Here is a 57,861-nt window from a genome sequence, read left to right on the forward strand (position 1 = left end):
AGTTAATTTCAATTTATTTATCGACGAGAAATTTTAATTGGCATCAAAATATCTTTTTGATTATAAAACTCCAAAATATTATTAACTTTGGCTTAAAAGCCTCCGGGCCAAAATCCAAAATACACCAAAAATACATAAATGGTACTTTAAAATTATGGGTCTTACATCAACTCTCTATTTTTTGCATAGCAAGTAACAAGCAAGACTTACTAGAACTGTTGAGTAGGGTTGGATAGTAACCCATGGTCCGAAAATAATCGGACAGCCCGCGACCCAATTTCATTATCGGGTGGGCAAAGACAGGTTGAACGGGTTAACAGAGGTCACTTTTCGCACGTCCATATGGTTTTTAATGGCGGGTTCCATTCATTTTGATCACAAGTACCTGAACTCACTGGATCCAAATGGATGCTATTATATTATTAAAAGTTATAATACTTAATTCAGTCCAGTTAAAACTCAAAAGGCCCAATAACCTTTGCCCATTTTTTTCGCCCAGACCTCATCCATCATTTGTTCAGATTTCATATTAGTAATCCTAATTTTTACACTCACTCGTGACTCAACTCAACATTCACCAAGAAACCCAAGCCACCACTGTTTTCGTCGTGCAACCACAAATCCTTCATGCGTTCTCCATCATTTCTGTTTCGATTTAAATTGTAGCCACCTCCATCTCTCTGACAATCACTACCATTTCTCGTCACTAAGAATGGAAAGGTTAGTATTTATTGTATAATGGGTTTTTAGGGTTTCTGATTTTCTCTTGCGTTTTATGAGTTTTCTGACATTTTAAATTTGATAAATTTTTGTTTTGTTATGGAATTTATTTTTGAATCTGTTTTGGGTTTTTTATTTTGTTTTGTGTTTTATGATTTATATGACCTTTTAATTTTTGTTGAAGTTTGTTTTTGTTCATGATTTGATTTTCAAATTTGTTTTCGGTCTTTTAGGATTTCTCTCTTGGGTCTATTATGGTTTCATTTTTTATGGTTAATATTTATTGTATAATGGGTGTTTTAGGGTTTTTAATTTTGTTTTGGGTTTTATGATTTTTTTGACATTTTAAATTTGTTGAATTTTATTTTTGTTGATGATTTGATTTTTGAATATGTATTGGATTTCTTAGGATTTTTGTTTTGGGTTTTCTATGATTATTTTTTTGTTAAGTTGTATTAAATGTGTTTAACTTAGGGTTGTTTTTAAGGTTTTATTTTAAATTTATGTGTATATATTTTTAACGATTTTAGTTAATGTTGGAATGTTATGTTTTTATGAGTTATTTGTTTGGATTTATTTAATTAGATTTGTTAGTTTTTTTTTTCTTCTTGAAGGTTATCATTTATATTCATTATTTGTAAATATTTTTCTTACTTAATTTTTTTGTCACATGTTGTTAGACTAATTTTATGTGTTCTATCTTTAAAAAAATATTATGATTGATTTCTAAATTTTCTTTTTGATATTGTGCCTTGGAAAGATAAACCAATGAGGCATACTCCCCATTAGTGGACAAAGAGGTATAGAACAAATGAAAATTAAGTATATCCTTAACTTTCTTTCTTCAATTTTTGTTTGTTTATTTGTTTTTATGATGTATATTTCATTTTTTTCCTTTAAATGCATGCTTCTATTTGTTTTTTATTAATGTAATATATACTTCTGAATCTTCTAAATGTAATGCTTGCTATTGTTTTTTTTTTCTTTTAAATGTATGTTTATGTTTTTTTTTCTTAATGCATGTTGTGTTTTATCTAAATATATTATAGGTTAAATAGCATTTGTGGTCCTTTAACTTAATTTTAGTTAACGTTTTAGTCATTTATCTTTTTTTTTTCTTCTTGATTTGGTCATTTATTTTAATTTTAAGTGACAATTTGATCTTTTATGTTTTAAAATATCAACAATGTTATCCTTTTTATTTTTAAATTCAAAAACTCATCAAAATTTTCAAACAAAACCCATAAAATTAATTATATTCTTTAATATAATACAAATTTCATCAAATTTGTAACTCAAATATTCAAATAAACTCATATTTGTCATTCTTTATTTGATATTGTTAGAGATGAAAATATGAGTTTATTTAAAGATTTAAGTTATGAATCTGATGAAATGACATTATATTGAGGATGATAATTAATTTTATGGGTTTTGTTTGAAATATTTTGATGAATTTTTGCAAAAAAATAAGGATAATATTATTGACATTTTCAAACATAAAAGATAAAATTGTCACTTAAAATTAAATTAAAGGACCAAATCGGGAAGAAAAAAAAAAGATAAAGGACTAAAACATTAATTGAAATTAAGTTAAGGAACCACAAGTGATATTTAGCCTATATTATATGTTACTTTCTTCTTTAAACGTAATTTATGATTCTAACATATAACTATTTTTTGTTCAAATGTATGGTAATTACTAAACGTATGTTTATGCTTAATTTTCTTTATTCCATTTCAGCTTTTTGTTTGTGATGTATGATAGGATAGGTGTTTTTTAAATACATGCATCATTTGTTTTTTTTTTTTTTTTATTTATTTATGGTTCTGCATTTTTTAAATGTAATGTATGCTTTTGTTTTTATCTTAATGCATGCTTTTAAAAGTAATGTATTCTTGTTTTTTTTTTTTTCTAAATGCATGCTTATGTTTTTATCTTAATGTATTGCTTCTGTTTTTTTTTTCTTCTCCAAAATGTATTGTATGCTACTTTCTTAATGTATGATTTGGCTAATTACTAAATGTATTTTATATTTTTAAGTTTCTTTTTTAGTGATGTGTGATTCTGTTTTTTTAAATATGCTACTATTTTTTAAATTTAATTATTTTTTTTTTTAATGATGTATGATTCTTATTTTTTTTCTTTTTTTAAATTTGATTATGTTTTTTATGACGTATGATTATGATTTTTTTTTTTTTTATGTATATGCTTAAGTATGATTTTTGTTTTATTTTTTTATGATTTTGTTCTATTTTTTAAGTATGATTTTGTTTTTGTAAATATAGATAGCTACTGTTTTTTTTTATGTGTTTTTTTAAAGTATGCAATAACTATTGCTTTTTTGTATGTGTACTTTTTTTTTGTATGCTAATTGCTTATGTTTTTTTATGGCATAAATGCATGTTTTTTTTTAAGTGTATTGTATACTACTTTTTTTTTTTGTAAATGTAACATATGATTTTAGAACATAGTTTTAGTATTTTCAATTTTTTTTCAATACAACCCCTTTATTAAATAATTGTCTCATATAAATATTAGTTCAATCTTTTAAATACTAAAATACTACCCCTTAGATATTATTACAACCACTTAAATTTTTGTAACAACCCCTTAAATATTAATACAATCCCTTAATTAATAACTTACAACTCCTAAAATATTGAACTTTAATGTGGTTGATATTTATTGATTAAGACTCGTTCATTATTTTAGTGATAAGTCAACATAGTCAAAATGTACCTACTCAAAATATCAACAATAATGAAGGTGGTGCATCATCAATAATAATGAAGGTGGTGCAACATCAATAATAATTGATGTTGTTGGACTTGTATCGGATAATACCCAAGAAACAAAGAAGAGAAAACCTAATGCAAGTGGGTCTAGACAGTCCTCGACTGCTGGAAACATTTCAACAGAGTAAGTGATTGTGACGTTGATACTGCATCGTGTAAACACTACCACAAGAGGTATTTGTGTGACTCTAAATATCAAGGTACCACTAACATGAACAAACACTATAATAAATGTGTCAAAAAAAAAAAACTTTGGTGTCAAACGACCCCAACCAAACAATTCTTACTTTTTCATCTGTTGAGGAATCTGGTTTAGTTCCAACTAGTAGTACGTTTAACCTTCAAGCTTGTCGTAGAGTAGTGTCCATTTTCTTGATGTTAGATGAACAACCATTTAAGAAGGTAGAGGGTGAAGGATTTAAATGCTTGTATAAAACATTTCAACTTCAATTTACCATTTCATCTAGACGTACAATAGCTAGAGATTGCTTTTCAGTTGTATTTGAATGAAAAACTTAAGTTGAAAGCTTTCTTTAGGTCTAATTGCAATAGGGTGACCCTTACTACTAGCTGGTGGACATCAATCCAAAACCTTAATTACTTGACTCTTACAGCACACTTTGTGGATAATGAATTGAGTTATAAAAAAAAGGATAATTAGCTTCACAATTATCCCTAACCACAAGGCTGTAACTGTAGGTAAGAAGATATAAGAAGTTTTAAAGGATTGGAAAATTCGAAACGTGTCATCAATAACGGTTAATAATGCATCATCTAATGATGTAGTTGTGACACTTTTAATGAAACAAGTTAAAAATATGAATGGGTTGATGGGGGATGGTGATTTTTCCACATGAGGTGTTGTGCACATATTTTAAATTTGGTTGTAAATGAAGGTTTGATAGAGAGGTTTCAAGTAGCCTTTGAGAAACTTGAAGAAGAGGATTCTAGTTACAACGAGTTTTTTGGAGATGCTGGTCCCCAAAGTTGTTTTGATTTGGATAGTACTCAGGCTTTTGCAACTTTTTTGAAGTTATTTTATGAAGCAACAAATGTGTTTTCTACATCACAACATGCGAGTATTCATATAGCTTTTCACCAAATGTATGCAATCTATTGTGGGCTAGATTTTGCCTCTTTGAATTTAAATATTATTTTTGCTAATATGGGTGTGAATATGATGGCAAAATATGAAAAGTATTAGGGAGATGTAGAAAAAATAAATTAGTTGTTGTACTTTGGGATAGTTTTTGATCTGCGATATAAATTAAAATATGTTGAATGGTCTTTTAAGGATATGTATGCAACTAAATAAACCTTTGCTAAAGAGTTGCTCACCTCAATAAAAGACAATTTAACTAATTTGTACAATTGGTATAAGAAAGTTTATGACCTAAAAAACAGTTCATCTCAACTAAATCTAAATGCTGGTGAAAATGTTTCTAATGATGAAACACTTGTTCCATCTTTCTCAAATGGCAAGGGCACAAGCATTTGAAATCCATCTAAAAGAAAAAGATGCAATTGACCTGCAAAATAAGCTAGATGGATATCCTGCTAGTAAGTGTGCAAAAATGAGTGATACATTTGATATCCTAGCCTGGTGGAAACATAATTCAGCTCAGTACCCAGTTTTATCCGTAATAGCTAAAGTTATTCTAGTCATACTGGTGTCTACAGTTGCGTCTGAAAGTGCTTTCAGCACTGGGAGTAAAGTAATAGAAACCTTCAGGAGCTATTTAATGTCATAAATGGTAGAGGAATTAATTTGTACTCAAAATTGGTTGAAGCCTTCCTTCACCTATTTCAAAGACTTGAATCTCATGGAAGAGGTCGAACTTTCTGAAGAAATTATAGTAGGTAAAATTATTCATGTATATTTAATTAGCTTCAATTCATAAAAATGTATATTTCTAATAAATTGTGACGTTTTTATTTTATAGAGTTCCAAGGTATCACTAGGAAATGCAGCTTCAGGTGACTCATCATCACAACCACATGCACAACCATCACTTTACTTGTTTCTAATTTGAAATTTTTGAAATGAGAACCCAATTTTTGTTTTTGTACTAATTATTTAGTTCCAACTTTTTTAGATCCGACTTTTTTGAATTTTTTGGGATCACACTTTTGACTCTATGACATAATGACAACGTTGACACCATATTTTGCGAAGTGTATGGATTTTTCTTTTGGTTTATTATGTATATACTATTTATTCTTTATGTTTATTTGATACTCACAAAATGCCTTATTTTTTTGTCTTTGAGTTTATTAATGTTGTTGTTTTAGTCTTCATTAAATATGTTAGGCTTAATTGCAGTTTTGGTCCCCTTATTTTAGCTGAATCGCGAAGGTAGTCCCTCCATTTTATTTCTCCCCAGTTTTGGTCCCCCAAACAGAATTTTAGTCCAAAACTTGATGAAATTTTATTTTTTTTAAGTTGTACTACACCATTTATGGTCATATATTTCAGGTACAATTATTGCAAATGAGATCTTGAGGTATTGTGTGACTTAAATAAATGCAAAAAAATGAAATTTCATCAAGTTTTGGACCAAAATTCTGCTTGGGAGACCAAAACTGGAGAGAAACAAAATGGGGGGACTACTTTCGCGATTCAGTTAAAATAGGGGGACCAAACTGCAATTAAGCCAATATGTTATTGTTTTAGTTTGATGGTGTTATTTTTGTCTATACTAGTAAGTCCAAATATATTTCTATGTAGTGTCAAATTTTAATGTTGGTATTGTGTTGGTGTTTTTGTTAGATATTTGAGTCCTTTTATTAATCATTTGGCTGACATGTAGAAAGCAAGAGAGATACATTCCGTCTTCAGATGTATTGCATAGCAAATAGCAAACAATTCGCTAGAATTGCTGAGTGTCGGAAAACACGAAACAACAAGAAGTTTCTCATATCTGTAAACAAAATAAATAAATAAAGTTTGTCATAGCTCTATGACTTTTCCTATGTAAGTTGTTGGACTTGAGACTTTGAGATCCACTCTACATGTCCAAAATTGTCTCCAAATTCTTACTCCATTTGTTTTAGATTCAACGTGTATTTGTGTACAGTTTTTATAAACATGATTATTTGAATTAATTTTAATGATGATAATTTTTTATCGTTTGCAAAATTACTCTTATTAGTTAGTAGTTATTGTATTTGTTAAGTGGAGGAAATTTTAATTAATAAAAATATATTATTAAAAAAAATAATAAATATTGTATTGATATTTTAAAGTGATCAATTATTTTAAGACAATAAAAAAATGCAAATGAGATATTTTTTTCGAGATGAAGAGAGGAAAAGAAAATAGGTAAACTTTTTGGTACAAACATAATTAGCGTATAAGTTTAATATTACAAAATCTTTAAATATAAAAAGGTGACTTGAGGCTAAATTATTGGGTATTATTGGTAAATTATTTAGTGCTCATAAAAAATATGAATATCACTACCCGTAAAATATAATTAACTTATAATTTTAATTTATTTAAAGCATAATTAAATATAAAAAGGTGATAATACCCATATATTTTTTTATAGAAACTTCATTACTATTGTGAAAAAAACCAAATAGTTTTGCACAGAAACCATTATTATTATTATTATTATTATTATTATTATTATTATTATTATTATTATTATTATTATTATTATTTATCATCAAAATCATAATACAGTCCACAAAAAAATGAATAATTTAAATATTTTGGTCATATATCATTGTTCATAAGCATTTTAAACACGTTAATTTGCACTAAAACATTGTAATAACAAAATACTAGTGTGAAAATATGTGTAATACACATAGTATTAAGTGATATTAGCATGATAATCAAAACAAAATATTAAATGCCCATATAATAATAATAAGAGTTTTTCTCAGTGTGAAATTCACTATGAAATTGATAAATAAGTTCTTTTCACACATTTGGATGAGTTTTTTCATCCAAAAATATATATGGATTAATATGATCGACATAATGTTTAATACTAAACTCATGTGTGAAATATAACTTCACAAGTTTTTTGTTATATATATATATATATTTTTTTTTATATATATATATATATATATATATATATATATATATTAGATGCTTCAAAATTACAAAAGAACACAACAAAAACACATTGATAATATAAGATTTATCATTAATTAACAAAATTTGGAAATATTGTTAGCTATTCTTTATTCTAGATCCATGAACCCTTCAATTATTCTCAATTTGATGTGGTTGTGGCCTTCCATAAAAGCATTGGTGGATGTGGATTGATTGCCTTGAATTATCAATTGTTGTAGTGGGAGACTGTAAGCAACGAGATGGAGTAGAGAGTTTAATAACCATAAAAAATTAAAGAGGTTTTGAATAAAAATTATGGGGAAGGAGATGTTTTCGAAATTTATGAGATGGGAGAAAGAAAAATATGAAGAAAACAAAAAAAAAAGGTAGATATAATTGTTGTCGTAAGAATAGAAATAGGTGAAAATTAATAAACTTAAAAAGTTCTACAAAAGTTGTGGCTACAATTTACTTGTGTAGATGTCATATCGGGGATATCGCAATGTCGACCATGGAAGTTGTAATTTCGTTAAAAGAAAGTTCAATGAGATGATTTCATCTTCTCGAAAGGAAAAACCCGTTGAACATAGGATAAAGAGATGTTCCCTGATACTATTCTACGACGAGGACCTACTTAATGGGTTGTGAACAATCAGACTCCACTCCTCATTCGGGTTCTAATGGAGAATCACAGCGTACACAGGGTTCTTGTGGACTAGGGAAGTTAGTGCAATATAATGTATTCAAGTCTATTCACAATACTCGGTCTAATTAAAAAGAACTTGTTCCCCTACTCTGGAGAGGATTTGCAAGGGTTCAATGGATCCACCACCTGTCCTAAGGGATATGTGGATCTGATGGTCACCTTCGGAAGCGGTAGAGCTACAAAAACCATAAAAACCCAATTTTTAATCGTAGACTGCTAGTCCATCTACAATTGCATTTTGGGACACCCACTCTGGTCGCACTAGAGGTAATCTCTTCCACCGTCCACTTGAAACTAAGATATCACATCACATATGAAAAGTGGGAACCATAGAAGTCGATCTCGAAGCATATAAACAATGCTTCCTAACTTCACTGAAAATGTTAAGATTAACACTAAGCTAAAATCTAAGATTGTGATACCAAAAAGAAATGTTTCGGCCATGGATAAACTGATGACAAACATCGATGCCCATATGGATGACGAGACGACGTCTGACGAAGCTGATTCCGTCAAAAAGGGACATATGCGACCAGATCTAGATGGATCCTTCAAAGAGATAGAGATAAAAAGCGAGCATGAAAGAGTTGTGAAAATGAGTGACAATCTCGCACCATGTGAAAGAGGCCCTTATCACTTGTTTCAACAACCCTTTGGAGAGAGCAAAAGACTACATACAATATGAAGAACATTTGAAAGCAAACAAAGCCATATTCGATTCTAGTGAACACACAAAAAAAAAAAAAAAAAAAAAAGACAACCGAAAAAAGATAAATTAAAAAAAGAAAATTGGGGTCACATTCTCAATACAAGAGTTACACTCTACTTACCGTCACGAGGGAGAGCATCTTAAAAGAGTGCTTCAACACTAAATTCAAATATGGAAACATCAAATTCCCATAGCCAATTAGGGAGATGCCTTGAGCAAACAAGAGAAAATAATGTATATTTCACTAAGGGCACATAAACACCACCGAAGAATGTGTCAAACTCAGACATCGAAAGCTTCATACCAAAAGGGAAATTAACAAAATATACCAATGAAGGCAAATGTTATGGTCGATGAAGGATAGCTAAGATAAGATCATTGAGGTTGTCTAACCAACTCAATGTAGCTCTGAGCGACAAAGGAAAGGGTAAAGTTGTTGTCGAGGCGAGGACGACGGAGACAAAGAGCCGCCCATTAAGATAGCCATCATAGAAAACACACTTATAGCCAATGGTAAAACCTACCCAAAGTCATGGCTTTAGTAACAAAATATTTTACAAATGGGAAGAAATCTAGTCATAGCCAAAATGACAGAACAATCACACAAGTTGTGGCTACAATTTACTTGTGTAGATGTCATATCGGGGATATCGCAATGTCGACCATGGAAGTTGTAATTTCGTTAAAAGAAAGTTCAATGAGATGATTTCATCTTCTCGAAAGGAAAAACCCGTTGAACATAGGATAAAGAGATGTTCCCTGATACTATTCTACGACGAGGACCTACTTAATGGGTTGTGAACAATCAGACTCCACTCCTCATTCGGGTTCTAATGGAGAATCACAGCGTACACAGGGTTCTTGTGGACTAGGGAAGTTAGTGCAATATAATGTATTCAAGTCTATTCACAATACTCGGTCTAATTAAAAAGAACTTGTTCCCCTACTCTGGAGAGGATTTGCAAGGGTTCAATGGATCCACCACCTGTCCTAAGGGATATGTGGATCTGATGGTCACCTTCGGAAGCGGTAGAGCTACAAAAACCATAAAAACCCAATTTTTAATCGTAGACTGCTAGTCCATCTACAATTGCATTTTGGGAACACCCACTCTGGTCGCACTAGAGGTAATCTCTTCCACCGTCCACTTGAAACTAAGATATCACATCACATATGAAAAGTGGGAACCATAGAAGTCGATCTCGAAGCATATAAACAATGCTTCCTAACTTCACTGAAATTGTTAAGATTAACACTAAGCTAAAATTTAAGATTGTGATACCAAAAAGAAATGTTTCGGCCATGGATAAACTGATGACAAACATCGATGCCCAGATGGATGACGAGACGACGTCCGACGAAGCTGATTCCATCAAAAAGGGACAAATGCGACCAAATCTAGATGGATCCTTCGAAGAGATAGAGATGAAAAGCGAGATGGCATGAATAGATCTCGAGATTGCTTCCCACAAGCTTTCCATTGATCCAAAGTGTCGATGGTTCATGCAGCGCCGCCAACAATCATTAGAGAAGGCGGAAGCAACAAAAAAAAAATCAGTAAATGACTTAGTAAATGCTAATTTTGTAAATGAGACCAAGTATACAACTTGGCTCTCTAATGTTAAACTTGTCAAAAAGAGCAATAATAAGTGGCATCAATGAATTGGCTATACTGATCTCAATAAAGCATGCCCTAAGGATGCTTACCCCTCCCAAATATAGACAAGTTAGTAGATAATTCCTCCAGTTTCAAACTTCTAAGTTCATGGATGCATACTCCAGATACAATAAAATTCCCATGTATCCACTCGATAGAGAAAAACAGCATTCATGACAAACTTCGGTAACTATTGCTACAATGTTATGGGCTTCAGACTTAAAAATGCAGAAGCAACCTATCAAAGAATGATGAACAAAAATTTTCAGAACCAAATCAGAAAAATGTTGGAAGTATATATGGACGACATGATCATCAAGTCCAAGGAAGAATTTGACCACGTAAATCGTTTGAGAGAAGTCTTCGCCGTATTTAGGAAGTATAAGATGAGACTAAATCCTAAAAAATGTACGCTCGGTGTTAATGCAGGGAAGTTCTTAGGTTTTTATTTCATTGAAAGATGAGTTGAAGTAAACCTCGACAAATGACAATCAATAACTAAAATGACCAGTCCAATATCAAAGAAAGACGTACAGAAGCTCAACGGTACGTTGGCAGCGCTGTCCCACTTCATTGCAAGATCTGCCCAGCACGGATTACCTTTTTACAAGCTCCTGAAAAAAGAGGTTGAATTCGAGTGGAAAACAGAGTGCAAAACCATCCTGAGATGTTACGGACCGCGCTATCGCAGCCACCTTTTTTGGCTCGTCCAGACCCGGGGGAAACTTAATTCATCTATCTAGCCATAAGTGTTGTATTAATCAGAAAAATAGACAAAGAGCAACAACTAGTATACTTTGTCAGTAAAGCTCTACAAGGACTAGAGATTCGTTATCAGAAAATCTAGAAAGTGGCACTAGTGTTGATGATGGCAGCCGGGAGACTAAGACAGTATTTCCTCGTCCATCTGATTAAGATGCACACGAATTTGCCCATAAAGTAGATCTTGTTTCGGCCCGATCTATTTAGGAGGATAACCAAATGGTCAATAGAACTATCCGAATTTGATATCACCTTCGAATCAAGAAAGGCACTCAAAGCCCAAGCGTCGACCGACTTCATAGCAGAAATGGCAGTGCCGGACGAAGGAAAGACTCAAGAATGGACGGTGTTAGTTGATGGGTCGTCAAATTCTAAAGGAGGCAGAGTAGGTCTATTGCTGAAAAATAATGTTGGGATCGTGGTACAGATATCTCTAAAATTCTCGTTACCCATGTCCAACAATCAAGCATTTTTAATATAACAAGTATTTTTAATATATTTGTTTTTGTTGTTGTAGCTATACAATATATTATTATTACAATATTCCAATAGAAATAATTATTTTTCTGTCCACTATAATATGATTTCATTTTATTTTTAACATTTATTGGTTCTTTCTAAACTCTCTGATCTGAATGCATTTAGAAACACGACTTCAATTCAAACTATTTACATTTCTAGTATATCATTAGTTCAGTTCCATTTTGGTTAAGTAATTGTGACAAACTTGAATATCTTTATCATGGAAGCAGTGCTCTTAATGGCTCACTTCCACTTCCTTTTCAAAATTTTACTTCCTTAGGCTTGACCTTTTCTATAACAACTTTGAATCTGTTCTAAAATGGTTAGAGGGACTTTTGTACCTCAATCTAGACTATTTGCCTTGCAGTATAACAAAACTTGTCAATCTAGACTATTTGCTTCTAAACAATAATAATTTGGCAGGGTCTCTTCCTAATTGTATTGGACAATTTGTCAATCTAGTAAGCTTCGATGTTTCTTCTAATCATTTTTATGGTGTTATGTTAGGATCCTTTCTTTTAGCAAGAAAGAATTTCTAGAATAATGGTATAAAAACTGATTCAAATGAATAAAGAATGCAAACAAATGAAGGGTTTCTTATTGGTATATTAGATTGAAAGAGAAGATACAAAAGGTTTACGATGAATAAGATAACCTTACACTCAAGGCTACCCCCAAGGGAGCACTCTCCCTTCTCTAGAGCATTCTCTAGTTTACTACTTTCATAAAACGAATTCCTCCCCTCTCCTAAAGGGAGGTTAGTCCTATTTACAAACCATAGGATTAACAATAACTAAAACAGAAAATCTGACAAACTTAACAACTAAACTAACCCCTAACTAACTTCTTAACTCCAATCCTAATAAACTCCCCTTTATTCTAGGACCTAGAAAGACTTGATGTTCAGACAACTTTTTGAATTGTACAATCCCACAAAATCTTGGTCTACTTTCAAAATTGTACAATTTAGAGTTGTCTATTAACCATTTTGAAGGCATGTTTTCTGAAATAAAATTTCCCAAGTTACTAGCATACGTGAACCTCACCAATGACCATACACTGGCCCACTTCAACAAAATATTGCTCAAAGATTGCCTAATCTTAATTACTTTCTTCTTGGAGATAACCTCATAAATGGTTCCATTCCAAACTCATTATGCAAAATAAACTCCTTGTACGATCTTGACCTTTCAGGCAACAATTTGGATGGAAACATACCTGATTGTTGGAGTTCCACACAAAGATTGAATGAAATAAACCTGTCATCTAACAAATTATCAGGTGTTATTTCGAGATCGTTCGGTCGTCTCTCAACTTTTGCTTGGTTTCATTTGAACAATAATAGTCTTCAAGGAGAATTTCCATCATTTGTGAAGAATTTAAAGCAGCTGTTAATCTTGGATATCTGTTAATCTCCTTATTGCAAATTCTAAGGTTAAGACAAAACAAGTTTCATGGAAACATTCCATCACAACTTTGCAAACTTTCATCGTTGCAGATCTTGACTTGGACCTTTCCACAAACATGTTCAATGGCTCAATCCCTCATTGCATTGGAAGCATGACAGCAATGATTCAAGGAAGGAAACTATCAATTTCTCTCAGATCTCGAAGAGCGGAGGTATTCAGAATGGTATGAACAAGATGTCAGCCAGATCATTAAAGGAAGAGAAGATCATTATACAAGAAACCTTAAGCTTGTGACCAATGTGAATTTTTCAAATAACAATTTGAGTGGATTTGTCAAATAACAAAATGTTCCTCTTATTGCTTTGCAAAGCCTAAATCTTTCACACAATCATCTGTCAGGTGAAATTCCTACAACTATAGGGGACATAAAGTCACTTGAGTCTTTGGACCTCTCTCATGATCAATTTTCAGGCTTAATCCCACACACCATGTCTAGTTTAACTTTCCTAAGTGACATAAACCTGTCCTACAACAACCTTTCAGGACCAATTCCACAAGGAAACCAATTTTTAATATCTAATGACCCATTTATTTATGTTGGAAACAAACTTTTATGTGGTGCACCATTTTCCAATCATTGTGATGAAGATAAAAGAGATGAAGGTGACAAACATGATAAGGTTGAGAAGTTGTGGTTTTTGGTTGCACTTGGATTTGCTACTGGCTTTTGGGCTTTGATTGGATTTTTGTTGTTGAATAAGGGTTGGAGGCATGCTTACTTTAGATGCATTGATGATGCAATGCTTAAGATAAATGTGACATTCGGAAGACAGTAAGTAAGGTTCAAGAAAAAAAAAAATGTATGGAAACCAATTTCATCTTAGGTAGCTGATTATCTACATGCGAACTGAATTTTAGTTTTTTTTTTTTTACTAATAGATCAAAATCATGTGACTCACAAAAGCTTTGAAACTAGATTATATAAATAACTTAGTTGTAATTTTAGGAACAAAATTTTAAAGGGAGTGGAGAATGCAACTTTCCCGACATTTATGTTGGGAAAAATCTGTACACAGTCAAGTATTAACACACATTCATAGAAATTATTTTGTGAACACACAAAAATTTATCTGATTTGACACCTCTTATTACAGCAATTTCTTAGCTAGGGGATTTATTGCCTCAAAAGTTATACAAATGCATTATGACACCTCTTATTACAGCAATTTCTTAGCAAGGAGATTTATTGCCTCAAAAGTTATACAAATGAATTATGAAATGTTCCTACCATGAATAATGAATTCTTTTTTATTTTCAAAAATGATATTTGGTCCGTTGTTACTCATGTGCCCTGAAACTCCCCAACAAACTTTGGTCTCAACATACCATCAAAAACCACAAAATATATCGTTTAAAATCCTTCAAAACCTTCTAAAATTCAACTCTCAAACAAAACAAAGCCTAAAAAAATCTCATGAGAAATTAGTGTAATTTCTCCTAAATTAAATAAAGATATTTTAATCTAACTATCTATTTGTTTGTAATTGCTTAATATGTGTTCACTGTCTCTAAACATTAACAATTAAGTAATGGACAAAGTAATTAGCACCCCAATTGGATTATTATGCAGACTAGAATCATTACATCATATTTTTCATGCAGAATGATCCATTCTTGTCAACGGCTTCTTATCCTGTTCTTTTTCTTTAAAAATGGAATCAAGGGACTAATGTCTTGATTTTGTAATTAAATTTATAAGAGACTATTTGTAAGCTTTTTTTTTTTTTAGAGAGATATTAAACTAGATGCCACATTTTTTGTCCAGACTAGACTGGAAACATGAAAGGATGAAAAGAAAGGTAAAGGAATTTGCAAGCAGATACTATACTGGTATGTCAAGTCAGCTTTATTCTCTAGAATAATGCTCCAAGCCTCCAACCAACAAGTTCAGGGGGGATGTTGAGGGAGCCTTAAACAGAAACAAAATAAAGTTAATACATTGTTTGTTTTAAGTTTAAATGAAATACATCAAATGAAAATATATATATATATATATATATATATATATATATAGCAAACAAACAAATGAAGCAAGCCCTCACCAATCTGTTACAGTGATGTTGTATGTTCTGATGTAAAATAGCATTCTAAAGTACAACGGAGTCGAGTCTAACTAACTCCAACAACATGGCGAATCATAGTACGAATCCTAACTGAGATATGTACCTACATTTAGTGTCCAATAGTGTTTCCTGAAGGAATCTGATTGCCAATATACAGCTTTTCCAAAATGTAATACCAGGTATATATTTATTAGCTGGATACACTGAATTATTAATATTATTGTTTCAAAGAAACCCCATGAAACCACTACTTGACAAAATCATAATTTCATTTTATTGATTAAAAATGATCACTCATATTATTAATATGGAGAGCCTAAATTGGCTAACTACCTTTCAATTTTAATTTTAGAGACTAATTTACCATTTGCCATTTTAAAATTTGAGATCAAATAAACAGACCAATAACTAAACTACAATTCATACAACTTTTCGTGTCTATTATAGTAATGGCTTAAGGAAACAAAACTTAGGATACAGTAACTATGGTCCAAAAAGCTGAGTCAATTCAAATTATAGCTATCCATTAAGTAATAAGTATGGCTTTACGTGTTAATTTTAATGTGTGACTTCACAAGACGTGTCAAAGATTGCATCTTACTTTGGATTCCTTACTATTAATATATTAATAATTAATTTGATTTGTGGAGGTTAAAAAAGAAAGCATTTTAAACAGACAACATATATTTAATAATTAATTTGATTTGTGGAGGTTAATAAGCACTTCGTTTTCAAGAGTACTGATACATACATTAGAGGAATATAGAAAGATGTCTTTTTTAATCTCTCTACATACAATTATGTACCCCATGTAATCTTACCAACCCCTAATCTTAAACCTAACTAAACTCTAACCTCTTATATTAACATTCAAATCACAAACCACCAAAAAAAAAAAGCAAAACTGAAGATCTATTTGCTATACTCTTCAGCTTTTGCTACCACCTGTGCTGAAAATCAACCAAAATGCTCCAAAACTTTCTAAAGCTTGCTGGCAAAATACTTTATGATACAAAATCTACATCCTTCTGTTAGCAAACTCTACACCTTCAGATATAATGTTAATTTGCATCCAAACTCACAGGAGGACCGTCCTTTGGAGGGTATCCGAGAGAATAGCTTAATTGTAATTCACCTGACTTAACTGCCTGAATATATATGTTGTTGGAATTGGAGGGAAGATGCTCTTGTATGATCTACAAGAAAGCATGAACATAGTTTTATCATAATAAGTAAAAAAGCAGTATGAAACACCAACACAGATACCAAACACATATTAGCATATAGACACATAATTTTTTTAAAACTAGAAGTTTTGATGTAACTATGTGTCATTGCCATGTTGGACACTAAACACGGCTTCAATTTAAAGTGTCGGTGCTACATAGAAAAAGAAAGAAAGAAGAAGACGATTGAGCCCGCCAGGCAACAAATCCAAAGGAAAAAAAGGAAGTACAAAAAATACAAGTTCCAAATATCAATTACCAGAGAAGAACAGTCGGATTTTCCAATCACTTACTAATACAAAGTAACATAAAATATTACCTGATCATTAACTTCAGAACCATCTGAGTGGAAGAGAATAGGGCGGCAGCGCTTATCTTCATTCATCAAACTTGAATTTTGGAAATGGCTCACAAGAGCATTCTTTCCTTGGATTCGAGCAAATGCCAAAGAAGCAACTTTTTCACTATTAAACTTCTCCCACTTCTTCCCATTTAATGTCTGCAAAACCAAACATATCATCAACTACTAAATTATTTTTAACAAGATAACGAGAAGATCAGAAAACTTGACCCAAACAATGCCATTTTCATTCAGTAAAATAATAAAAATATGAACACACGACAAAACTGTGGTGAGCTAAAAATATTCCCATACAAACCTCGTAGAATGGAATAATATGCGAGGGTGACAGCATGTTGATAAATGCATAACCAACGTTGCATTTATTCTGCAATTGAGGGGGGGGAAGTATCAGCTTACAAATTTATAAGAACTCATGGATCAATAAGCAATTAAACGGGTAAAATAAACAGCTCATGAAATTGAAATAGCACAACATTATTATACCTTAAAGTCAATTGGCAGATAGAGAAAATCATAGGTACCCTTGTGATTTTCATCAATTGCAGCTAACAACATTTTTGAGGTGTATCTGCAGGTAAATGAAAAATTAATACCTCATCAATGGCATCTAGGTTAATAATAAACAGCCTTGTTAAAAGTTGATCATTCATACTTATTTGGGATATTCTTTATCATCAATGTAGTCCTTGTATCTTCACCGCTTTTGATCTTATCCAAGTCAAGCTGAAATTGCTTCTTGTTGTCAACTTGGCTTCCATTGTTCTCTATCCATCTACTCCTAACATGGTCAGTCAAACTCTCCATAGCAGTAGTTAGTAGTCCTGGATAAGGACCGCTACCCAAAAATACTGGACTAAGTATAGGAGAAGATCTCATTCTGAAGTTTGATGAACCGTTTTCAGGCATACTTCTTGGAATAGAAACACCAGCATTACCAGATCCACACACATTAAGCACATAATTTCCATCATTCTGCCCTAAACTCATGCCTCTATAGCCAACATTATTCATCAATGAAGTTTCACGTGACTCGGGAAAAAAACCGAAGTGCCTCTCAACAGGCAAACCTGATGGAGCAGAACCTACGTGATGATGATGTTGGGACGTACTGACAAAGGGATTGTTCTGACTTGAGTATGGGAAAGCACGACTCATTCCATTCGATGTACTAAGTAAATGTCCAACAGATGGTCTTGGCAAAGACGAAGGTTTGGTATGCTCTGAGTAAGGGTTTGGTTTTCCCCATAGAAACTGTGGAGCGGACAAGGTTTCCACTGAAGATCCATTAGATGTTGATGCACCAAGCGAGGACAATGATCCGCGATATTGACTAAATTTTGGCTCTGGAAGTGAATGTGAGTTAAAAGTAGATCCAGAGGATGAATTCATATTGGGAATTCGGTGGTCTCTGTGATTACTTCCTATGTCCTTGCCAATAGTTGCAGCCTTCACTGTGTTTGATACCTGTGATTGCAAAATTGAAGCTAATCCTGGTAAACTATTTCCGGTTGTTGGGCTCATGATTCTAGAACTAGGAGAATGGTTCATAGTTGGCAATGAACTCTGCTCGACAGGGCTGTTGAACTGTAACCAACTACCTGTTATGAAAGTTTCATTGAATTAATTCCATCAAAGAAAATAAATGCAAGGGGAACATGGTTTATGAACTCAGCAACTGAAGTCTATGCTACTTAATGATGCCGATGGCACGAGGAATATTAAGCACCTCAAAGAACCAACCTGGCGGAGAGTTGGCTAGAGGAGAACCCACTTGATGTCGAAAACTTCGAGACTCATCTTGGTCAAGCTCTTGATTCAGTTGGAGCATCAAACTAACAGGTGTAACATATTAACAATAACATGTTAATGCATCAGTTTTGGATGTTAACACAGTTGAAAGGTCAAAGATGCCTCATCAAATGCAAATGCACAAAAATCAGCCAGCGGAACAGGTTATTATTATTATTATTATTGTAAAAGTAAAGAGAAATAAAAATAAAAAAGCAAAAGCCAAATAATGAGTTACGCACTTGCGACGAGCTCCTCCAGGCCGACTTGGTTCAAGCTTAATGCGCTTACCAGCTATGTCACTCCTATTTAAAGATTTAAGTGCTGCTTCTGCAGCTCTGACATCATAATATTCAATAAACTTATGATGCCTCTTGTGAGGAGTTTCCCTTATCTGCAGGCAGAGATTTCCATATATTCATCTTAATTTTATGTTTAAACAACAGATAACATATATTGAACCGAGAGACTGGGATGCAAAACAGTTAAAGAAATGACAAAATTATCACCTCTTTGACCTCTCCATAATCCCCAAATATTTGGCGGAGGTCTTCATTTGAAACCGACGGATCCAAATTGAAAACTACCAAGGTTCCTTGATTGATATCCTTGTCTGATGGATTATCCTGTGAAGTCAAATAAAAGAAAGCCTAGATAATATGAATATCAGAGCATTCAGCTATCAAAAGAATAAATGACAATAATTTGTTTTGGTAAGAAACCTTTGGTATTGAAAAGTGAATATCAAGTTTCCTCCGCCGCAAAGGTTTGTTTTGTAATGCACGCATAGCTGTTCGAGCAGCCCGGATATCATAATAGGATATCATTACAAACCCCCTGTGTTTACATGCAGTATATAGGGTTCTAATATCACCATATTGCTGAAAATAAAAAAATAGTAAAACACAATTAATAATTCATTATTTTCACATGAACTTTTTTTCAAAGAAGATACACTATTCAATCATAGGCAACAAGAAATTAGGAACACCATAGTTTGAACTAGTAGCGTGAAGGATTCATAGTAGTACTAAAATTTCAAAGCAAAAGTTTATAATAGATTCTAAATTGAGCTCAACCAAACTTGATCACCTCAAAAAGAGTCCGCAGCTCGGAATCCTCGACATTACTGTTAATATTTCGGACAAACAATGTTCGAGAAGGATGTTCTCCATATGGATGTTCTCCGGCAACAGCTCCGCCTCCCGCACCATTAGGTAAAGAAAAATTAGGCAAACCATTGCCGACAGAGCTATCAGAGAAGCTTAAATTAGATATTCCAACACTGAGACTTTCCTTTGGATCATTTTCTAGTTCCAAACCTCCACTGTTACCAAAAAGATCATACTCCTCCAAATCTTCAAGGGAACCAGGTAAACCACTTAAGTCAAAATCATCCATTATGCCAGCCAAAAGCTCATCATCATCATCAGGAAGCATGCTTCCAATTTCATGATTATTATCATCTTCAAGGGAACCATTCAACTCTACCACTTGATGACACTTTTTAAAGCCAGGTGAAATGTCGTCAACAGATTGAAAACCATTTTCAGCTTCATTTAAGTTCACTGCAGGTTAGAAAAACCAGTTCATGACATTTTATAATAGAACCTGGAGCATACAAAAAACAGCGCTGGTAGGAAATAGTTATCGCATACATTTTTCATGTGGAAGAACAGGTAATGAGCTAGAAAAGAGGCTAGCATCAGATGAAGCATGGTATGAATCAGATCCAGATAAAACTTCCAACGTCCCATGCCCCGAGTTTCCAGGTACATTAATAGGTGGAATCTTGGAAGGCCCTATTTTGTAACAAAAAGATTATATTTTATTAAGTCATTGTAATACATTGATAACCAAGACAAAAGAGAATTTGAAGAATTACCGAAAAAAGAGTGATCAAAAGACTGCTTCATTGCATCACCTTTCTGCCTCACTCAAAAAAGAAAAAGATAGAGTTAATTAGTTTTATATTATAGGTAGAAAAATCTCAATTCCTTGCAAAAAGATATGACAACCATCATATAACATAGAAAACAGCTAATTAAGGCAAAATCAAGAATAATCAAGATAATTCTACATCTACAAGAATAATGAGCTTCTTTCAAATTTCTTCCACATCTTTTATCCATGAACAAAGAAGGAAACCAATGCAAATATTTATAGTTCCAATGGACAAGCCTATTCTCAAGATTGCCCAAAAGGCACAAAAGGCATAATTTCTGCATGTACATCTGGTTCAACTCAAAAATGGGGTGGGAACTTGTATCTTAACACAAGCTAGGATATCCAACCACGCAACATTCTCAGTTTCATTCAGCATAAGTTCATACATAGGCACTTGAGCTTTTGTGGCAAAATGTTATATTAAACCAAATTCAGATATTTCCGAGCAATGTTATCAGCTATCACAATACGAGTTTCATGAATAATTGGTGTTGCAGCCACTGATCTAACAGCATTCAGTAAAATATGTTATATAAGGACTAATCTCCACTTTTTCTTTGCAAATTCATTTTCACCTTCAATGGTCAAGAATGATTACATTCAATCAATTTGGTTATCCCAACCATATGATTCAACTAGCTTTGGGCATTGACCACAACAAAGGAAAGGTTTTCACTAAATTTGAAATCTATAGGGCCATGACAAAACATCAGAAAAAACAAACACGACAAGATGCAGAAGATACAACGTCCGTCTAATGCAGTGATGAGAAAGATGTGAAAATCAACCCTGATTAAACAAGATCAAACCCTCATGGAAAAGCCCTTCACAAAGATTTACTACACTTTCTTTAACAGATTCAATTCAGTGATCACAAATAAGTAACCTTCCCTTGGTAGATAGTTTGAAAATAAAACAAATTTACAGCAAGTCTCTATAGATTCAATTCATCCAAGACATAACAATATCATGATAAGAGAAAATTTCCTTGTTCCTATACAGACAGTCCAGAAACAGAAAGAAAAGAGACACCAACTTTCGTAAAATCTTCTCAGCATCCAAAAAAGATACTGCTTTAATTTCATCCATCCATGAAAGTAACTTCAGCAAAAGAAATCAAATTGAAAACCATGATAACATTACTCATACATAATAAAATCCAAAAACATTAACGGTTACCATTGGATAAAGTGATCATAACTAAAAAAACCAACTCCATTCTCTCATGATTAAACAGCACAAAAATCCTTCAACCCTAAATCATAAAGTCAAACACTAGAGAGCAACCAACCATAACTGAACCCTCAATCACCACAACCGCTGCACTCAAAGCTAAACCAAATTCAACTGAAAAACAAAACTAGGGTGATCAATTAGGTCAACCCCAGAAAAACAAAATTGCTCAAAATATGGCAATGGAAAATCAATAACAGAGAAAAAAAAATTAAAAAAAAACAAAACAAAACAAAATGAAATGAAATACCTGAAAAGGGGTGCAGAAAATCAGAAACCCTAAAAGCTTGAAGAAAAAGAGAGGCACGAGGAACACAAAAAGTTGGTCCTTTGGCACCTAATAGAACATGGGTATAGAAGGAAATGAAAAGAGTGAAGAAAAGAGAAGAGAAGAGTGTGTGAATGTGATGAGAGGAAAATGGGGAATCTTTTGAGAAAGGGGGAAGCAGAGCAAGAGCGTGGCGATGATTGGTTGTGACCCCAGAAGAGAGTTAAAAAGAAGAGAATGATTGAGAGAGAGAGAGAGGAACTTAAAATAATGGTTTCAATGGTTTTGGATTTTGAGAATGTGGGAGATTTAACTGTATTTAAAGGTTATTTGGTGTCCAATATATACGCTGAATTTATTATTAAGTAAATCTTCCAAAACAATCTAAAGAAATGAGAAAGAAAAGAAAAAAGAAAAAAAAAATCTACTAATGCACATAATAGTTTGTTGTATTTAATTTTAAATGTTTTTTTTATTGTAAACGTCACGATTGTTATGGTTGATGTCTTTTGTCTCATTAAAACAGAACAATGATGTGAGTTAATAACGATAATATTTACTTTTTTTATGGGACATTATAGAGCGTACATGCTAATTATTATATTCATTGTGTTTTATAATTAATATACCTGAGAGTTTTAAATTGCACTGTATTTGATAGATTTATACATCTGACAAAATAAATGGATTGGGTCAATGTTTTACACTCGATTATCTAAATCAACTCGTCTTTTTTTTTTGTCAACACTCGTCTTGTTTAACCCATTAAAAATACAAGTTGATGACGGAGCGGACAGTAGGATCGATTCAATAAATCTAGAGGATTAAAGCAAAGTTTTAAATGATGTTATTTGAAAATACAATAATAAAAGTGAAAGTCTTTTAAGTTTAATTATTTATACAATATTAAAAAAAAAATTCAGATACACAATATTAAACAACTTACAAATAAATATTAAATACATTCACAAGATTAAATAATTTATAATTGAATTAATTAGTACCAAAATTAGAAAATGAAATTTATGCTATAAAAACTAGAAAATTTAATACTGAAAAATTAATAATATTAATTAAATCAAAAATATAAATTTGAAGCCTATAAATATTTGTGGTCCAAGACAGTGGTGTCACTTGTCTCACCCTTAAGTCGACTTTATGGGACTGATTGTTCCGTTGGACTGGTTAAAAAAGTCTAAAAAGTATAAATTACAAATAAATATTTTTTTTGTATTATTGAATTATTTCTTATTTAATTTTTGTATAAAGATAAAACAAATGACTAAAATAGCAAGACAAAAGGCCAAATACTAAGACCAAAGAATCTTTCTCAAGATTTGTAATACTATTACTTAAAAAATAGCTTTTAAATCATTATTGTATTTACATTACATGATAAAAGAGAATTTCTTATTAAAATAAAACACATAATAAAGTAAGGATATAAAATTTCTACAATTATAATATATATATAAAATAAGTACCTTTATTTTTTTTGACAAAACTAAAAACTAGTATTATATATTATCCCTTTTTGTATTATTTTCTTTTTTTTTTAATAATAAATTTTTTCATTAAGACTCCTTTTTAAATGATGCTATAATTTTTTATAATATATAAATTAAAAAATGTTATTTTTGGTGGATAAATTGCAATCCCATTGCGAGACGGGACGAGTTGAGGATTCAACTCAACCATCTTAGTTGGTTCGTCCTTTTTTTTAGACTGATTGATGGTAGAGTAGGCCAAACTAGATTGACTAATCCACATTACCACTTCTAGTAGGAACCATCACATGATCTTTTTTATTATTATAAAATATTTCAAAATTTCTTTTTAATTGTTGCTTTTAAAGTTCTTACTTTTCAAGAAAATTCTTTTTCACAAAAAACTAAAGTTCAAAATATGTCTAATTTATTTTATGAAGAGAATGTAGAGAAGCAGGTTGAATGAAGATGGATGTAAATCTAGTGTCAATCCTACCTGTAGAATTTGCAATCAAATATGCATAAACAATCAAGGTTCTTGATGATGATGATTTAGATGACTTTTACGAAGATTGTTTATTCATGGAATAGAATATGGCCACTTTATTTGACAATTATGTGAAACTAGATAAACCAACTATGAAACAAAGAAGTAATTTTTAACCACAACCACATCAAGGATTAATTGAAGGCAAATCGACTAACTTAATCTTGGTCGATGGACGAACATTTATCAATTTAATCCAAGAGCAATGTCCAAAAAGCTTGGAAAGGGATAGTTAGATATGATAGGGTATGCTAATATGAAGGTGTTAGAATACCCGTACACAAAAAAAGATTTAAATTGTGTTGACCATTGTATAAATTAATTTTTTTGATAAACAAAAATATTTATTATTTATCAAAACATTCAACTTATAATTATAAACCAGTTTAAGCATAAGTAAAGTTTAATAATAAATAACTTAGTTATAAAAGATATGGGATAGAAGAAAGAGACACAAGTATTTTTATACTAGTTCACAACAAAATGTAGCTATATCTAGTCATCCTCGAGATTTTGCCTCATAACAGTTGAAGACTCTATCCACTATAATTCAATACCAGACAAGTATTATTTGTTAGAACAAATTTAGGTTTGATGAAGAATGATTCTTAATTGTGTTTTGATGATAACAAAAATATATGATAACAGTTTATGTTTTAATGTATATGTCGAAGTATGCAGACTCTAATACAAGCTTAGAAGGTTTATTTGAGTAGAATACTCTATTTGATATGCAACATGTCTCTTTGTGAGCATGATCAGTCTTTGTGACTCTGATCAATACGCCTTAATGTTCGCTCTGATTTGTCTGCCTAAAAATGAAGTTTCATCTGCTAGTCAAAGTAAACCAGAACCAAAGAATGATTGGAGATATAAATCATCACATCTAAACACTCTAATCATATGAGATGTAAGTGATCCTTTAAGGACAAGGTCTGCACTCAAAGAAAAATCAATGTTCAGACTTTTATCTAAAATTGAATCCTCGTCAGTAGGATAAGCCTTATAGATGATGGGTTGATTGTAGCAATGTAAGAAGAAGTAAATCAATTCAAGAGAAATGATGTGTGTGGGATCTAGTACTCAAACCCAAAGAAAAGCAACTTATTGGAACCAAGTAGATTTTCAAAACAAACTAAACAAAAAGGTAAAGTGGGGAAAAATAAAGCTAGGTTAGTAGTTCAAGGCTATAGTCAGCAAAAAGGTATTGATCATATGGAAACATTTGCTCTTGTACCAAAGTTAGAGGCTAACAACATTATTTGGTATCAAATGGATGTGAAAAGTGTATTTCTAAATGGTTATATAAATGAAGAAGTGTATGTTAAACAACCTTCTAGTTTTGAAGACAATGAATTTCCAGCTCATGTCTTTAAACCGAAAAAATATTTATATGTCTTAAACAAGCTCCCAGATTTTGGTATGAAAGACTGAGCAGTTTTCTTTCGAAAATAATTTTTGAAAAATGTTAGGTGGGCACTACTTTAGTTAGAAGATCATCTAAAAATAACCTTCTCATTGTTCAACTATATGTGGATGACATTATTTTTGGTTCTACTAATGCAAAATTATTGAGTTTTCTAAGCTTATGTAGACTAAGATTGAAATGAGTATCATGTGAGAGCTAAAATTCCTTCTTAGAATTCAATTTCAACAAAGCTCTGAGGATTTCTACATTCATCAGACTAAGTATAAAAAAGAACTTCTTAACAATTTTAAGATGGTTGAATGCAAACTTATGCTCACTCTCATGCACCATACTTGTTCTCTTAGTAAAAGTGACACATGTTAAAAGGTAGATCAAAAGGTATACAAATAGAAGATTGGTTCCTTTATCTATCTCACCGTTTCTAGACATGATATTATGTTCAGTCTATGTGTGTGCAAGATTTCAATCTGACCATAAATATTCTCATTTAACTATTGACCATATGTCGCATGCGGGTCAAATAAGAGTTAATAAAAATATAGTGTAGGAGCAACAACTCAAGTCATCTCGCAAAGACTTCTGAGTCAATTAATCGAATTTAGAATTAGTAAAAACAAAAAAGGGGGGTTTCGAATTTAGGTTTAGACAAACTGAGAAATCGAAATTAGCATCACGTATATTAGAACGACTAATCCACTGGTTCGACAATTTCAGACCTATCAATGATTTTTAAAGGTTTAATTTTTAGTTGGGATTCTATTCTTGTTTGACTATAAAATTGATCAAGCAAACGTAAATCAATCATATATGAATTATATTTCTTTGATTGGATTAAACATCATAATAAATGATAGATTATAGTTAAGAAGCAAGCGTCATAGAAACTACAATTAATTTAGAAATTGAATTTTGTCAAACCAAATTTATCAACCCTATTGAGATTCAAATTATGCAATCAGAATAACAATATAATTGAATGAAGACAAATAAAATCATCAATGTAAAATTAACATTATAAAATAAACCTCAAGGTCTTAATCACATCCTGAAATAGTGGATCAATCCTAGAATTTAACCTTACATGAAAAATCTGGAAAAAAATTAATATTAATGTTTTGTGCATCAAAAACATCTCTTAGCATCTAAGTGTATATTCCCCAACAAAAAAAGCACACGACTTACTAAAAAAAACCAAAATATATAATAGCCATTTTGGGCTCTAAAAGCTTCAGGCCAGAAAATAAGTGGTCTGATACTGATTATTATTAATTAAGGCTTAAGATTAGGTAATCAACATTTTTTACCAAGCAAAGTTTCGAAATGGACTTTGGCGTCAACATAAAATTTGTAACTCTAACTCTTAGCTTTCAACTCCTGCTTACACATGTCAATCTGATATTCATAACTCAAGTTATGGCATGTAGCCGAACAAGGATCAATATGCAAATAATTTTGAGAATAAATCAAATAATTATATTGAAACTCAATTTTGACCCAAAGTTTTGAAACACGCTAAAAAAACTAATCTTAGGCTGAAAAAAGCTTTCAAAATTTTGAAATACAAAGCCCAAAAGATGTGCCCAAATGCATTGATCAACTATTGTTAAGAGAATATTTCGTTAATTTAAATGTACTATTGATCCGTTGTCGCACACGGGTCAAATACAATTGATAACACGAATCGTTTCGTAAGGACTTCTGATATAATAATAATAACCGAATTGAAAATTGAAATTAAAAAGGGGTTTTTTAGATTTTTTATATAACAGATGAGCAAAACGATTAATCCACTTATTCGAGTTTCAAACCTATCACAGATTCTATCAATGAGTTTAATTTCTAATGTGTGATTCTATTCTTATTTGACTATAGAATTGATCAAACAAGCGTACTCAATCCTATGTGAATTTGGTTTCTTTGATTGGATTAAGCATAACAATCATCAAAATATTACAAATAACGATCAAACGTCGCAAAATTATAATTCAATTAAATTAGAAACCGAAACCAAATTATGTCAAATAAATTTAATCAATCCTATTGAAATTCAATTTAAGCAATCAAAATATTAATATAATCAAATAAAAAAGAATAGAATCATGAATCGAAATTGACAGTGTAACCTGAATCTCAAAGGTGTTGATGAAACTTTGAACTCGTGGATTAATCTTATAAAATTAGCCTTCCATGAAATTAAAATAAAAAAAATGTTTATTTCTTATAGCAATTAGAATCCTAATTTTTTCTTCTTCAAAAAAGAAACAAACCTGCCAATATATAGTACTTGATATTGGGGTTTAGGGTTTAAAAACAAGTGACCTGCTAATAAAAAATATTACAAAAGTCCAGTTTATGAAATCTGCAATTTAGGCCTAGTAAAGTTCGAATTTGGTCTTTTATTCCAACACAAAAGTTGTAGCTCGGATTTTTAGCTTTCCAACGCCTGCTTATATCCGCCAATCCGATATCGAGAGCTCAAGTTGTGACCTACAGAGCGAGAAAGAGTCAAAATACAAATAATAAAATTAAAATGCAAATAATAAAATTATAATTCAAATTCGACCCAAAGTTTAGAAACAAGCTAAAAATATTTATCTAAACTATATAGAGCTTTTAAAATATCAAAATAAAAAGCTAAAAACATGTGCCAAAATGCTATGATCAACTACTAATCTCATATTGTTTTATAAGAAATCTCTTGAGTAAAAGTTAGTAGGTTAATGTGATGCTGATTATGTTGGAGACAAGCTTGAAAGAAAAATCTTCAATAGAATTTTCATTTTCCTCGATAAAAATATAATCTCATGGTTTAGCAAAAGACAAGGAATAATTGATCTATCAACTACAAAAGCAACGTACATTTCAGCCACAAGTTATAGTACACAACTATTATAAATGAAACTTCTCTCTGTTATGAGAGTAACACAACTATCAAATAAATGAGAGTAACACTTCTCTCTGTTGTGATAATAGCTTTGCAATTTTCTTAACCAAAAATCCTATTTTACACTCTAGAGCAAAACATATAGAGATTAAACATCATTTTATAAGAGACTATATTCAGAATGGTATTTTAGACATTCAAATTATAGACATTGATCATCAATGGACAAATATTTTTACAAAACTTCTTGTTGAAGATAGATTCAACTTTATAAAGAAGAATTTAAATATTCTATTTATAAAGGAATTATATTCTCAAACTCAATATTCATTTAACTCTGGTAAAAAAAATTGAGTGTTTTTTTTTCTAGAAAATAAGTTTATTCTACGTCAGCTAAAACAATTTTTTGTTACACATATTTTCTGCCTCTAATAAATTGAAATTCACTCTACCTCTGGTTGCTTGAACTTCAATATGTTTCATGAACATTTTTTCTTACATGTGGGATCATTGTTATTCTGACATGTGTAGCCCTCTTTTTATGCGTGTGTGCAAAGTCATTTAGTATCTTCACATAGTTTCACACTTTTTGCAACCAAGAATCCCCCTCAAACTTTTGTATTCTCTTGATTCTCAATGGTTGAAAGTTCTACTTCCTCTACTCTTTCAACTTCATCGGTACCAACAATGGCATACGATTGTGATCAACTGGACTTACTCAGTAAACTTAGGGTTGATTTTTGGAATTTCGCTGAAAACGGGTTTAACTTAATCGACAACCTATGCGAAATCAACTGGTTTGAATTCTTTAACCTAGAGAAATTGAAAATCTATGATGTTTTGGCAAATGACTTCTAAATGCACGCAGATGCTCTTAAATATGGATAAATTTCAAACAGTATTTTAGGGTTTCCAATCAAAGTCACCTAACAATTCATTAGAGCTATTACTCGGTGCATGGATGAAAGAAAAATCATAAAGTTGAACTATGAGAAAATGGTCAAAAAATAAACACGAAACTCTTTGAGAATACTTCTATAAATTCAAATTATTTTCATCTGGAACTAAAGTACAAAGTTTTTTTCAAGATAATCAATGGTCGTGTGGTTCCCAAAGGTGGGTATGTGGCTCTGCTTTATGTTTCTACTTCTATTATTGTTGTATTCGAACCTGAAATCAACTATCCTATAACCTAAACCAAACTATGAAACAACAAATACAATTCTCATTTATGACCAACTCAACGAAAACAATATCAATGTTTCATTTTAATTTGAAACAAACTCATCTAAAATCTCAAATGATACATTTCTTACTTCTTTGAAGGAAACTTTTGTTGTTATACATTCAACAAACTCCCAATCCTTAAACAATGACTTCCTAACTTCAACTGCATTAACTACCACACCTTCACCTCACCAAACCATACTAAATAAAAAAAAAAAACTTTATACTCTTGCATTTGACCCTTAATCACCTAGGCTTGTGGATCCTATGGAAGAGAGAAAACACAAGAAATGGGGTTTGAGTTATGTTTTTAAGGCTTTAAAAACTTTTAAAATGAATGATAAACCAATAAACATGATAAATCAAAAGTAGGTAGAAAGATATAAAAAAAATAAACATAAGACAATTTATCCTGACTCACCACCAAGCAATCTATCTATTGAGAGTAGTATCTACTACTGAGTCAAGTTACAAACAATGTTTAAGATAATTTTTTTAAATACTCTCGCACGAGAATGTTTACAAAGTATGTTGTTGTTTAGACAAAATCTCTCTCAAATGGTTTTAATGATAACAAAATTATTTAAAAGATTATAATTGTGATTAATGACTAATCTGTACTTTTGAGTGTATTCATATAAGAAAACAGGTCATTAATCATTAAGACAAAAATGAGAAAAATCTGATTCAAATTTGAAGGATTGGAATTCGAGATGATGACCTCGTGAGAGGATGATTCTTCAAATCTGCAGAATACTCATCTTCGCTGAAACAAATTGTTTATTCATTAAATAAAGGCAAAACAATATTAAATAATGAATAAATAAAGCTTTTGAAATAAAAAAGTAAGATTGCGAAAGAAAGGTACGAGGAAGGATTACACTAGGATGGGTCTATGGTCAATATCTTGGAAAGCAACCCATCATATCATGTGCAAAGGCTAAAAGCATACCTATATATTATTCTTGTATGATTGAAAATAATATAGAGCCAATCTTCATAAAGGCAACAACAAACAAGCTACAAATAGAAGCATTCACATGTCTTAAAGAAAGGAAAGAGAAAATGACAATCATGTGAAGCTTTTACATGCCTTAAAGAAAGGAAAAAGAAAAGGACATCACATGTGGTCTTACATGCCTTAAAAAATGGAAAAAGAAAAGGACAACACATGTCCAAGTTCCTAGATATACTTAACCTCGTGCAAAAGGATAGGTTGCATTAGTCAAATGAAAGTTGGATGGCAATTTCGTAATTATAAGGAAAGACATTGGACTTTTTGATTGAAGTCCCCAACGGTCATAAAACTTTTGCCACTTGAAAATATCATCTCAAAGTCTCTATAAAAGGCAAGGAGCTCTTCATTATCAAACAAACAACAACATTGCATAAAAAGATTAAGTATCTCAAAGCTATCAAGAGCAATATCCATCATCTCTTTATATTTTCTACAATCCTTCATTAGATCTTTGAAATATCCATTTAGAAAGTGTTTAAGAAAATAGAAACAATCACATTCATATCACTCTGTAATTTCCATGTGAGTTACACTTGGAAATAGTTGAAACTTGATTATAAGCTTGGTGAGGCTAAAGAATACACAAAGTGTAATCATCCTCTATAAGAGGTTGATCAGTTTGAACATTAGTGAAATCTCACAAGTGTGTGAGGACTTGACGTAACCTTCATTGGATGAACCCGTATATGTGAGAATAATTTATATTTTAATTTATTTGTCTACGTATGCATACTCTAATACAAGCTTGAAAAGTATTTATTTGAGTAAAATACTTTATTCACTATGCAACACGTCTCTTTGTAACTATGATCAATGAGCATCAAAGCTCGCTTTGATTTGGTTTCCTTTGATAAGTGCAATAAATTTTTTTTTTTTATTCTCTAAAGATAGTCAATCCTTTGTTAAGCGCAACATTCAAACACTATCTAAAAAACAAGTTTGACTTAAGTCAATTACCTGAGTAAAGCATCTAAAACAACTTGTTTTTAATTCTCTAATACAAGCATATATGAAATGAGAATGCTCTGATGATCACATCGTTTTAATATTGTGATATGGGATACAAATATATTTTATGAAAAAGGAATGAAGTGAGAAAATGGACAAAAGAATTTTTTTTTTCAAAATTTAGGTCAGATGTCCTATACAATCACTAAAAATCGTGCAAATCATGGTCGTATGAACATTGCACAAAGTTTTTTGGCAATTGTTAGAAAATCTTAAAGGAATTAAATTGCTCTATATAAAGAAATGTTTGTGTAATAATTGAATATAAAGAAGGCACATTTTTTATAGAACAATCTTTGAATAAACAAACAAATTTTCTTTGCAACAAAACTTTTGCAATATTAACAAGAGAACAATTCTTGAAACAATTTAACTAAGTGTTTTACATTGTAATACCCTCTTGAAAAGCTAAAAACACTTGAAATAATATTGTCTTATACCATATCCCAGTAGTGGCTATGAAATCTCAAAACTAAGCTAAAAGTTTGAGAAGATTATAACATAGTCAAGTGACTAGTAGAAGTTCATCAGGTTGAAAGAAACCAATTTGATTTAGTGGATTAAATAATTTAGTGATAAGGGATTGGATGAAGTTACCTTGTCGATGGTGAATCAGGATAAATCGATTTTACATTAATCTCATTGAGATTATATTATATTTCAATCTTATATCAATTCAAATATACCAAACAACTTGATTAATTTATATCAATTTCTAATAACTCTCAACAAAGAGGGTTTTTTTTCATTAAATATTTTGTTTTAATGCATTCAAGACTTTTAAGAATCTTATTTGAACATCACGTTTTTCTTTTGATACAAGTCATTTATGAAATGTTCTTGATTATATTATTTTCTTATCTTCAAAATATTCATTTTAGGATAATTAATTTTCTTCATGAGTGATGTTCATCAATATTAAAATGTATACCTTTAAATGTTGAAGAATATATATATGTTGAGAATAGTTTCGTTGGAAATCTTGACATGTAGGAATAGTATACTAAGTCATCGAGAGAGATGTATTATTCATAGTATTATTCCAAGTTGTTGTTGTACTATTCAGACATCTGTATTGAACTAATCTGAGGATATACAACATTTCTATCTTTATGCTCTATGTTATGGTGCCACGTCACATAAACTAATATTCAGAGGAACAAAACTCTTTCTCATAGGAATTTTTTCTTCAGACGAATAGTTCTTGGTTGACTAGAGTCATTGACTTCTTAATATTATAGCTTTTTAGAGGAACTATTTCTCCATACAAATGTTTCATTTTCATTTACCTCTTTAGAGAATTTGACTTTTATCAGAGTATTGACTTTCTAGAGGCATCTTTTAGATTTATCTTCTTAGAGTTTTGATTATAGTATCAACAAAAATCTTGACTTAAAGTTTACTTTTGTCAGAGGCAGATGATCATAGTAGCACTCTCTTCATTTGTGATCAGAGGAACACTCATTGAGTGATTTTCCATTGTCTCATAAATTTGACTTTGAGAATAGATTATCAGATATTTATTGCAAAAATTTTTTGTTGAATCAATTGTTGTCATCAAATGATGATTCACTTTATCATATTATCAAGAACCTTTTTTATATATATTATGACTTACTCTATTATTAAATATAATTATTTGTTTATTAGATAATAATATTTTTTATGTTAATAACACCGATTATTAACATACTAATAATTCACACTACCTTAAATTAGATAGTTATTAATATAAATTTTTTTCATCTAACTTATTTTGCACACTAGCATATATAGTTAAGGGAATGTTCTATTTTTGTTATCATCAAAACACCAATCAAATAATTGTAGATAAAATCACTTTTGTACTAACATGAGATACCACTAGCAAACATAGTTAAGCAATTGTAACATTTTCTGATTCTGGTTCTCATAAGTTTTTTTGTTTGGTTAATATCCAAATAGTTTCATTTTAACATAGTAATTACATTCAACTTATGTTACAAACATTGTAACACCATTAAAACATAACCATTTTTCAACAAAAAAATCCTAATATAATTAAATTATAATATTTTTTAACCTAAAATTAAATCACATATGTTTATATCTTATTCCCTAGAAAAATCCAAATTGCGTTTTCTTCTTCGTCGTTTCAGTCTTCTTCGTCATCATAATTCTCATCACCGTCACCAACATCTTCAATCATTTGAGATTCATCAACGTATCCAAATTCATTGTTACCATAATGTTTTTCTTCATCTGGTGGTACTTATAGGACAATGGTGGTTATAGAATTGGCTCTGAATTCGAGTTTTTCTTCTTGGCGTGGAGATTAAGGGATTTTAGGGGAGTACATGGAAAAGTTCAAAAGTAGGAGTATAATTTGCTTGTAGAGAGAGGAGGGATAAAGAAGAACGCCCAAGTCCTAGTCCTAGACCTAGTAATGGTAATAGATTATGAAAGAAATCAACATAGTGACAAGGTTGGACCTTTAACCAAATTCATTCTTCTTTTCTAGATTTTTATTTTATTTTATAAATTGCGACATAATCTAAGGAATTCTACAACGGGAAGATGGCTAGAATGATGTAAAACAAGGTACTATTTAGGTGTTTTTAGGAAAGAAAACTGAAACATTTTGAGTTAACTTTAGGTTAAAAAAATTATTATTTAATTATATTTGAGTTTTGTTTCGTCAAAAATGGTTATATTTTAATAGTATTACAATTTTTGCAACGAAATTGGATGAAATAACTATTTTAAAATAAAATTATGTTTGCAAAAATGTTACTCAAACAAAAAAACTTAAAATGACCAAAATAAATAAATAAATTATAATTGCAAGAACCAAAAATATATTTAAACTTAGAATTTAAATGTTATGTGTTCATTTAATTCATAAGTCAAATGTGTGTTGTATGAAACTTATTTCATTATTTATAACACCATGGTAATATATATGTCTATTATTGTATATTGTTGTTGAATATTATTTTATCAACATTAAGATATTGAGAATGTGACAGTGTAATCAATATTTTTAAGTTATTAAATTAATTGTGATGATTGATTGCTATATGTAAATGATTGTTTTTAGTTTTTGGACTTCTTACTGTTATTATTTTTTTGAAACAGATATTTTATTAATTATGATTTTGATTCTATTTTTTAAACACTCAATTTTTATATTCCCAATAGAAATGTAATATTATTTGAATTAATGATATTTGATAAATATAGATTTTTATCATGTAATTCATGCAAATAAATAATCATACAAGAACTAATGTTTTCGTCATGTTGAGTAAAAAAAACATTTTCATCATGTAAATAATTTTTTATTTAATATAAAGTTAAATATAATAGATAAATTAAAATAAATTATTATTAAATATTAGTATTTTTATTTGTTCATTAAAGAAGTATTAATTTTTGGATTCTTTATCTTGTATAAGTTAAACTTGATATTGATTTATGGGAGACTTCATTATTTTTTTGAACAAGAATAATGTTACCTTAGGTGATTTGGATGAAAGAAATACTTAAATAAAATAATCAATTTCATATAGAATAATGTGTATAGATTTATATAACTTGAAAACCTATTTACATAAAAATAGGAAAAATCTAACAAACTTTCAACTAACTAATAACAATCCTTATTATTCTAAAATAGACTAAACTCAAGTTGACTGAAGTATATTTGATATCCTCCCACAAGCTAGAGCACATATGCTAAGTAAATCCAACTTGGACATAAGAATGTGAAACGGGGTTGGATGGTGAAGACATCTGCTAGTTGTTGGACAAAAGAAATAGGCAGCAAATCAATCAACTTTTGTTGGAGCTTCTTGCGCACGATGTGGCAATCAAGATCAATATGTTTGGTGCATTCATGACATGAGGAATTTGCTGCAATATGCCATGCAATCTGGCTGTCACAATATAGGAAAGTAAGGGAAATAAAATTTATTTGGAGGTTTTGAAGGTATGTAAGCCATTGAATTTCACATACTACCGAAGCCATTACTCGATATTCTACTTTAGATGAATATCGAGAGATGGTTGTCTGGTTCTTCGATTTCCAAGAGACCAATGAATTTCCTAGGAAAACACAACATCCACTAACTAACCTCCTTGTGTCAGGGCATACTGCCTAGTCCGAGTTGCAAAAAGACTTAAGTTGTAAGGTTGAATCTGAAGGAAATAAAATGCCATGTGCTAGAGTTTTTGAGAAACTTGAGAACATCGATGACACCATCATAATGAATAATGGTAGGAGAGCTCATGTGTTGGTTGATTTGTTGCGCTGAATATAAAGTATTTGGTCTAATATTTGTTAAGTAAATTAATTTCCCACCAACCTTCTAAACACAACTCGATCAATAAGCAAGGTTCCATAATCTTTGAGAAGTTTTGTTCCATTAGGCATATGAGTGGAGGTTGGTTTTGTTGCAAGAAGACATGTATCAGACAGTAAGTCAAGAGCATACTTGCATTGGCAGATGTGAATACCGCGACTGGAGCGAGCTACTTCAAGTCCCAAAAAACACTTCAAAGTACCAAGGTCTTTGATCTTAAAATTTGTGTTGAGAAATATTTTGATGGATGTGCTGAATATAAAGTATTTGGTCTGATATTTGTTAAGTAAATTAATTTTCCACCAGCCTTCTAAACAAAGCTCGATCAGCAAGCAAGGTTCCATAATCTTTGAGAAGTTTTGTTCCGTTAGGCATATGAGTGGAGGTTGGTTTTTCTCCAAGAAGACCTGTATCAGACAGTAAGTCAAGAGTATACTTGCATTGGCATATGTGAGTACCGCGACTGGAGCGAGCTACTTCAAGTCCCAAAAAATACTTCAAAGTACCAAGGTCTTTGATCTTAAAATTTGTGTTGAGAAATATTTTGATGGATGTGCTCTCTTGGAAATTATTGCCTGCAATAATAACATCATCCACATAAATCTAGATGGAAATAAAGGAATCGGAATTTTTTTTTTTGTAAAAAAGAGTGGTCAAAAGAAGATTGTTTATATCCTTTAGAAATTAAAACATTAGACAATTTTGCAAACAATTGCCTACTTGATTGTTTCAAATCATATATAGACTTTATAAGTGTGCATACAAGATTAAGATTGTCAGTTGTAATTCTAAGAGGGAGTTGCATGTAAACATTTTCTTCCAAATCCCCATGTAAAAAAGTGTTATGAACGTCCAATTAATGTAAAAACCGATTTTGAGAAGAAGCTAAGGCAATTAAAAGTCATACAGTTGTTAGTTTGGCTACAGAAGAATAACTGGCAAAATAATCTATACCTTCAACTTGAGTAAAACCTTTATCTAATAACCTCACTTTTATACCTTTCTATAGAACCATCAGAGTTATATTTGATTTTGTACACCTATTTGCATCCAATGGGTCACTTACCTGATGGTAGATTAGTAAGGATCCATGTTGAATTATGTTTTAGTGCAGTCAATTCATCATCCATTGCCTTAACCCAAACTAATTGTGTAACAACTTGCTTATATGAGCTGACTCATGGTTAATAGTGATAGGTGAAACAAAAGAGAAGTGTACATAGGAAAATTGTGCATATGATAAAACATTAGAAATAGGGTACTTGGGAATATTTGAATCATTTTTATTAGTAAGGATATTGTTACACTAAAAGTGATGTAGGTAAGCAGGTGGTTGTCTTGGTCTTGTTTGATCTTCTAACATGTTCAATGTTAGTATTAGAAGAAGTAGAAATAAAACTATCATCATCAAAATTAGAATTGTTAGAAGAGGATGCTTGAGGATTGGAAACATTAGTTGGCAGATTAGTACGATGAGTTATATTTATGACATCATAAAAAATGATGTCATTAGAAGGCACCCTAGAAACCATAGTAGGAGAAGTAGAATTACCTTTAATATAAGGAAAATCTTTTTCATAGAAAATTGCATTCCTAAAAACGAATGTGTTTATAGAATGGTGATCAAACAATAAAAAACCTTCACTGCCATGTTTGTAACCAAGAAAAATATATTTTCTTGCTCTAGGATCAAGTTTGGTCCTTGCTTGAGCCAAAGTGGAGGCAAAATAATAGGGATGGATCTTTAAACAATACCTCAAAGAGTGTCAAATTTTGAAGAACAGTGATGTAAAGCCTATTAATAAAATAAATAGCATATTGTAAAACATCTGACCAAAAACATGTAGGTAGATGAGAGTCAAACAAAAGAGATCTAGTAACATTGATCAAATGTCTATGTTTCTTTTCAACGATAGAATTTTGCTTAGGAGTTTCAATGCAAGATGTTTGATGGATAATTCCTAAAGAATCATAAAAGATTGCATGTTAAATTCTGACCCATAATCACTTATAATAACTTTGATTTTAGATCAAAATTGAGTAGCAACATAAGCAACAAATTTTTTAATAGAAGTTCGAGTTTCATATTTAGACATCATTAAGTAAACCCAAGTATGTCTAGAATAGTCGTCAATAATGGTCAAAAAATATTTAAGACCATCCAAAGAACAAGTATTAAATCGAACCCCAAATATCCATGTGAAAAAGATCAAAAGCTTACAAAGAAACACTATAACTGATAGGAAAATGCAGTTTAGATTGCTTTGCTAAATGACATGAATCACAAACTAAATTTTTATTAACATTGATATATAGAAAATGCTTACACATGATTTGAGTAACAAATTTAGATGAGTGACCTAACCTAAAGTGTCAAGTATCAAAAGAATTACAAGAAATACTATCAAAAGTAGCAACATGGTGTGTATGAACAATGAAATCTTTGACAGCTTTACAAATGTAATGAACAAGAGAATGATTGAGGATGTAGAGGTTATTAAGAAGCTCCACATGCCCAATCATCTTCTTGGTTTGAATGTCCTTAATGTCACAATAATTGGGTGAGAAAACTAATTGACAAATAAGAGTCAATTTTGAAATAGAAATTAAACTAAATTAAAATTGTGGGATAAAGAAAACATCTTTCAGATACAAGATAGGTGTAAAATATATGGTGCTAGAAAATTTTGCATTCAAAACAGTTCCATTAGGGAGACAAATAAAGATGAGTTTAATTTTGAAAAGTGTTGAATGTAAGGACACACATGGTATGTAGCTCTAGAATCTAGTATCCAATAAGAAAAAGTTGAGGCAGATTTACCTTGATTGAAAATACTTGAAACTAGATTAGAGGAATCAACATCAATCTTTTTATCATTGTTGGATTTGAAAGTCTCACCCTCAGATGAATGTAGAAGATTGACCAAATATTGATAATCCGCTCGAGTGAGATGAGTAGAATTATTAGAAGAACCATTTTGCAAAAAATTCTTGCTCTATTTATTTGATTCATCGTCGACATGAGTTTTTCATTTATAACCCGATGGAAAACCATGTTTGAAATAACAATTTTCTATTGTATGATTGGTTTTATTGCAATGACTACAAAGCATTTGGCTTTTTCCTCGACCTCTGTTGCGCCCTTGATTTGCTTGTCCTTGGCCTTGATTATTAACATTAGCATTGATTGCAAGAGTAGTAAAATCATTAGTAGTAAGTGCAGGGGTGGGATCTTGCTGTATAACCAAAGAATATGTATTACTTAAAGTAGGTAAAGGGTCCATAAGAAGGATTTGGGTTCTAACATTTCCATATTGATTGCTAAGTCCCTTAAGAAAACAAACAACATAATCCTTATGTTTGAAAGTTTGAACAAAAGAGCTCAAATCACGAGAACAACAATGCAGACATAACCAAGAAGGAATGGGTCTCAGAAATTTTAATCCATCCCATATTATCATTAAATCAATTTAATAAGTGGACAAGGAACGACCACCTTGTTTGATCGAGTGCATATCCTTAAGTAGATCTAAGAATCTAAAATGGTTGCCCTTGGTGAATTGGTCATGAAGGTCCATCCATAATTCGTAAGCATTATCAAAATAAATTGTGCTTTGAGGGATATGAAGTCATAAAGTTCTTGTTATCTAAGAAAGTACCATGTTGTTGCATTTTTCTCATAGTTCAAAGTTTGGATCCGATGGCGGTGGTGATGGCAAATACCCACTGACAAAAGAAATCTTATTCTTTGAAGAGAGCGCACACTTCATTGATTTGCTCCAATTGTAGTAGTTGGTATCATTCAGCGGTGGCGCGACTAAGACGATGTCAAGGTTTTCGCTGGGATGGAGGTAACAACAGATCTTTTGTGTTCAAAGGTGTTAAATTCGCAAATTGATGATCATTCTTTGAATTTGAAGAATCGTCTTCAGTTGCCATGATTGATACGATGAAGAAGAAAGAAAAGGAACGGAACGAGATTCGATGGAAAAGATGAATGAAAAAGAAATTTTGGGAAATTTTGGGTTTAACGGTGGCAGAAACAAGATTTGCCACTGATATCATGTTGCCTTGGGTGATTTGGATGAAATAAATGTTTGAATAACATCTATTTCATATAGAATAATATCATACTTTGATAGATTTATGATTGATACCATGTTACCTTGGGTGATTTGGAAGAAATAAATGCTTGAATAACATTTATTTACATGAAAAGGAGAAAATCTAATAAACTTTAAACTAACTAATAACAACTTTTATTATTCTAAAATAGACTAAACTGAAGTTGGCAGAAGTATATTTGACAAATAATTTATTATTTTTCAACAATTTAAATCATCTAATAATTAATTTTTTGTGGAATTTAAAAATTGATTTTTGTTACATCAAGAGGAAATATTGTATTTGATTCTTTTTTTACTCATTTTTTATTTGATTATTGTACTTAAGAAGATGGATTTTTCAGAGAAGACGAAGTATATTTTGAAAGTGGAATTTGTAATTATATGTAATAGTTACATGAGAATGAGAGAGAATTAAGATATCAATCATCAATGACGTGAATATTATTAAATTGGAAAAATGAGACCATATTAGGTTAGACGTATTGTTCGGATTCGAATCAGGACCCCAAATTGTTTTTCTATTAGATGAGCAACCTCTATTAATGATGGTGATGCAAATAAAGTTGTGTTTACTGTGAAGAGAAATTGAAGTTAACTGGTGATGGATATGGCAATGAGAGTGGAAAGGTTGTTAGTTTTTATGACAAGAAGAAGTCTTCAAAGGGTTCGAAGAAATGATGACAATGGCGTGGAAGGGGATGAAGAAGAAGGCCTCGAAGGGTTCAAAGAAGGTGAGGGAGGTAGTTTGTTTTCTGCATTTGTTTGGATGTAATTTATGACGATAATTATGGTAAGTTGGTGGATGATGAGAGTGATGATGTTGACGAATGTGAGCTTAAAGCCACTCTTCTGCTATCCAACTATAGAGGTGCTAAAATAAACTAAAATTTGAACCAAACTGCATAATTGAACTGTTTTTAAACTGAACTGATTTATAAAAATTAAAAACCAAACTATTTTTGAACGGATTTTTAAAACTAGAATCGAACCGGTTTCAGTACAAAAAACTGAATCGAACTGGTTTTCAGTTTGAAAAACTGAATTGAACTGATTTTTAGTTCGAAAAGACTAGAACCGAATTTGTTTTTTTAGAAGTAATTAAAGATAATTATGTAAAATTTGGCCTGTAGGAACAAAAAAACCAAGTTAAACCAGTTCGGTTAAGTTCAAAGTAATAAACTGGTTCATCAGCTTATAAAACAGTTTGGTTCAATTTTTTGAACTGAAAAACAATTTGATTCAATCTTCAAATAGTTCTAATTCAGAACTGAACTTTGCTCACCTCTATCCAACTATCGAATAAATTGGGAATCATAATGCTAGGGTTCATAGTTAGATTTTATAAAAGATTTTAATATTTTTAAAATATTGAATTATATATAATAAATAATATATTTAATTAAGATTTCGTTTATATACACAAAAAATGTAAAAATATTTTTTATTCACTGTTGTAATGTTCTTACAATGCAAATTTTTACATGATCATTGTATCGTAATTAAACTCTATTTAATTATTAAAACATATTTATAAATTAATAGTAATAATATGAAATATCAAATATGATTTTAATAGTTGATCCAATTCAAATATTATATTGAATAATGTCTGTGTAGTTTTCAATATATTTTATTAATTTAAATGAGTAAATATTATTTTAATAAAATATATTCATATTGATATAATAATAATATTATTATTATTATATTTAATCATTTTTTTAATTCATTACATGATATGATATCATTCATTAGATGTATTTGTAAAAATAATTTATACAGACGTGAAAAATATTTACATGATTATGTATATAATTTACAAGAAATCTGTTTTGTCGCACATTGTTGGTATTTTACATGCGTCTTTTAAATATTTCAAACACAAGCTCATTTTATATGTCCATAATAAATATTTGTCTTATATTTTATTAATTTATTAGTAATAAATATTTATTTTATAATTTATTCTATTCACAATAATAAATATTTGTTTCGTGTTCATGTATATAGTATAGGTAAATATTTGTCCCGTTGTTTTTTTTTTAAATTTATTGATAAAAATATTTATTTTGTGCTTTTTTATTTATTAGTATTAAATATGTGTCTCATATTTTTTATGTATCTATTATAAATATCTATTACGTAATTTTATAATATCTATCAATAATACATATATGTCATATATATATATATATATATTTTTTATATATTAGTGATAAATATTTACCGTGTTATTTTTATTTATTTATTATTTATCACTGACAAATATTTGTTTTGTTATAATAAGTGCGATAAAAAAAACACAGATTTGTTATTGAAAGATAAAAAAACTGGAACAAATATCTATTCATTGATAATTAAATATAAAAAAAATGCATATTAAATTTTTACAAATGATGAATAAAAAACACTTGATAAATTTTTGTTACTAATATATAAAAAACAATAGATAGATATTTATCATTGATAAATATTAATAAACAACGAAATAAATATTTATTACTTGAAAATAAAATAAAATAAAATACAAGATAAATATTTATCATAAACATATAAAATAAAATTTTTTATTTAAAATTTAAATAAAATACATATAAAATATCAACGACGTACTATTTGTGCACCTCACAAATGTTGTGCTAATAAATATATTATATAACAGAAAATAAATAAGAAAAATGTGAAGAATATAAAGTAGTTGAATGATCTTAATTTGCGTGTAGAATAATGATCATAGAGTAATATAAAAATAATGCATAATTTAAATTAAACAAACGGTCAATTTTATCTTTTAAATTATAACAATGATTAAAAATGAGAAAATAATATTGGATTTTGGCGGTGATTTCCTTTTTTATATTGATAATTAGTTTAGAAAAAGAAAAGAGCAAACGTGTGCATGGAATATTATTAAGTACGTCAGGAATATTCCAGTGGGCATTCACACCACAGCACGAGATGTATAGCGTGAAATTATCAAAATTGATTTGAAGATTACAGTGCCGTGATGACTAAGGATAACGTAAAATTTATCTGTTTAATCTCAATCACTTTATAAATGATAATGTAAAATATATTCAGGACTATAAAATTACATGAAAATGTGAAGTGTACTCAATTAACATGCTACACGATGAATATGAGCAATTTGACCTTCAATTATTGTGAGGTGTGGTAAATAAAGTTATGTTTCAACTCGGTACTCCAATATGTCCAAGGAAAAACTTTGTAATTACGTGGAAATATTTCAATCCTTTTAAGCGATTGATGACACATGGTTAATGAATTTCCTATTTGAAATTATTTTTTGAGTCAAATATATTTTTAGTATGTATAAAATTTTAATTTTAGTTTTAATAAATTTAAAATAAATTTTTTAATTTTTATAAAATTATCATATACACGTTTTAATTTATGTTGCTTAAATAATATATATATTTTAGTAAATCTTTTCAATTATGTTTATAATATTATAAAAAATTCATCTACAATAAATAAACTAGTATTTTTATCTTATTTTTAAATTTTATCAAAATTCATATTTAATTCATTTAAATTTAAAAATTCAATAATCTTTTTATATATTTAAAATATGATTATAAAAAATTATTTTAAAATTTTAAAATTAAAAAATAATTAAAATATTTCGTTTCAATATAACTAAAACTATTATCGATAATTGTGTAGAGACTAAAAAATATATTATTATTTTATAAAATAATATTAAAAAATCAAAATTTTATAAAGACTAAAAATATATTTAATTTTTATTTTTTTATGATACTATACTTATCTTTTAATTTAAATTTTAAATTATTAGAGTCTCATAAATCTCTTGAGAATCAAAATATTAAATTTAAAAGAAAAAAAATATCATTATCGAAAATATCCTTTATCACCCAACGATAAGTGATTCACAGTTCTTTAGCCTAAGGGCGAAACTACTTATATTAATGGAGTAATCTTTTTTTGGTATGAATAACTACATTTTTGTACTTAACTACTTTAATAATATATCTATTTATGTTATTTTGGCATTTTTAATGTTTATTGCAACTACATAAAACATATTTAACAGATCTTTGTATCACTTGTCAGAGCTATGTCAGCGAGCTACTGATAAGGGGAATTTAAGGGTGAGGAAAATTTTTAGTGGTGGAAAACTTTTGGAGGATTATTATTGGATGAAATTTTTTAAAGAAACTAAAAATAAAAAGTTGAAATAGTTAGAGAGAACAAAAACTTATTTAATTTTAAATAAAATTGATGATGAGTTTTTTGTAACCAGTTTAATTGTTTATATTAAAAAAAAAAGTTGCTAATTATTATAGATTCAATTATGAATTAATTTAACTCCTTAAAACATCAATGAAGGCTAATTTTCTAAATAGCTATTGTCGATTTTTATATTTTTATTATCATATTAATATACATTATATATGAGGTTAAATAAGTTTTTAATTCTTATAAAATTTTGAAATTTTGTTTTTAGTTCCTGTAAAAAATAATCACATTTTTTAGTCTCTACAAAATTATTATGCAAATAGTTTAAGTTCTTGTTGGAAAATCAACATATAGTTTTGAATGATTTTTTTAGATATATTTACAACACTATAAAAAGTTCTTTCAGAAAAATAGAGCTCAAAATTAGATTTCTAGATCAAGTTTTTAGTGTTTTTATCTTGAGCAAATGACATTTAAAAAATTTATATTTAAATCATCTCAACTTAAAAATTTCAAAATTTATATGGATAAACTTTTAATAATATTCTAAATATGCTTGCAAAAAAACCATTTAAATTTTAAAGTAACGATGTTTCGTTCAAGGAATGGCTAAAACAACTTCTAGAATAGTTTTATAGGAATAAAAAATGTGATTTTTTGTAGGGACTAAAAACTTAATTAACCCTTATATAAGTATATATAATTAAATAACCAAATGGCCCTTAAAATTGCGAGGGTCGGGTATTTACCCCATGAAATTTCAAATAGGCAAATAACACCTTAGAATTGAAAGACACCACACAATATAGTTCATTCGTTAGTTTACTTCGTTAATGAGGTTGACATGGATGTTAATTGCTTATATGGGGAACTCGAGTGTTAGTCAACTCATTACCATGTAAGAAAGAGACTAATTTATGCGATTTTGGAAATATGAGGGACTAATTTGCCCTATTTGAAAACGAGATTGAAACTTTTTTTTTAACAGAAACTATGTCATAATTGAAATGGTAACATCTCCACCTATATAATTCATTCTTGTTCTTCTTCCTTGATTTCTTATATTCTTCTTCCAAGAATGTCATCGTGAAAGAAATATTGTTAGAATTGTTGCAACTAAAAATAACTTTAGAAGAGAATTATTTTCATGCCTCTTCTCCAATTTCTCTCATTTTTTCTGGATGATATGTATAATTGCAACTTCTTTATATGAGTTGATGCATGGATGGAAAAGTTGTTGGCCAATGTTGACAGTTTGGTAAAAAAAAAATCCTCACCTAAGGACAATGAAGCCGATGATGTTTGGAAAATGAGAATTATGGAAAAACTAGTCTCATTATATAAGGACCATGTAAGTGAAGATGTGTGGAATACAAGGTTGATAGACTAAGTAGAGTTATTAGAAAATGCAGTCAAAATATTGAAGTATATTCGTGAGTGGAGGTGTATTCATGAGTGGTGGTGTAGGTCTCTTGATGGGTGATGGTTCATTCATGAATGGTGGTGTAGGTTCCCTGCTGGGTGGTGTCCTTATACTAAACTCATCAGGATATATAACTAGTCTTCTAAGTTCATAATGTTTTAACGTGCAAAAATCAGAATCAATATACACAAATCAGTTTATGAAATTTGCTCACTTACAAGCAATTTGGTCCTATAGTCAAATTAAAAATTGCAATACAATCTTTGGGTTATCATTCATTTTTTCTAATTTCTGATGTATCTCTTTGAACATGTACTTCTTGGGACAACACTTGATTTTCATGAGTGGATTAATATTGTGAAAGTTTTATTTTAGTACGGCTCTATCCTTCTTGTGCCTCATTTTCAGGGAGAAAATTAAAGAAATCAATGAGCAAGCTTTGAGATAACTATAGAAGAAAATAGGAGAGAAAATTGGGGAAAAAGGGAAACGAAAATGAAGAAATTACCCTTAGCAAAGGATATAAAAAGAGTTATATTCCAAAGTTCTTTGAAGTTGCAACAACTCTAACAACAACTTTTCTTTCACAATAACTTTTAAGAATCACTTGGTTCAAACTTTCACCCATGGAGGAAGAAAAATAAGTGATTTTCGATTCTTTTATTTTCTACAATTTGAACACCATAAAAGAGGAAGAAAAATGTATTATATAAAAGAAGGTTCTTGGAAGAAGAACAAGAATGATTAATATAGACGGACATGTTAGCATTGCAATGATGAAAGAGTTTCAATTTTTCTAAAATCAAACAAATTAGTCCCTCTTTTACATGATAATTTGTTGAATAACATCTGGGCTCGCCATGTAAGCAATCATCGTCGAAAAAGAATGATTAATATAGACGGACATGTTAGCATTGCAATGATGAAAGAGTTTCAATTTTTTCTAAAATCAAACAAATTAGTCCCTCTTTTACATGATAATTTGTTGAATAACATCTGGGCTCGCCATGTAAGCAATCATCGTCGAAGTCAATCTCATTAATGGAGCAAACTAGCAAAATGAATATATTGACCAATGTCTTTCAATTTTAAGGTGTTATTTGCCTATTTTGATAAAATTTAGAAATTTTGTTCTTAGTCTCCATAAAAAAATCACACTTTTAATCCCTACCAAATTATATGCAAGTAGTTTGAGTATTTGTTAGAACATCAACATATAGTTTTAGACATGTTTACAACAATAAAAATTCCTCCACAAAAAATAAACTCAAAATTCAATTTTTAAGTCCATAATTTAAGTACTTTTATCAAGACCATTTAAAATTTAAAAAGATTATATTTAATTCGTCCCAATTAAAAAATTCTAAATTTTGTGTGGATAAAATTTTAACTATGTTTTAAATATGTTTGCAAAAAATCATTTAAAAATTGAAGCACACTTTATTTTAGGAAATACTAAAACAACTTATAAAATAATTTTATAAAAATAAAAAATGTAATCTTTTTTTACAGCGAAATCTCAAAACTTTATAAACACTAAAAATTTATTTAACCATTTAAATTATTATAAATTTTTTCACTTAGCTTCGCTAGTGGCCTTCTAAATTATGAGAGTATGTCTCTTAAAAGAAAATTATGAGAGTATGTATGTTGGTAAAAGTAGGATGAAATACTTTTGTAATAAATGAAAAAATACAAGTGAGATAATAGAATTAGAGTTATGTTCAGTGTTTTAAAACTGAAATTGGCGATCGATCCGACTGGTTCACTTGTCGAACAAGTAGGTCACTTGTTGGATTGCACGAGGATTGACTTAGTTTATATAAAATATATAAATAAATAAAAAAACATTCATGCCATAAATTATAAATTTCATAACTAAACAAATTAATTAAAAACCATACATTTGAGCACAAATTTAATAAATTCATAACAAAGCTCAAAATTCACAAATGAGTTCCAACTTCAAAACATAATATGATAACAAGTTCCAAAAATTGTTTTACATCAAAATATAACACAATTATAAACTAAAATACACTCTAAAGATAGTATTGATGAGATTAAAAATCAGTTGAGGAATCGACTAGATGTTCTCAATTGTAATTTCTTTTTCTTCAAACGATTATGTTTTATAAAGAAACTTTATTCCTCAATTATGAATTTTTTAACTACTCTAAAAACTATTAAGTATAATGTGTATATGTTGCGGCTATTGAATGAAAGAATGTATAAGGTAAATCAACTGATAAAAAGATAGATATTTATAAAAAGCTTGTTTGATCAATTGTGTTTAAAAATATTACAAGTATTGATATTTATAGGCAACTCTGAACTCTACTGATCATAAGTCGTGACCTACTGAAATATAGTCTTGCTCGACTAATTACGCTGGTAATGCACGATAACTTCCACTAATTGGAGATTGTGATGCCTCATGATTGACTCATCTTTCCTATCTTCTCGACATGTTTCGTAGGCAATATTCACATGTGTCTTTTCTTGAAATCGTGTCTCTGAGTTGATTGCCAATGTAGTTAAAATTGTGGAACATGAGCTCAATTGTCAAATTATCAAGTTCTACTGAGTTTTGGCTGATGCAGTTGTGACCTTTATGGACCTCTATAGCCTTGATTAAAACTCAACTAAGTCACATTCGACTATTCTTTGCACACTTGACCTTATTTCTACTAAAGTAAATCTGACTACCCCAAAATTCAACTGCTTACCGTTTTCAACTATCACATTATTATTTTTTAGGTGTAAAAACATAATTAACAAGAACACAAACTCAAATAAGTAATAACAATACAATAACTCGTAATTTTTTTTGCTCATGGCATGGAGTCAAATGTCTTATGATGGACATCTATCTTCCCCATCACCTTCCATGCCTTGCCACAATGCTTCAACTTCCACATCATTGTTTTCATTTTGATTTTCATTTGCCATGGTATTATGTTGTGCATCGGCCACATCCTCATCCTCAGCCAAATCTAATTGATCCATGATAACATGTTCAAGAAAGGTTAGCAATTAACATGTTTAAGATAATATTACCGATTTTTCAGTCTCAAGTTATAACAAACAAAGACTATATTATTTAGCTTTTGATGGTCCAACCTATTTCTTTTTCGGAATGAATATGTTCAAATAGACTCCAATTTCTTTTCTTTCAAAATCTGAAGGGTTACAAGTTTGACTTAAAACACGGATTGCGAACTTTTGAAAATATATGAATTGAAATTGAAAAAAAAAAATGCTCTACGGTTATCTAAGATGTTTAACTAAGGCTCCACTTGTCTCTTACTTCTTTGAAAGCTCTTCACCCTTCTATTTAGCTTTTTCTATAGACTGGTAAAGAAAACACATAACAGGTTTATCTTCACCACCAACCATACACAAGTAAAAGTGGCTCAATAAGATTCACTATATCCACACATTTACTCCAAAATCCAGATCTTAGACTTGATCCACAGACTTGATCCACAAATTGTTTTGCCTTTGTTTATTTGACATAAGATGAGCTTGTTCATTATTTAGATGTTACCATGACTAAATTAGAATATATCTTATCTTCATGTTGACCTTGATTTGATGCAATACAATATCACTAACTCTAGAAACCATTTTAAGAAGCAAAACCACTCAAATGACGAGCTAAATGTATCATTTGAAACTTCAAATGCATTTTTATCATAATGAGATTTCAAATTAGTTTAAGGCTATTTCTATCCTTCAAGATCCCTTTAACAAGACTTATGTAACTTGAGTTCTGGTCCAAACACGATAGGTTTTTTTGTTTTAACTAAAAACAAGACTTTCATGGTTTTCAGTTTTAAATATGTCTCAAACATATCTTAATGGCAGGGATCCTTATTTGGCTCAACAAACTTGACCTAATTGATCGAGAACTATTATTTAAACCTTATCAAAATCCAAATTTGTGTACCTTGCTTTAGTTATAAAAATTGATGAGATTTGAGAGAAACACTAAAATACTCATAACATTCTCATTCGTTATCCTAATTTGATTCGTTCGTTTCTAAATGATCGTAAGAATTATAGTTATAATCCAAATTCTTACTCATTGTTTAGAATTCGTTTGGTAAGTCATAGGAAATTTAATTTATGTTATGTTTCTTATTCTTTCTTAGAAACATTGCTCTAATTGTTATTCTTGTTCTTAATTCATTGAAGACCCATAATCGGTGTATGATTCATCGATTTGTAAAGTAGCTTTTCGTGAGCAAAAATCATTAATCGGCTACAAGGTTTATTTTGTATGGGAGATCACAATTCTTGCATATAATATATATAATGTGTGGATAATTGTGCTAAATTATAAGTGTGTGATTACATGATATATGTGTTGATATGTAAACTGAAGAGTGAAAAACACAAAAAAATGATGGCTTGAATTGTGTTTTGTAAACGTACTAATTGTATTCAAGTCTTCTCAACTTTTTAGCTTAGTATATTCAAATTGTTGAGGAAATCTACCACTCTAGACTTGGTTACAAGATAATGATTTTAGATTTTCTGAAAGGCTCTCACAAGAGAATATTACAAAGAAATGCACTCATAATGTAAACGAGTTTTTCAGTAAGTACAAACTTTCTCAAGGTTGTTGTATGTATGTTTCCAGTTTGTGTACTTGTGTATTGTCTTGTATGTTAAACTAATGATCACACATCTTTATATAGAAGTCTTCGAAAGTAATTAGGGTTTTTGATCGTTATAGTGATTTGCAAAAATTTCATACGTAAAATATGAATTGTACTGTAATATTCCGACCCTTATCGTTACCGAAAATATTAGTCACGACCTTATATACGCGTAACAATTTGGACTATGTATATCATTGTTGAAAAGTTTATGGTTGTAAGTGAACTCAAGTCATAGTTTGGGTTGAGTGTCGTTTGATGGTGATGTTGTTGATAAGTTGATTTGTTAAAAATGAATTCAAGTGGTAGTATGAGATAAATGTCATTTAACAGTGATATTGTTGATAATGTCTTTTATGTTTGCATATAGAAGGAATGTTGAAGGGTTAATGTCTTAAGGGATGTCCGTAGGAAGGTTTTACGTGAAAGGCGAGATTGATACTATTGGGTGATTTCGGTTGTATATTGACACCTTATCAACTAAACTCTCTAGTTCAATGGACAAGAGGTGACTTCTCTTATTGCACTAATTCAGAGTAGTTAGATCCATGTGTTAGAGATCATTGGTGATTAGGTAGCATTGCATTTTATATGTGCTTACATTAGTGGAGTCACTAAGATATTGGTATATGTGCATTATTCTTATATAAATGCTTATGTGATGACGTTGTGTGATATATGTGATTGATGATAAGTTGATCGAATTGAATGCTAATAATGTTTGATAATAAATAAAATAATGTTATATTTTGTTTGAGTGACTATTATGCTTTTCTATATGTTTTATATGTTTGCGTCGTGATTCTCACTATACAATTTACGGATCTTCTCGAAATTATCATAATGCGATGACAAGTGATAAAGACTAGCAATTCTTATATTCTACACAAATTAGTCTCTGACCAAGTGACAAGGAGTATGTAGTATTAATATGTAAAACATGTCGTAGCATTATGAGCAAAGTGTTCTCAAAGAGTTTTCCAACTCAGTTATCATATTCTTCAAATGCATTAATATCATTCATGAATTCATATTCATGTCCAATCATGCCATAATTTTTAGTACCTCTTTTGTTCTATGGACTTAAATATTATTCATAGTTATTTAATACAATCATTTGTTCAAGCATCTTGACTTAATGGATATTAATCAAACAAATCCATTTTTTTCCCTTTTCCAAGTTCAAACGAACATTAAATCTAAAATTATCATGTTAAAATTCAAAGATAACATTAAATTAACTTGAATAAATAAATGCTAACATGCTGTAAACAAATTAAACCACCAAGATCATATACTACTTCATTAATCCTTAACTTCAACTAGTTTAACTCATAATGAAATTTTGTTCAAACATGGAAATGAGATAAAATAGTAAAAATAACATTGTTGCTAGAGCTATTATAAAAATGAGGAATCAAGAATATAAACACAAGCTTAAGCAGCAACTATGGAAGCTCCTACTTCCATATGATTGCCAGTTTCCTTCCTTGAACACTAATTCTTCTTATAAGAGCTTAAATGGTGGATGATTATAGAAAATAGAAATGACGATTATGGTTCTGATTTTTAGGTATAATATTCTATGCCCCTCGGTTAGCGTTTGTCCCTTTTTTTATATGACAATTGTATTCCTTCTTTCTATTTCCTGTATCTCCTTTTTTGTCCTTTAGCTCACAATGTGTCTTTTAGCCTAGTAAAGGACAATTGGGCCACCTACCATTTCTATTCGCACATCATAGTACTAAGAGGTATCCTTGAGCTTTTTGAATAACATCAAGTATATCTGAGACCCACGTAATGCATCTACCATGCTGCTCACAAGTCTGCTTCACATCTTTCTATAGCATTTCTTGTAGCATTTTGATCATGGGAGACTTCATTAACTTTTTCACCTACAAAATAACATACCAAACATCATTTTTACTTAAAACAAATTAAACGCAATTAGAATGAAAATGACATAACAATTAAATTTAAAGCTAACATTCTAATATCATTTATTCCAAAGATAAGCAAAGCCTAAATCAAATTTGGTAAATAACTCTTATTTCTAAGAGTTATCAATATTGCTTTCAATATTTAAGGAATGTTGGTCCCAAGTACAAAAGGAACATTCTCTATGTCATAAGAACAAGGAATATCATCAAATGGACAAACTGATATTGCTCACGTGTGCAAAGACAAACTCACACTTTATGTAGATTTGATTTTGTTTATCTGTCATACTCATGCATATAGATGAAGAATATTCAATGTTGACAATAGAGAAGACGTGAGGGCAATGAGAAGAGGATGTTATGCACTGCAAGTACAACAAACAACTCATTGCAAGCTCATTCATCTAACTTTACAACTCATGGCAAACAGTCAACATACCAAGAGTTTGATCAAACACCTCAATTATCTTCATATAGAAGATGATGTCTACATACAAAAGAGAATGATTATTAACATCCTCAAAGAAGAGGACGTTCAAGAAACTTACTATAACACCTTGGAGCATGTGCTCAACACTCATAAGTATCATTTATAAAAAAATAAGTCTTCTTAAGTCCATAAATAGAAGGTGCTTCAAGTTGCAATCTCCAAGAGATTACAATCAATCATATTCCATTTTCTTAAGTGTAAAGTTATCAAAATTCTCTTCAATTATCGAGAAACACATTACTGCATTTTTTCATACATTTTAAGATCAAATATTTGAGTGTGTTCTTACTTCAATCTATATGGATAGTGTTATAAACAGATCCAAACAATTATTACTATTATTATTATTATTATTATTATTATTATTATTATTATTATTATTATTATTATTATTATTATTATCCTCATTTTTTGTAAACATTTTTGGGTTTGTCAAGTTAAGAGAAAATTTGAGGGAATTGTGTAAGTCTGTTGAGGCTAGAAAAATACAAATGTGTAGTCAAGTGTGACTAAAGGAAAAAATTGAGTTGAGGAGGTACTCAACTTACAAGTGAAAATCTCACAGGTTGTGAAGATTGGATTAGCCTATAATTCAGTGAACCAAAATATTTCTTGTGTGTGATTTTCTCATCCTTATTTATTTAATATTTTATTATTTCACTAAATCATACTATTGTCATCTTGAGATTAAATTCATTCTTGAACCTTCTCAAACACGATTTGGTTCAATATACTAATCCAAAATTTCCAAGTATTTTTTTAGAAAGATTTTAAAATTGCATATTAAAAAAGGAGTCACAATTCAAACCTCTTTCTTTTGATAATTATATTAACTTCAATTATTGCGTCACACAATACTACATCTAGGGATGAGAATAGGCTAGGCCGTCCATCAGGGGCCTATGGTTTGGCCTACTTATGGTATGATCTGGCTTTTCCTATTTAATAAAAATGTTAGGCTCAGGCTATTTTTAAAGCATATTTATTTAAATAGACCAGACTCAAGCTTATAAAAAAGTCTATTAGGCTTGACAGACCGACCTATATATATTTTATTATTTATTAATATTATTTTTTTTATTATTATTTCTTAATAATTTTTTTTCCTATTTTAAAGTCTATCAATTATGCAATTACTCAATAGTCGTTCCATATTCGGTAGCCGTTCAATATTTGACAGCGATTCCATATTCGATAATTGTTCCATATTCGGTAGTCGTTCAATTAGACAATCACTCAATAGTTGTTCCATGTTTGTTTGAAAGGTAATAATGGGTGCATTTGTTTCAGAAAAAAAAATCTATTATTTAAAATCAGAAATCATTTTTTAGGGTTTAAATGGTATTTGTTTCAGATCTTTTTAAAATTATTTTGTTACCAAAATCATTTTTTGTTTAATATATATAGATATATAAAATATAACGTTTAAATATTTTAATGTTAATAAGGCTTTTAAATAGGCCTTCAGGCTAGGCCATACTTTTAAAAAGGTCAGGTCAGACAAAAAAAAAAGCCCATGATAGATCGTAGATCAGGTTTAGGCCGAAAAAATTAATCGTAGGTCAGACTCAGACCTTTCAAAGTCTGATCTATTCCCACCCCCAAGTTTACATTGTGATCGCCTGATCCGACTCAATAATTGAGATCGGTTAGTGGTGTAAAAAATTGATTTTATACTATTAATCTTTAGATCTCAAATCAACGACTCGGATGTATTATTGCATGAAACTGTGTGATATAGTTATTGCAACAGATTGTGATCCTATTTTTAACTTCAAAAGTGATGATGTGATCTGATTTAAATGACATGTCATTAAATATGTTGACAAAATTTAATACAAGTTTATATTTTTCCACTTCATCAATTATTAAAATAATATATTTAAAGACTATAATGAAATTAGGTTAAATTACATATGTGGTTCCTTAACTTAATTTCAGTTAACGTTTTAGTCATTTATATTTTTTTCCCGAGTTAGTCCTTTATTTTAATTTTAAGTGACAATTTGATATTTTATGTTTTAAAATACCAACAATGTTATCCTTTTTTTTACAAAAATTAAAAAAAATCATCAAAATTTTCAACTAAAACCCATAAATTTAATAATTATCTTCAATATATTGCAAATTTCGTCGAATCTATAACTCAAATATTCAAATAAACTCATATTTTCATCTCCAACAACATCAAATAAAAAATGAAAAAAAATATGAGTTTATTTCAAGATTTAAGTTATGAATTTGAATAAATTTGCATTTTATTGAAGATGATAATTAATTTTATGAGTTTTGTTTGAAAATTTTGATAGTTTTTTTGAATTTTTGTAAAAAAAAAGGACAACATTGTTGACATTTTAAAATATAAAATATCAAATTGTCACTTAAAATTAAAATAAAGGACCAACTCGAGAAAAAAAAAAGATAAAGAATTAAAATGTTACCTGAAATTAAGTTAAGGGATCGCGGATGTAATTTAACCATGAAATTATCATAAATATTTTGAAATTAAAAATAAACTAAAAAAAGATGATTTAAAAAAAAAACATTTTTAATTCATTTTTAATTCATTTTTAATTCACGATTTTGTTGTTGTTAATTTATAAATATACTATTTTATTGTTTAATGGGTGATTAAATATAACTTCATACGTATTTTGATACGTCAACATCTTTAATATTAATGACAAACGCATAAATTATGAGTAGTGGAGTGTCCTATATATCTCTTTCCATACTAAAAAGAACAAGTAAATAATCATTTTAATTCTTAATTAATATAGTTTTTTTAATTTATCAAAATTATAAAAAAATTTACAAATGTCTCTTTTATTAATAATTTTATAAATCTAGTGAAAAATATATTTAATGACTAAATTAATTAAATAAAAATATATTCAAAAGCTAAAATAATGAATAAAAAACATATTTATGTCTGTTTTATAATTTTAATATATTTAAAGACTATTATAACCACACTCATATATTTTAAAAAGTAATCAAAATTTAATAGAGGCAAAATCTATAACATGTATATTTCTCTTTATCATCTCATTTATTTTTCAATGTATTAAGTAAAAAAATATATTTTTTTTCAAAACTATGTGTTGGTACAAACCCACAAATTAGTATGTCCTTGTTTTATATACCATATCATTTAAAAACACATGTGGTAAAAAATTAATTGAGACCAAAATTAAAACAATTGTAAAATTGAGGGATTCAAAAAATTGATTTTTAAAAAGAAAATTAATTTTGTGAATTTAATAAAACAGGGACCAAACATCTACTCAAAACAAAAAATAAATAAATAGTGTTTAGACTTTAGAGTCACTTTAATAAGCGCCGGAAGAGGTTGGTACGTATACGTCAAACTGTGGTGTAGACGTAAGCAACAAGTGCAAGTTGAAATTGGGAGCTTAGTTTCATCAAGCATAGTTGGATGACATCGTCGGTGCGTAATATCTGTCGTTTTGCATGTTGTGGTGGGCCTTAACAATTAGGGCCATGGCCCAGCTCATTCAATATATTTATCTGAGTAAGTAGTGACTTTCTCCGTATTTTTTCTTATAACAAAATTGAATTTAGTACTCCAACAATTTGACTTATATCTTCAAAATATAAAAAATTTAATTTAATTTCTTTCATTTACATTCATTTGAAGGTAAACAAAATTGCTCCACAAACTTATCCTTCAATAAAGTTTTTGGAATTTCAATTTTTTCCTAAAAATCTAGTACACAAATTAATACTATCAGAAATTGTATTTTCGAAACTTTCGACGGTGTAATGTGTTTTAAAAATTTTCAGACACCAAAATTCCCGTAGTATAAATTGTGTACCGAAAATTTCATCAACAAAATTTGCATTAGTTAATAATTTTTTAGAAAATTAAATTTTGAAATTTTCAGTATGTAATTTTTTTTGGGATTGTTTATTAAATTTTTTTTTAGTAGGGATAGAAAAACACCATTATATATAGATTTGACTAAATCATTCACAACTAATCAAATTTTGATTCACAAGAAGCTGTCATATCAAAGACAAAAGAGGTTGACCGAAAAAGTTGAGTAGTTGTTATGATTACTCGTTCTGACATAGAGATCGAAAAGAGAGGAAGGAAGTCAAAATTAATTCTCGATTGTGATAGAGATGGAAAATATAAGTTCAATAAAAGTAACTCAGAGACTTTAACTAAAATGTGTTGTTGCTCGTTTAAATTTAGATCAAGACCATGGAAGAATGATGACAGATGAATTATTAGTTTAATGTGTGAACTTCACAATCATGAGTTAGTGGCTACTTTTGAGAATAAAATATTTGTGGGATGCTTAAAAGAAAAAGATAAGAAGTGTAAGACCCATAGTTTTTAAATCCTAAATTATGCAATTTTAAGGTATTTTGTGTGGAATTTCTTAGGATGTTAGCCCAGTTTTTGGTATTGAGTGAGTTAAATGCCAAAAATATATTTTTGGAAATTGGATTAAAATTATTTGTCGGAAAATAATTTACTTCCGTTACGAATGATTTAATACCGGGCAATTTGGTTAAAAATATCTAGGGTTGCTGAAAATTGTACCGGACAATTGAGTTGCGACGAGAGTAGATATTTTTATTAAATTAGACTAAGAGGGGAATGAAATGATGGGGGTAAGAGTTGTTAGATAATTGTTGGTTTTGTTTTAATTATAATATATTAATATATAAATATATATGTATATATTGTAAGTAATATATATATATAT

At 29.8% G+C, this 57,861-nt stretch overlaps 2 protein-coding genes and 1 pseudogene across 10 annotated transcripts; 1 reads left to right on the forward strand and 2 right to left on the reverse strand.

Moving 5' to 3' along the window:
- The first annotated feature begins 11,732 nt into the window (after window positions 1–11,732).
- LOC140918673 (receptor-like protein EIX2) lies at window positions 11,733–14,453 on the forward strand (annotated as a pseudogene).
- A 1,710-nt stretch (window positions 14,454–16,163) lies between these two features.
- On the reverse strand, window positions 16,164–22,594 carry LOC101496469 (protein MEI2-like 3). 9 transcript variants are annotated; one of them, XM_012719510.3, is made up of 14 exons: window positions 22,288–22,594; window positions 21,984–22,151; window positions 20,743–20,793; window positions 20,516–20,659; window positions 19,950–20,425; window positions 19,580–19,738; window positions 19,367–19,483; window positions 19,100–19,251; window positions 18,810–18,901; window positions 17,722–18,667; window positions 17,553–17,637; window positions 17,365–17,433; window positions 17,025–17,204; window positions 16,164–16,675 (listed from the first exon to the last, which is right to left on the reverse strand). In XM_012719510.3, the coding sequence occupies exons 2-14, from the start codon at window positions 22,021–22,023 to the stop codon at window positions 16,541–16,543; spliced, it is 2,646 nt and encodes an 881-aa protein (XP_012574964.1). In that variant the 5' UTR covers window positions 22,024–22,151; window positions 22,288–22,594; the 3' UTR covers window positions 16,164–16,540. The 9 variants fall into 9 exon arrangements, with proteins under 9 accessions (XP_012574964.1, XP_004488319.1, XP_012574975.1 ...); XM_004488262.3 differs by having other exon boundaries at window positions 21,984–22,164; XM_012719521.3 differs by having other exon boundaries at window positions 20,743–20,785; window positions 22,096–22,151; window positions 22,288–22,593.
- Window positions 22,595–35,608: 13,014 nt separating this feature from the next.
- Window positions 35,609–37,378, reverse strand: LOC140918675 (uncharacterized). Its single transcript, XM_073363364.1, has 4 exons — window positions 37,315–37,378; window positions 36,552–36,823; window positions 36,252–36,439; window positions 35,609–35,822 (listed from the first exon to the last, which is right to left on the reverse strand). Exons 1-4 carry the CDS (start codon window positions 37,376–37,378, stop codon window positions 35,609–35,611), a joined length of 738 nt encoding a protein of 245 aa, XP_073219465.1.
- Between the last annotated feature and the right edge of the window lie 20,483 nt (window positions 37,379–57,861).

Source organism: Cicer arietinum, chromosome 1, assembly GCF_000331145.2.
Source record: "Cicer arietinum cultivar CDC Frontier isolate Library 1 chromosome 1, Cicar.CDCFrontier_v2.0, whole genome shotgun sequence".
NCBI lineage: Eukaryota > Viridiplantae > Streptophyta > Magnoliopsida > Fabales > Fabaceae > Cicer > Cicer arietinum.

What these genes read in the sequence shown, in the direction of transcription:
- LOC101496469 (XM_012719510.3), bottom strand. Translation starts at nt 22,023, where the DNA reads ATGGAGTTGGTTTTTTTAGTTATGATCACTTTATCCAATG. An exon ending in TTTTGATCACTCTTTTTTCG is followed by an intron (nt 20,660 to 20,742) that starts GTAATTCTTCAA and finishes GTTACAAAATAG; the next exon opens with GGCCTTCCAAGATTCCACCT. An exon ending in TTCACTTTTCAATACCAAAG is followed by an intron (nt 19,484 to 19,579) that starts GTTTCTTACCAA and finishes TTGACTTCACAG; the next exon opens with GATAATCCATCAGACAAGGA.
- LOC140918675 (XM_073363364.1), bottom strand. Translation starts at nt 37,378, where the DNA reads ATGGATGATGAATTGACTGCACTAAAACATAATTCAACATGGATCCTT. An exon ending in CCTTACTAATCTACCATCAG is followed by an intron (nt 36,824 to 37,314) that starts GTAAGTGACCCA and finishes TTATTATTGCAG; the next exon opens with GCAATAATTTCCAAGAGAGC. An exon ending in GATCGAGTTGTGTTTAGAAG is followed by an intron (nt 35,823 to 36,251) that starts GTTGGTGGGAAA and finishes ATATTGTGACAG; the next exon opens with CCAGATTGCATGGCATATTG.